At 32.9% G+C, this 72,089-nt stretch overlaps 4 protein-coding genes across 6 annotated transcripts; 1 reads left to right on the forward strand and 3 right to left on the reverse strand.

Moving 5' to 3' along the window:
* The first annotated feature begins 7,157 nt into the window (after positions 1 to 7,157).
* Positions 7,158 to 16,836, forward strand: LOC132293546 (uncharacterized). Of its 3 annotated transcripts, none has more exons than XR_009477858.1 (9): positions 7,158 to 7,638; positions 8,262 to 8,334; positions 11,628 to 11,799; positions 11,925 to 12,081; positions 12,158 to 12,361; positions 12,480 to 12,569; positions 12,682 to 12,786; positions 15,940 to 16,302; positions 16,388 to 16,836. XR_009477858.1 is itself a non-coding variant. In XM_059791079.1 (8 exons), the coding sequence occupies exons 4-8, from the start codon at positions 12,064 to 12,066 to the stop codon at positions 16,078 to 16,080; spliced, it is 558 nt and encodes a 185-aa protein (XP_059647062.1). In that variant the 5' UTR covers positions 7,158 to 7,638; positions 8,262 to 8,334; positions 11,628 to 11,799; positions 11,925 to 12,063; the 3' UTR covers positions 16,081 to 16,836. The 3 variants fall into 3 exon arrangements, 1 of the variants encoding a protein (XP_059647062.1); XR_009477857.1 differs by having other exon boundaries at positions 16,547 to 16,836; XM_059791079.1 differs by having other exon boundaries at positions 15,940 to 16,836.
* Positions 16,837 to 34,055: 17,219 nt separating this feature from the next.
* Positions 34,056 to 34,412, reverse strand: LOC132295627 (uncharacterized). The gene has a single exon (XM_059793938.1). It carries the CDS (start codon positions 34,410 to 34,412, stop codon positions 34,056 to 34,058), a length of 357 nt encoding a protein of 118 aa, XP_059649921.1.
* A 1,178-nt stretch (positions 34,413 to 35,590) lies between these two features.
* LOC132295628 (uncharacterized) lies at positions 35,591 to 35,947 on the reverse strand. Its single transcript, XM_059793939.1, has one exon. The coding sequence runs from the start codon at positions 35,945 to 35,947 to the stop codon at positions 35,591 to 35,593; it is 357 nt and encodes a 118-aa protein (XP_059649922.1).
* A 14,343-nt stretch (positions 35,948 to 50,290) lies between these two features.
* LOC132295629 (protein FAR1-RELATED SEQUENCE 9-like) lies at positions 50,291 to 51,163 on the reverse strand. Its single transcript, XM_059793940.1, has 2 exons — positions 50,649 to 51,163; positions 50,291 to 50,537 (listed from the first exon to the last, which is right to left on the reverse strand). Exons 1-2 carry the CDS (start codon positions 51,161 to 51,163, stop codon positions 50,291 to 50,293), a joined length of 762 nt encoding a protein of 253 aa, XP_059649923.1.
* Positions 51,164 to 72,089: the final 20,926 nt, after the last annotated feature.

Consider the following 72,089-nt stretch of genomic DNA (forward strand, 5'->3'; position numbering starts at 1 on the left):
ACAATACATAATGTTATCAATGCTACTATTCATCATTCACAACTCTACATACGATGTTCCCATTCTCCTCAATTATCAAGACAGAATTTAAATGGCCACGACAAGAACCGATGCTTGTACACGAAATTTAAACAAGATAAAAGCCTCAACCAGGGCTTTAAAACTAAATCATCACTAAGTTTAACACATGCACAATATATTACAATGACGAAACTAGAAGGACAAGAGGCTTACCTGGGGTCCTCTAGACTTATAAATTAGCTAGCTTTCCCTCGGCGAGCTTCGAGTCCCTAGAATCTCACTTACAACACATGGTGGTCAAACTAAAAAAAAATATTCACAATTCATGATATTAACAATCACACTAAAATTAACCCTAAAACTTCGGTTGCTAAACCGTTTGCAGTCCCCGGCAACGGTGCCAAAAATTGATCGGTTGAGAATTCGATCTATAATAAATCAACCTTCGCAATAGCACGAATCATTGTAAAATATGGCTATTGGTCGGGTAAGTCGAACCACTGGGACTGCACTAATCTATGGCAACCTAAGTGTCTAGAGTCTTTTTAGAATGATAGGGGTGTTCATAGAGGATTTGTTGGTTGTCACTTAAACTATGAAATTAAGGTGCATAAATTAAAAGTTTGCAAGAGTTTAAGGGAGATGAAATACAAGTAAAGAGGACTAGGGAAGTGAATCCGCCTCTATCCCTATACACATGCTAGATTAGAGCTAAATTGGGGGAAAACAATATAAATATGGTCATGATACATAGCACACTTGGTTGCTATAATATCCTCAAGAAGTTCATTAAATCTCAAGCAAGCATGATCCATCAAAGGTGAACATGTTTAGACTACCTAACTAAGGTGTAGCTTAACCACATTTACTTGAATGAAAGATTATCAAGCCCTACATCAAAAGATGAAGCACATGAAGATAAGAATCAAGCATAGACCATCAAAGGGGAACCTTAAGCAATGATCTATCAAAGTACTTATCAACATGCCATTGAACCATTTCATAACCTTGTCTCCATTCTCACCATGAAAACTTAAACAATATGATTAATATAAGACATTATCTAAAACAAGATAATCAACTTAAAGAAATCATCCATACAAATATCAACTTCATTACAAGAAATGAAGTGCTCTTGGTTATGAAAAGACCATAAAATATACATTGTAATCCCCAAAATATAGCCTAAATTAGAACATGCTTACAAGGGAGGGACCTCATCACTTCCCTAGATGGAGGTTTAGTTACCCATGGGAGCCTTAGAAGAAGGAAGAAGCTTGGTCTCCATCCCCATTTTCGAGCTCCTTTGTTGTAGCTTCAAGAATTCTATCTTCTCCTCATCTTTCTCTCTCTAGAAATCTTGCTAAGATGAGATATGATATTTGATATGTGGTTCCCCTCACCTCTTGTAGACATTCCCCTACCAAAACCCTCACCAAACAAAGCTCAACTCCCCACCAAAAGACATCTCCAACCAACCCATAAAGATGGAAATCAGAAATGAGGGAATCAAGGTGCAAGTGGGCTGAAGTGATGGATCTCGGAGAGCATTCTGCTCAAAGTTTGAGCGCTCTAAATAAGCACTTTGAGCGCTCAAAGTTTGGGTAGAATGCTCCTTACTCTTGACCTGCTTTGTACTACTTTGGTAAAACAGCCATAACTTTCTGCTCCGAACTCCAAATGACGAACCGTTTGAAGATTTGGAAAGCTAATTCAAAGCTCTAAATACGCCATGTTTTAATATAAGTCCAGTTCTTGAGTTTGATAGGTCAAAAATGGTGAGTAAATTCAGACTCCACTGCTGCCAGAACTTTAGCCTTGAGCACATTGTTATTCAAAGATTGAACAAAACATCATTTTTGCTCCTTTTTGGCCAATAAACCTGAAAATATATAAAAACATGCAAATGAATATAATCTATATAGAATAATCAAATAATAGACTTAACTAATGCAGCTAAAGGCGCTTGAATATGCAATATTCGGCGCTTATCACATACCCGACCCATTCTTAGCAATACGAATCATACCAAGCCTGGATCATTTTTGGTGTCTTCTGTTTATAATAAATTTGAATTTGAAAAATATGCTAAACTATAGGAGTGATAAAAGGCCTAATCAATTCTACACAAATGTTTACCGTGACCCTAAGATCATGGAGGAACTAAGGAATGTGCTGGAATGATTTTTGCTTGATTGGAGGAAGACCCATTATCATCTATACGCCCCCGCAAGATGGTGCTTCCATTAGAAATACCAATCTTGGATCGTAAGAATGAAAATCGTTGCCTTGAAAGAGGCTTTATAAGAGCATCAGCAAGTTGATCAGTTGTGGATACATGAGATACTTGAAGCAATCCTTTTGAGACTTTGTCACGTACAAAATGATAGTCAATAGCAATATGTTTCATGCGTGACCGAAAAACTGGATTAGCACAAAGATATGTTGCACCAACATTATCACAGAAGATAATAGGAGGTTTTGTGAGTGAGACTCCAAGCTCACTAAGAAAAGACTGAACCCAAGATAATTCTGCTGTAGTGGCAGCAACAGCCCGGTATTCAGCTTCAGTAGAGGATCGAGCAACCGATCTTTGCTTCCTTGAACTCCATGAAATTAGATTACCACCAAGGTAAACAATGTAGGCAGTTGTGGAGGTACGGTCATCACGATTTCCAGCCCAGTCGGCATCAAAATAAGCATGCAAAAAAGGAGTAACATGACATTTGAGAAAAAGACCATGATAAATAGTTCCTTTGAGGTAACGAAGAAGCCTTTTAGCAGCAGTCCAATGTATCTGAGAGGGCTTTTGCATGAATTGTGAAAGTTTGTTGACAGCATAGGTAATGTCTGCTCTTGTAATGGATAGATACTGTAGACCACCAATGACACTACAAAATTCAGTTGGATTAGCAGGTGAAGATCCATCCTAAAGTACAAGAGAGCCCGTAGTAGATAAAGGTGTGCTGACCTCTTTTGCACCATACATGTGAGTGCGGTCCAAGAGGTCTCGAATGTATTTGTGTTGGGTGAGAAATAAACCAGTGGAAGTAGGAATGACCTCAACCCCAAGAAAGTAGTGTAAAGCCCCAAATCTTTGACAGAAAATTGGGTAGAAAGAGCATGACTAACCAAGGAAAATGTAATAAGAGCCATAGGCTCCCATTTGGTATGTCCTCCCTCCATAGTCGTGGTCCTCTTGATCTAATTTACACTGATGTTTGGGGCCCTGCTCCAGTAACTTCAATGGAAGGATTCAGATTTTATATCATTTTTGTGGATCATTTTACAAAGTATGTATGGTTTTATCCTCTTCATCACAAGTCTGATGTTTTCAATGTATTTTCCAAGTTCAAAGCGATTGTTGAAATTCTTTTTTCACACTTCCATTGTCTCTGTCTATTCTGATGGCGGGGGTGAGTACCAAAAATTAAAACCATTTTTTGCCTCACATAGCATTACTCATTTAACCACACCACCCCATACACCTCAACATAATGGCTCGGCTGAACATCGACACAAACACATTGTTGAAACTGGCTTGACTCTACTACACCAAGCTTCCTTACCCCTCTCCTTTTGGTCCCATGCTTTCCAAGCCGCCACTTACCTCATCAATCGTCTTCCCACTCCACTTCTTCACCTCAAATCACCATTTGAAGCATTATTTGTTGACTCACCCAATTATCACAAATTACGCATTTTTGGGTGTCTATGTTATCCTTGGTTGCGACCGTACACTAAACACAAACTTGAATCTGGCTCTGATACCATAAAGAGAATAAAGTTGTATTGAGAGAGTAAAAAAGCACACTTGTATTATCACTGCTTTGTGAATATATACATAGTTACAATGAAACTATCTATAGAAATTTTACAATAAATTTGAATTTGAAAAATATGCTAAACTATAGGAGTGATAAAAGGCTTAATCAATTCTACACAAATGTTTCACGTGACCCTAAGATCAGGGAGGAAATAAGGAATGCGCTGGAATGATTTTTGCTTGATTGGAGGAAGACCCATTATCATCTATATCTGTTACCAAGAAATGTGGAGAGTTAGTTCTACAGTCTCTTACATTATTGTTAAAAAGGTGTTTAACAAAGTCCTTCAATTATTACAACTAACGAGCTTGGTACGCTATACGTTCTGATGTGGTAGCTGCATGGCGTTGCAATTTTAGAGTTTTCCATATTTTTGTAAAGAATGTGAAAGGTTAGAGAGTTGAAAGATTCTAAAATATTGAAGATTTTCTAAAATATTTTTTTTAATATATATATATATTTTGTATATATTTGTGGAGTGTAAAGAATATTCTGGAAAATTAAGTATCGAATTTATGAAAAATTATAACTTTTTGAGTGAGTCATTTGTTTTAACAACAAAACTGAAGCAGAAGAATATTCTGGAAGAGTATAGAATTTATGAAAAAAATTTAAGTGATCACGCTTTTGATTGAGTCATTCGTTTTAACAATACCAAAGTAATACCATATTTAGCTCAAACCCTGTAACTCTCCGTCATGTATTTGGAAATTACCAAATTTAGCTCAAACCCTGGAACTCTTTGTCATGTTTTTGGAAATTACCGCATAAACCTTGTGACACATCCAGTTATCGAGTTCTTTTAAAATTCAACCCAACTAACCTAATACAGCCCAGTAACCCACACATAACTCTTTAAACACAATCCAAAATCTTGTCTTGCTAAATAAATATTAAAAAAAAAATTGTGATTAGTAATATTATTATAGGTTAGAAAATTGTCATTAGGTCCAAATTGAAATTAGTTTATTTTTGAGTATATTTATTTATTTCATTTGCGCTTATTTTCATTACCTATGATACTTTTTGCCTATCACCTTACTTATACAGAAGTTTCCTCCTCAGTTTGCACAATGCATATAACTAGATCTTTGACAGTTGCACAAAAAAATATAATCAAACCAATTCACGATTGCTTTTAGTTTTGAATAGATCTTCTATGTTTTTCTTTTTCTTTGTTTCAAAATTTCCAGAAAGGAATAGTTTTTATTTATTTATTTATTTCTTTGGTGTAAGCACAGTTGGTTCTCGCTTCGATCCATTTTGGTAGTGAGTTCCCTCAAGTTTGTTCATGCTGACCTGTCACTAATGCAATACAACAAAATCAAAAGAAATTTGAACAATGCTAGTTTGTTTGATGAGTTAGATTTAAAACACGTTTGAAGTGATAGCTTAAAAAATAAGGATAGATTAAAACCTTTCGACTAATATTTTGCGTCTAACAAATCGACTCAAATGTCATTTTTCAAAAAAAGTTTGGAGAATCAAGACTTTGAATTGTAGTCCCTCCCAAAACAAGGGTACATATCAGGGGTGGCACTACTAAATGAGGATTTCTTAGCTGCTGGCCCATCAATCATTTGCTTATGGACCCTGACCTCTCTCCATGCTCTATCTACTGTGATCAATAAATGTGTACCAAAATTTTAAGGCCACACCCATGCATGAGAATGAATCTCACCGATACAAATTTTTCATCACCAATTCGAATTTATTTGATGGTGGGGACTAAAGATCATTTAAATTGAATAGATTTGTTCCTAACTTGTTATTCTAAAAAACACATTTAACAGAAGGGTTTGAACCATCCATCTACTAGCTGTAGCTTGCAACAATTGTTGCAATACAGTGTGACTGAATCTACTACCATCACACATTGAAAAGTTAATATAGTAATGTTTGGATTTCAATTCTCCATTCATCTAAATGTAACATTATGATAACACTTTCATTTGAATTGATGGTATTAAAGTGAAAAGATTTTATTGTTCTTGCCATTGTAAATTTCAAGTATATCATGTTGTTCTTTATCAATCAATTTATCTACCATGCAAATCTTAATTAAGAGTGCAATTAATTATGTTTTTCTATGGATTTCAACAACGGTTATTTACAAATAGGATTGGACATGATATTGAAAATCTCAATTCAAACAATGAGAATTGAACTTTGGGCTTGTACCGTTTGGGGCACTAAAATGACGGTTTGAATTTGAATTTGAATGAAATTTTACTAAACCTTGAAATAAATTTGTTCGAATTTCTAGACGCCAATTTGGCGCTCCTAAATGTAAGTATTTGGTCTTTCAAAATAGCTCTAAATAAGTGAAACTTGAAAGTAGAATTTCTAAATTTATGAAATTCACAACAAACAAACATAAGGGCCCATGTCCAATCAGTATATCTGCATTGGACCTCGTAAAAATTAAGCTGACCAAGGTCTTGACAAGTGGGATCTAAAGCTTTTCACTGCAAGAATTTGAAATTTTGAATAAAGTACTGAAAAAAATGAGACCTTGGTGGGTAGGAGTTGGTCGTCATATCTCCGTCAAAGGAGGACTGATTTGAAACATTTGATTTGTGACTGTATTATCTTTTCACCGCGTGCCTCATTTATCTTTGGTATTCTACTACTCAATATTTTTTACTTTTCCGGTGGCTAGCTAGCTGGTAGCTGGTTGCTCATTTAATCATAGTTGTAATTTGCCTTTTTAGACATCAAAAATTTGTGATGGCTTATCACTATTCGATTGGTCAAATAGTCAAAATTTTATTAACAAATCAAAGACAACAAATACGGGTTCACCATAAAACGTGGAAAAATCCTGAAGGTCTAGACCTTTAGGACAGTTGCGAAAATTCAAATTTAAATTTTAAATTGTTTCCAAACAAAGAGAGATACATTTCTCCAGATTTGGAGAATTTAACACAATCATGGAGAATTTCCAAATTAGACACCCCATCAATACAACATATTAGGTACTAGCGTTTTTTTCTAGGAGCGCTGGTATAGCTGTAATCGTACCAGCGCTCTCTTTAGGAGCACTGGTATAGGTGTAATCGTACCAGTGCTTTTCTCAAAAGCGCTGGTATAGGTGTCATCGTACCAACATTTTTTTCAAAAGCGCTAGTATAGGTGTAATAGTACCACTTCCCTCCATTTTTTTTTCCCTCCCCTCCATTTTTTCCCTCCATTTATATATAGAATATTTGGGCCCTAAAACTACGTCGTTTTGTGGGGAATTAACATACTATTCTCCACTTTCCCATTTTAATTTGCAATATCCATAATCGCATTTTGCAATATCCCTAATCCATCAGCCGTTCTCTCGCCTTCTCATAACGGTCGCGCCTTCCATCACAGCTCTCTCATCACCGGTCGCGCCTTCCATCACAGCTCTCTCATCACGCCTTCTCATCCCAGCTCTCTCAGCCGTTCTGTCGCCCATCACAGCTCTCTTATCACGGTCTCGCCCTTCCATCACCGGTCGCACCTTCCATCACAGCTCTCTCATCACGCCGTTCTCTCGCCCATCTCAGCCGTTCTCTCGCCTTCCATCACAGTTCTCTCATCACGGTCTAGCCCTTCCATCACCGGTCAACGATTCGAACTTCTTCAAGTGAAAGCTTGAACCATCACTCTCTCTGTCTTCCTATTCCCAACATAACCATTCCTATTCTAGACATCATCTAAGTAGATTTTGAAGCAATTCGGCTTCGAGTGCGTAGGGGAAGAAGTGTCGTCATCAAGCCGGGAATACGGAAACAGCCAAAGCAGTAAACAAGATCAGGTGGGTTTGATTTGAGATTTTTATAATACTGAGTATTATTATACCATGTCAATTTATAGAATGAGAATTCTTATATTTATATCATTGCGTATGAATAAAATTCATAAAAATGTAGAACAAATATTGCTTAAAGGCACTTCTATTTATTTATCAAGTATTATACGAATCATGAAACCATAATTTCGAGTTGATGAGGAATGAAATTTGTTGACAGCTTAGCGACCGGAGAATTTAGGAGCGCAACTATGATCATTGCATAGTGTTCCAGTGTAATAATTTTCTCAATGTCAAAATGATGAAAAAACCAAACTTACCATTATTTAGGTTGGGGTCATTGTCCATAGCAAGGAGATCTCAAAAGAGGTTGTACTCGTAAAATTATAGTTCTATTGATGAAACAAAAGTTGTTTATAAGTGTCGTGTAACTAAATAACTTATATGCACAAATTCAGTTTAATCACAATTGATCGAAAAATCACAGTGTAAACAAGATCAGGTGGGTTTGATTTGGAATTTAGTTCACGCAACAATGCATCCTCCCAATTTCAATGATTTTGTAACCACTATTTGATCTCATTCTGTACCTAAGATTGTTGTTTTCAATTTTTTTTTTCTTTGTACAGGAGGAAATAATCGATCGTAGCTTGGATTGTTGGAACAAGTTTTGTCGTTGATTAGTCTGATTTCGTTTTTTAGGTAATTTAGCCTTGGATCATAAATAAATTTAGCCTTTTTTTTTTTTTTGTTAAATTAATAAATTTAGCCTTTCGTGTTGGTGAAGTTTGTTCAATTTAAGTTGCATACATGTTACCTTTCAAACGCAGCATAGTGTTTCCAAAAAAAAAAAAAAAAAACCGCAGCATGGTGAATGCATCTGAGTCTATATGTGTGTGTGTGGGTGGGTGGGATTGAGGCGGGTGGCAAGTAGCTAGGAAAATGTTATTGGCCATGTTATAATTGACTAGCATAGTAATTTAAATGATATAATTGACTTTGTTGTTATCATTAAGAAGGACATTTAATTGTCTTAAGAGGTTTTGGAAACAAGTAACTCAAAAAATGTCTTACTACAATAATATTAAATGTTACATTCGCTGATTCGGATCTGGAATATGAGCTCAACCTACATTTTTATCCCTATTCTAGCTTGTCAATTTTAAAAATAACAAGCAAATACGAAAATGAAAATAAATAGAACTTTTGTGTTTTTACACCGCCTTTGAAAAACTTCATAAATCTAACTAGCTAGAATTAGATGGTTTTTATGACCAAAGTTAGTGCCAATTATGGTGAAATCAATATATGTTACAGATAGTTTTTCATATGAGCTTTTCCCACTCTTATATATATTGTTTTTGTGAATAACTAATACTAACTTGATACAAATAAATAATAATGATAATTAAATGAAAGGTGGTTGAAAGGTATGGTAATGGCATGGCAAAGTTGGCAGCTTGTGCATTAAATTTCAAAACAAAGTCTGAAAGAAACATATACTCGTTCCCCCCACTAATTAAAGACAAGTATGAAAAAACGTGAATAATACTATTTAGCCTCCACCACATAGCCATTGTGCTCCCAAAACAGGAACTTTCCAGTGAAAGCTTGAAAGCTCCAAATACATTTTACCATAGATACTTATAACCTTCAAATGTATCATCATATTTAATTGCCTAGATGTTTTTGAAAAATATCAGAACTGAAGTGTATATACACACACACACACACACACATATATATGCATGGAATTTTACACCTTCAGTAATATTACAATAGAATTTCATTGCAACAAATAATTCTCTCTTTCTCAACTACACAGTATAAAATAAAAGTAAAAAATAAATAAAATAAACCTACATACTACACAGTATAAAATAATGTTGGTTAGAGTGTTTGGTTGATAGAGTGAAACTCTTTAGATAGCAGATAACACTTGAAGATGGTAGGATATTTTATAAAAGCTGGATAGTATCATTGTTGTTGGAATTTAGGTGGGATGGGTAGAATGTTTGGTGGATTATGGAATTTAGATGGTAGGTAACAATTGAAGATAGTATGATATTTTATAGAAGGTGAATAATTGTATGGAAGAACAAGAACACTTGGTAGAAGAAAGAAAATTTATTTATTGCATGTAGCAGTTGATTATCTAGAATTACAATATGTAGTATTTTCTCCTTTTTAGATATAAATGTACACATATTTTGACATGTCATTTGTCTAGAAAAATGAATCTAGATTTTCTTACTCCATATTTAGACAATATATTTTGTTTTGCATATATGCATATTGAGGGTAAAAATTTAATCGGTACAACATTCAGATTTCAGCTTTTGTATTCTACAATCTTAATGAATTCAACGCTTAAAAAGTTAAAATTAAGACAATATCAAATAGGTTTTCAAAGTAATACATTCAACTCTTAAAATTTAGTGCTTGAAATTTTTAGTTTTACCAAAGGGCACCTTAAAGTTGTTCTAGTAGTGCCATTGTTAATAAATATAGTATGCCATTAAAAGCCTTCTGATTTCTCATGTGGTTTATACATCCTTGAAATTTTTAGTTTTACCAAAGGGCACCTTAAAGTTGTTCTAGTAGTGCCATTGTTAATAAATATAGTATGCCATTAAAAGCCTTCTGATTTCTCATGTGGTTTATACATCCTTGACAACTATTACCCAGTAACATATTATAATATGTAATGTTTATTATGAAATTCAATTGAATTCAGGTAATAGTGATAGTGTTTTGTTTAATGAACGTGTAAGTCTTTGACTTTTGTGTTGTTGGTGTATTATAGATTTATGAAAAATTACCTTATTATATAAGTTATATCTTTATGAATACAGTTGCGAGATAGTGAGGATCCAATTCCTAATGAGCTGAGGTGGGTAGCACAAGGTCCAAACCCTGTCGCGAAACGGTTCAAGAAGTTTGTGATCAATGGTTTGAAGTTTCATGTTAGAGATGTTGAGAGACGGAGAAAGACTCAGAACAGTGGAGTTGTCATAAAGGCAGTGACATCTAGTTATGCAAGAGCCACTGATCAAAATCCCATCATAGGAGATATTCAGTACTATGGTGTGCTGACTGATATCATTGAGTTAAATTACAATGTAAATAGGAAGGTGGTATTGTTTAAGTGTGATTGGTTTGATGTCTTGTCCAAGGGTCGAGGAATAAAGGAGGATGATTTTCGATTTAAGCTTGTTAATTCGTCACGATCGTTGGGAACAGATAAGCCTTTCATTCTAGCATCTCAAGCTGAACAAGTATTCTATGTTGATGATCCCATTGACAATGAGTGGAAAGTGGTTATTGGCGCAAAACCGCGAGACCTTTATGATATGCCAAAGCATGATATTGAATCTTATCAAGTTCAGGAGCCATTTAATGCACAACATGTGGATTACGACTTGGATGTACCTAATGATAACATGTTTTGGACAAGAGCTGATTTGCTTGGAACAACTATAGAAGAAGATGATTTTGATGATGACCTTGGTGAAGATTAGATTTAGGATGATTCCATATCTACTACTCAATGGATGTGAAACGTCTTTTTTGGATTTTAAATTTTTTTTTAGGATATTATAAGCTTTGATTCACTATATAATATATATATATATATATATATATATATATATATATATATATACACACAACTTTGACAATAATATTGCAGTATCATATTTTGTAGCATGCACATGTACGCTTCCCATGAAAACTGATTTAGTTTTTTTGTGTGCTTATATATTTTTAATATGTTTTGATCTATTCTTGGCACATTATTGTATAAGTGCAATCAATGATTTTACCTAAACAGAATGGTTTTATATAATTTCCATTGGACAACCAAAAATACACTAAAGTTTTGAGGTATTTTTTATTTCTTTTTATTGATTTTTCCTGGATTGTGCACTGCCTTTTTTAAACAATTTGATTGCATTCTCTTAAATGAATTCTCACTTTTTTGTTTTCTTTTCCAGGAAGGATAAATAATAAGCTGACAATGAAACGAATGGTTAGAGAAGTGGAAAAAGTGAGTGAACAAAATCCCGAAGCTTCAACTTCAAAATCATCCCAACCACCGCCGAAGAAGAGACGGGGCCCGACATGATGCAAGAATGTCGTAACCGCGACAACCTTATTACCATTAAGGTACATATATATAGAGATCATCTTATATAGTTTACATAATTAGACTATATTCAATATGAAGGAGAAAAAAGGATTTCTATCCTTATTTTTGTACTAAACATCTACAATTGTTAATTTTTGTTTAGGGTTAATAAGTTTGGACAACCGATCGGCCCTGGAAGTGGTACATATACTAATTATTTGGGAACACTTGCCCGGAATGCTAATTTAGCTCCTTTGTGCTAAAAAACTTGGTGGGAGATGCCTAAACGGCTGAAGTAGGATATGTGGAACGTTGTAAAGGTAAAACCGTTCAATGATATTAAAATAATTTTTATGGAAAAAGTGGATTAACATGCAGCAATTATCACATTTTCAGGGAAAGTATGATGTGGGAATCATGTCAAAACATTGGACAATATCCTTCATCGGAAAAAAATGGAGGGAGTACAAGTGTGAATTAAAAAGTGAATATTTCTCAGTTAGGGATACAGATGCAGAAAGATTGGTAAACCCACCACCTAATGTTGAAAAGGAGCATTGGGAATTTTTGGTTAGGCATTGGGGTACGCCTATGGCGAAGGTAATCCTCCATCTACCAATTTTGTTTAAAGTCAATGAGTTGAATTTATAGTTTACCTGCTTTCAGTCATTATTTTAGGTGGAATGTTAGAACGTTTACTTTTTCTCACTTTTTGTAGGAGGTTAGTAAAAAAAACAATGAACGCCATGGGAAGCAAACAATGATGCATACTACAGGGACAAAAAGCTTTGCACGTGTTTCTGCCGAGGTTAGTTGAAGTTTTAGTAATATAAATTATTTCAGTTCTTATGTCGTTGAATGATTATAAATGTTAGTGGTAAATAATAATATATATCACAATGTCTATGTTTCTTTTATAGATTGAGGAAGACGAAGGTATTCAGTTTTCTCATGCAGATTTATTCATTTGCACACATATAAATAAGGATGGCAAAGCTATTGATGCTGCTGCTTCAGAGATGATTGTAAGTTTTTATGCTTCCATTTTGCAAAAAGGGGGTCACGTGCCTTGAAGTGACCAATTTTTAAACTCTTTGTGGTGTATTAGGGGGTCACATGCCTTGAAGTGACCAATTTTTAAATCATCGGCCCATGTGGAGGCATTTTAATTTTATTGTTTATCATCGGCCCGTGTGGAGGCAATTTACTTTCTTGTATTTGTTGAAAAGCATGGGAGTATGGGATCATTGTATGTGGAGGCTTCTTGTTGATTGATTTGTGTTATGGAGGAGAAGTATTTGCTATTTGTTGTTTGTTGTTTGTGTTAATTTCTTACTCATACCAGTGTAGTGGTCTTTTGAATCATGGTAAAAGTATGATATACACATATAAAGTTAAAATAAAACATGCACCATGAAGTTTTTAAGATCCATCATCACCAATCTCACTTGCTGTATATGACTACTAGAAGCAGCCAATAACATCTGCCCTATAAATGCCAAAAATTCAACCGGAATATAGCAAAGAGTAAAATTCTGTAAGAAACATAATTTTGGACTAACATAATTTTAGACAATGGTTAATATGATTTTGATTCTTAATATCAATTCTGAAATGATAAATCATTCAAATCAACTAAATAAAGTAGCTAAAACTAGTTACTACTGTATGACTTCCTAGGTTGGCAACTCTGCTCTAGATAGCGTCGGTTGGGCAGGACTACAGCGAAACTGGGGAAATCTGCAAAAGCCAAAAATTAAGTCAAGAACAAAACATAAGATCGAAAACAATGTAAGTGAAGTTCAGAAGAACAGAAATAAACATTTTGTATGTATGTAGCTCATGAAGGTTCTTTGCACTACTTTTTCAACGGAACATCTATTTAATGAACTAATCCAAATTGAACAGATGATAAGTTAAAAAGGAACTCATTTAGAATTATTATATGATATAGATGGATAAAAAGTTCCAAAACTAGTCCTCCGCTAACTCAAAAAAAAAAAAAAAAATACAGTGTTAATTTAAGAAAATGTGGACACAAACTAGAGAATGGAGGGATTATGATAATTCGTAACACATATTATGCATGGGTATAGTAGTTGTCTTCTTTGTTTTGCAAATTCAAATCTTGTTCAAGAAGATCAACAAGCCCATTAAACTTAAGTTTGACCCTTTAATTTTAATTTTATGTCTTTTTAGTTTCTTATATTGTCATGCCCTAATTTTTTCTACAACATCCTAGGGGAATGTTCGTATGAATGATGTGGATGAAGATGCCATTGGGTAAATAAGACTTTTTATGCGAAAACTTGTAATAGGGCCTAAAAGACATTAAGTAGTCATCTAACAACGAGTTTTAGTGTGCTAGGTCAATTTAAGTGTGTAATGATGAGTTAAATGTGATCGTCCTTTGTAATGACATCCATGTGGTCTCACAAACTAGATTAATGGAATCCTAGATTTAATAATAAATGAAAATGTGATAGGCACCTTACATGTCCATATTTATCCATATTTATGCATGATTGTAATTTTTAGATACTTATACCATGTTAATGACAAAAATCAGTTTATTAATACATGAATGCACACACAAAAATATTTTTGAGGGTAAAGATCCTAGGAGGTTCTAAGAGTACTTGCATAGATATATATGGGTTAAGAAAATGCAATTTAAAAAGAAAAAGAAAAGCAGAACTTTAGAGAGATGCATGCAAAAAAGAGAAAAAGAAAAAATCAAAATAGAAAAACTCTAGTGATGAATATACACAAGGGGGAGTAACAAAGACAGTTAAGAGGCCTAACTTATGAAACAAACAATTTTTAGGAGGTCATTGGAATGTAAAAGTATTTATCACATTTTTTTACTAGACTTCTAGCAACAAACATATTTTTATAGTGTAAAACATTTTGTCACGAGCGTTTAGCAAACAACCAGGCGACAAAATTCTGTCTAGTGAATGAATCCCCCTTTTTTTTCCTTGAAGTACTAATCAGATTATAAAGCATTAAAGTTTTAACCCCGACCCACTATTTGACAATTGCACTATATTTACAGAAAACTGCAACTATGAATCAATAAAGTGTTTTTTATATGAGTCTTTGGATTTCATTGGGACCTCCACAGAAGGTATATCCCATGATTTTTATTTCTGATCATTGGTTTCCCCCAAAGTCATACCAGAAATGAATCAAGACCTGCTCCAACCAGAAACTGGAGAGGAAATCAAGCTTGTTAATCCCGTCTATCTCTTACGTTGCTATCACTTACATTGCTTGCTATCATGATCTGAAATTTTTTCTTATTTCTAATTAAGATACTTTTGACTATTATACCCTACTCTTGTTTGTTATGTTAAGTTGCAATCCTTAAGTTCCGCCTATAAAATTGGCTTCTGACCATTGCTCCGGTAAATCTACAACTAACACAGTTAGATTTAAGTAGTGTAATTTCTTAACTTAAAAGTTTTTCAATTTAGAAGTTTACATTAATATTCATGCCTGATTCTTCACCTTTCATGTCATGATATTTTCTTTTTGGTGGTTTTACACCAGTTGTCTTGTGTCTTGTCTGTGTTTCAATAAAAAGTTAAATTGTTGCCTTAATTAAATGACGACAAACTAATCTGTCATTAACTAATACAGTCTTACTTGGTTTGCCACTAAAAAATAATCATATATAAAACTTATTTTTAACTTGTTTGGAACTGATTTTTTTATTTTTAAGAATTGTTAGAAAAGCAAGTTACATGAATGTAGTAGTAGGTTTGTAGTGAATGGAGCTTTGGAAATCACTTTATGTGCATCATCTTTGCCAAGTACTCGTATTACCAATTAACAAGTATCCTGAATTTGTAAGTAAAATGGTCCTCAGACACACACACACACACAAATAAATAAATGGGCCTCAGACTTCAGGTTGAAGCTAAGTACTATTATTTAAGTTCTGAAATGTCAGTATATTGCGCACAATTTTTAGCATTCCTTTAATTTCTAGCATTTTGTCTGTAAATGAAATGGGTGTGAATATTTTGGCTTTTATCATTACCAATTTGTTATCTAATTACTTTTCTGTTCAGCTGTTTCTGGATTCTTGTTCTATTATTCATTTCATTAGATTTGTCTGGATGTTTCATAGCAGTATGTCATGGTAGTTCAAACTTTTTTTTTTTTGGCAGGAAAACATAAAAGAACTTCAAAAAAGTTACTCTGACTCGCCTATTGGCAGTTCCAATGATTTGTTCTCCATTGTGAGAGGAGAAGAGAGAACTGGTCGTGTGCGGATGCTTGGCTTCGGGCCTACATCAAGCAATGTTTGAGGGCCCTCTCCTAGTAAAGTTGAACTAATTAATAATGCGAAAAAATCTAATGAGGAGGCACATGCTACACGCGTAGAATTGCAGGAGAGCATTCCAAAAATGCAAGCCGAGTATGATAAGAAGTTGGAAAATTTACGAGCCATCTATGATAACAAATTGGAAAATTTACAACAACAGGTGGCTATGTTAATGCAGATGCAACAACAAAATTGTAGTGGACAGGTATATTTATTATTAGTTTTACTCTTTACTAAATATATGTTTACTTATGCCAAGATTTCATGTATTTTGTTTTCTTATTTTGAAGGGTTCTGATTCTTTAAATGCTCCTCTTAGAGTATCCCCAAATTCATTTTATATTCGTGATGCCAATTCAGTTAAAGTTATGAACTTTTAATTTCTCTTATATATATGTTAAATTTTCATTTATTATAATGTATGCGTAATGAATTTATAAAAAATGTAGGGTAATTCAAATCAAATGGGCAACAAGACTTGTTGAAGTTGAAGATGGGGTCGTGGCTGTGCTTTCTGAATTTCCTTCGCCTTGGATGGGTTCTTTTTGGCAGGTTAACTTGTGGTCGTATTAGTATACATTTTTGCTTTTTGGTTGACATTTATCAGCTTAACTTGTGGTTGTATTAGTAGCCAATTTTGATGGTAATTTTCATATTGGCATGGTTAACTTTGTGGTTGTATTATGTAAAAACAATTTGGATGGTATTTTTATATTAACTTGTGTTATATTTGATGACATTTAATAGTTGGTAGTTGCAATAGTTGTACTGATAAAAATATATATATATATATAAATTATTTTCCAAAAACTATTAATATATATATATATATATATATATATATATATATATATAACACCCCTTTACCAGTGCTCTTTTAAGAAGCGCTGGCATAGGGGGGAGGAAAAAAAAATTAAAATTATCCTTTACCAGCGCTTTAGCAAAAAGCGCTAGTAAATACACTCTACCAGCGCTTCTGTAGAAAGCGCTGGTAAAGTTACATAAAGTTACCAGTGCTTTTCCAGAAAGCGCTGGTAAATACTCTATGCCAGCGCTTTCTGGAAAAGCGTTGGTAAAAGGACTTTACCAGCGCTTTCGGAAAAGCGCTGGTAAAGGCCTACCGACATTAGATTTACCAGCGCTTTTGAAAAAGCGCTAGTAAAACGCTAATAATTGAATTACCAGTGCTTTTTTAGACTTTTATCCGCGCTTTTGAGGGCTGGTAAAAGCCAGAACTGTTGTAGAGCATCTTTTGGCCTATAAATACAAGGTCACTCTATACATTCACGGAAAAGAAAATAGACAACGAACAGAAGAAGCTCTAACTCAACAAAAACTCCGAATTTTCTGAAGAAGAAAAAGAACGGCACGTTCGAGATCAAGCCTCGCCGGCTTCTCATTTCGATTTATTTTGGTGGTAAGTTCCCTCAAATTTGTCCATGTTCCAAGACCTTCCACTAATGCAAAATAACAAAATCAAAAGAAATTTGAACACTACTACTCTATTTGATGAGTAAGAATTAAAATACTATCTGAATTGGTTTTATCCAAAATCTATGACATCCATAATTTTGCACAAAAAGATAGAGTTAAAACAATTCATAATTGATTTTATTTTTAATATATTCTCTTTGTTACAAATTTGATGATTTTTTTCTAGCTTCGATCGATTTGGCAAGTTCCCTTAAGTTTGTCCATGCTCTAAGACCTGCAGCTAATACAATACAACAAAACCACAAGAAATTCGAACAACACCACTCTATTTGATGAGTAAGACTTAGAACACTAAATAGAATCACTTTTATCCACTTAGATATGTTTTATGTTTTAAGTGATAACGATTCCAACTAAAATATAAGGATAGATTAAATGCTTTCCATTAATGTTTTATGTCTTACAAAGGGACTCAAATGTTATTTTTCAAGAAATTTTGGAGAATCAAGACTTGTAGTAAACCCGAAACAAGGGTACATATAACCTTGCCTAAAGGGAAATGAGAGACACTAAATGAGGCTTTCTTACCTGCTGGCCCATCAACCATTTTGCTTTTGGACCTTGACTTCTCTCCATGCCCTATCTTCGGTGATCAATAAATATATGTATCATAATTTTAAGGCCATGCCCATGCAAGACATTGCATCACCAATTCCAATTTATTTGATGGTGGGGACTAAATATCATTTAAATTGAATCGATTTATATCCAACTTGCAAAAATACATTTAACAGAAGAGTTTGAACCGCACATCTACGGGCCGTTAACGCATTGAAAAGTAAATGTAATAATGTTTAGATTTCATTTCTCCATTCATCTAAATGTAACATTATGATAACACTGTAAGATTATTTATTTGATTGTGTGGCCCACGTGATTTGGACTTGTGATATATTTCATTAATTAGTGATCAAGTAAATAGATATCGGATTAAACTTATATTATTTGGTCAATTTATAAATTACCTTTATGGTAATTAACTGTTGGAGAAGTGTTTTCCTATTTATTTCTTACTTTGATGGAAAGTGGAATTAAGGATACTAAAAAGGAAAATTGGTCCTCTCTCTGCCTTTATAAAAGTGCATATATCACATCAATTATGTACGCTAATGAAAACAACACGTATAATATTTATGTGTGCAAAAGGCCAAGAGAGAAAAATCGGTTTCCACACGTTAGTTATTGCAGTTTAGCATGTTGTTCATTCCGCAAAAAGGATCTCGACGTTTGCCTTGATCCCTACGAGATTTACAATTACTGATCGATGTATTCATATCTAACTATTTATTTATGCATTATAGATATGTAAAAATCATGACTTTTTAAGATATGGGATTCATGTAAATCATGTGATTAATGTTTGACATGAATAATTATAGTTTACATGTGGTATCAGAGCTTAAGATTTAGGAACTCATGATTTACCTCTAAAGTTGCATAAATAAAAATAAAAATATATAATTGATAATTTATTTTTTTATGAAATCCGCACACACATATATTTAATGATTATATAATCCATTCTAATAAGGCTTGTGGAAATTGTAATACCCCTAATATAACAAGGATAATTATGGAATTTATTTAATTATTTAAATTGTGTTTTATTGATTTAATTGTGAATTATTTAAATGACTTGTTTTTGTTTGATTTTTTTATTTAATTGTTTATTTAATTGGGTTTTAATTATTGGATGTAATTGTCTACTTTAAATAGAATTAATTATTTTTCTTGAAATTGAATTAATTGTCAAATGATTTAATTTAGTATAAATGAATTTTCTATAAATAGAGTTTTATGTTAGTAGGATTAATTAAGGGTTTTGGTTTTAGACGTCACGTATGTAGCCGACATAACTAAGCATTAATTAGGTTTCATATGGGCCGACTAAGGATTTAGTGCAGGGTTTAAATTAAACTAAGGTTTTGTGTAAACTTATAAACCTATAAATATATCTGTATAAGGCTGTCAAGGGTTTAGAACCCTAACCACGTTGTGGAGACAGAAGAAACAGAGAGGAGGAAAACTAAAGGGGCGCCGGGAAAACTTAGAAGAAAGACGTTAAGATTTCTGAACCGAGTCTCGCAGGCAAGTTTTATAACTATCTCTACCTCTTTGACCTGTGTTCTTTGCATCCCTAACACAATCTCAGGATGAAATAAGGATTAAAACAAATCTGGTTCGCATGCTTGCATTGTTTAATAAACATATGTTTATGAACTGTTAAATTGTTTGTTTTGTAGTGTTGTTTGTTTTACTGTTTTGTTTTCCTTAATTCATGATTTTAATGATGTCAATTGATGGATTAAGAATTTTAATAGTTCTAAAACATAGTGGGAAATCTTAAAATTAATCTGGGACGCAGGACTAGATACCTGAAACAGTATGTATTCTTGTATGGATTTTAATCCACTTAGAAGCTGTTTTGTGTAATTCTTGTTCCATATGATTTGGTTAATAAGTTATGAATTTAATTAACTTTGGAACTCCCTAAGACTTAGTTTTAATCAGTAATGAACTTAGTTGGAGGAATACAGATGCCGGACACCGCCGGAACTGGAGAAGAAGACGCATAGGGGAAGGAGGAATAGAGCAGGCTCTATTAAAAGATTGAGCAGGCTCAATCTAAGGATGGAGCCGGCTCTTTAGGAAGTTAGAGGTGGCTCCATCATGACGGAGCCGGCTCTATCATAGAATGGAGGCGGCTCCACTTTGTGTGGAGCCGGTTCCTTCAACAGGTTTCAGTTTTTTCGCCTTTTCAGTGATGGTTTTGGCTACGGGTTTCAGAATTTGGTGTTTTCAGATGCTATTAGGAGCTATGCAGGGATGTTACAGTAGCATCTAAGTCCTATTAGAAATCTTGAGGGTGTGATGATACATAATAAATTACAAAGAAATCGGTAGATTTAAACCGTTATAGTTTCAGGTAAACTTGTGGACTGTTTTTGGAGGCAGAGGATTTTAAGTGCATAACCCTATGAGTTGCAATTTATCTAGGAATGGTAATATTGTTAAATCACGTTCCTGTAATTTAATTTAAGTTTATTAGATTATGGAATGATTATATATATTTATAAGTGTCAGCAAGATACTTTTAAGGAAGTTTACATGGTTGAAATTCTGTAGATGATTCAAGTTGATTAATTTTAAATTAGCAATTGAATTAGGAGTTTGATATGTAAATCATATATCAGTGGTATGGGATTAAGCCTATTAACTAATATAAATTCAGTTAATACTTAATATGAAACTAGTTGATGTTACCAAGAATTTGTTTATGTCAACTTGTGGGATGTTGTGGAGTAATTACAAGTAAGCATGTATATACTATTATTATTATTATTATGCCTATTATGAGTTACAGGATGGTTATATTTCTTCTCTGCATTTAAAAATTTGTCAGAGAATCAGGTACTGGATGTATTGAACAAGCATGCTAATTAAACATTCTTGTTATACTTATGATTGGATATGTTGATATTGATATGTTATGTTATCATATATATATTATCAATACTGGATGGATGGTTTGTATGCACCGGTATAGGACGGTGTCATACTAGGGGGATTAGCTCAAAAATGCTAAGTCCTACCTATTCTGGATTAAGGGACGGATTAACTACAAAGGTTAAGTCTTACCTATATTTTGTATCAGATCAATAAATAATTGAGTGGCACTTTGGTTTGGAATGGAATTTAAATATATTTTTATGATGCCACGATATGAGCCTGAGTCTCAGAGTTGTTGGTTAGGAAGCGTATATGCATTGGGATGCATAGCTAGCTATGATGGTTTGATGTGTACCCTGCTAGGACTAGGTAGTTATGCCCACCTTTGGGTGCGTTTTCGCATGGTGCCTACTAGTCAGGTTAAGACGGGCCTGTAGTCCAGTGAGAGTCCTGTAGTGTGATTATATATATATTTATTTACAGACTATTAGCTATTGTTGGATTGGTTAGGATGTACATGCGTATCGGGTCTCTACTTTGGTAGTAATAGTATAGAACTTGCATGTGGGCCTTACCCACTCATCATTTTTCAGGTATCGAACATTTCCAGTCTAGAGCTTGTTCATGCTGAGCAGAGACGATCTTCCATTCTACCGACGACGTAGGACTTCTTTCCAGATATTAGATTTGGATTTTATCTTTAGTTTTTACTTTCATTCAGTTTGGAATTTTTATTAGGGGTCCACTAGAGATGGATTCCCGAGTTGTGAAACTTACGGAGTTTTGGATTATCAGATTCTAAGTATTTAATTATAAAGGATTTTATTTTTAGTTTCTTCCAGCTTAAACTTTATTTATTAAATTCATTTTGTCATCTGTGTTCGTATTACATATTAATTGTTTGATATCCCTCGGGTTTGGGCCTAGACCTGATCAACCCGTGTTTCGGATCCGAGGGGTATCACAGAAATAATTGTTTAATGTCTAATTAATCTCCTAGTGGTTTGTTTTGATCAGTTTGTATAGCAAGCTATTTATTTACATTTGTTACTTTGATTTTCGAGTGTGATTGGTTGGAAGATAATTGATTCATGTACAAATCTATAGTAAAAGTGATTCATGCACATATGATGAATTTTGCTTATATGATTTTTTTTTTTGTCTTATATGAATATTTTAAATAAAGTAATTAAAAGTATAATTAATGAGATAATTGAATATTAATATTCAATTTATGTATTTTTTTTTCTGTTTATACCATTATACGAATTGTTTGTTATAAACAATAGCTTAATTAATTACACATTGATGTTACCCGAGAGGTCACTGAATCATATAAGTCATGAACAGTATTTTATTAAGTAATTAAATAATTACTTACTTAAGTTATTTATTTATTTGGAATCGAATCTCTAAAATAATATGTGAGTTTAGAAATTTGATTTTATTAGACATGCAAATAAATTATTGTTTAAGTACCCAAACATACATACATGATAGAGAATCAATTTTAAATTGATTTAATGATGATCTTCAAGTTTGAAAATAAAAATAATATATTTTATTATGTATATAAAGTAAAAAAATATTTTTATTGAATTTTTGGACTATTAAATTTCTGAAATTGAACTTACCTAAATTTAGATCGATTAGTATGAGTATGTGTGTACAATACTAAATGGGCAACTTAATGATTAATTAATCACTGTCTAATTTAATATTCATATTATGTGAAGATTGGAAGCTACCAAAGTGGCCTAATCATAATAATTGATGAATATTAATTTTTGTAGGAGATATAATTAATCATAAATTTGTTACTAGCTAATTTAATATTCATATTATGTAAAGGTTGGTAGCTACCAAAGTGGTCCAACCATAATGGTTGATGGATATTAATTTTAGTAATAGACATAATTGTAATATTTCATGAATTATGATGCTTATGATTTTTTGTGATATTCATGAATATTGAGTTTATTTAATTATAATAAATTATTCTTCAAAGGGAATTAATTTTCAAGTGATTAAATGAAAATTAAGGGATTGCATGTGTTTTTTTAATTAAGTAGATATAAGATATCCAAAGGTAACTTATCTATTTAATTAAATAATGTATCACCAATGAAGGTATACATATAAATACAAATAAGTATCATTATTAGTGTCTTATAGTTGCCACCCAAAGGGTACTATAGTTATACATTGTATTTATATTTTAAGTTATATATACGTGTAATGAACTCAAAGCATTATTGTTGTGAGTATTTTATCTTATTATGTTTGTTTTATTATATCCCTTAATTCGCATGCTACATCTGTTCTACTTCTCAATAGGACTAACTTCTCATAATGGAATGAATAAGTTAAGTTCAAAATTTAGGAGAGATCGAACAAATTAAGCATTATGGCTATGCGAATAATTGTTCCCCATAGTGATAGTGCTAAGGAATATTTGACTAAAAGACTATTTTTGTATTGTAAATAAATATCTAAAAACAAAAATTATTAATTGACATCACTACTATGTATTTTTTTTGTTGGTACTCGTACTATGTATGAACATATTTTTGATATGACTAATGTTGCTACAAATTTGAGAACCTTATGGATGATTGTAGATGAGAATTTTCTTATTCAATTTATTCTCAATTTTTTGTCTACTCGGTATGGGTCATTTCGAATTAACATTATTAAGACAAGTGGAAAGTGAAAGAATTAACCATTATGTTAATTTAAGAGGACACAAGGCTTAAGCAGCAGTTAATCATTATGTTCATCTTATGACTCAAGAAGTTAGAAAGAAATTTGGGAATAAGCCTGAAAGGGCATTAAGTGAGCAACCCCCAAAATTAAAAGATTTAGGTCAATCTACTAAAAGAAATGATGTAATAATGTAAAAGTGTCATTTATGTACTGAACACTTTTAGAAAGATTATATGAAACATAAAGAATGATTCGAAATGAAAGATAAGTCTTTTAACTTTTGTATATTTCAAATCACTTATTGATATTCCTTCTAATACATGATAGGTTGACTTAAGTACTAATGTTTATGTTTATAATATATGCAAAGATTTCTTATGGCCTAAACTACAAATTCAAATGAGAATTTCTTATTTATGAGAATTGAGATTTTTTTTTTTTTTTTTTTTTTTTTTTTTTTTTTGTTGAAACCATTTTAAAACCATTGAGACAGTTTGTTTAGTCATAGACAATGGATTTTATTTAAATTATTTTAAACTATTTATATTTCTTCAATTTCTCTCAATTTGATTTTATTTCAAAACTTTATGTCAATGATTTTTCCTTTAAGTTTGATAATGATGCTTATTCAAGAAATTTTAATTTGTGAATTATGGTATTATTGTTGATGATTTCTGTAAATTCAAAATTGATAGTTTATTTATTAAAAACCTTTTGACTTTGAATCATAATGTTATAATTAAGTGTAGCTCAATTAATAAAAATTAATTTATCTTGTGGCATAAAAGACTGGACAATATTTAGTGAAAGGTTAGGAAAATTAGTAAATGATGTGATTCTTCTAAATCTAGACTTTACTGGTTTTGTTGTATGTGTGGATTGTATTAAGGGTAAACAAACCAAACACATAAAGAAATGAGCTGCAAGAAGTATAGGGCTTCTTGAAATTATTAATACAAACATTTGTAGACCTTGTGATGTTCCATCTTTTGGTGGAGAAAAATATTTTATTGCCTTTATAGTTAATTTTTCACGTTATGGTATATTTATTTGTTACATGAAAAATCTCAAGCAGTGGATACTCTTGAAGTATAGATAAATGAGGTTGAAAAACAACTAGATAGAAAAGTGAAAATTAAAAGGTCATATAAAGGTGGTGAATATTATGAAAAGTATAATAAAACGGGTAAATACTCTAACCATTTGTTAAACTCCTTGAAATGTATGACATTTGTGTTCAATACACTTTACTATACATGCCACAGTAGAAGCGTGCAGCTGAAAAGCGTAATCGTACTCTAATGAATATGGTTAGGAGTATGTTAAGTAATTTCTCGTTACCCATAATGTTGTGGATACTAAGTAATCTAAAGGGTACATGTTTTACTATCTCAAATATAGTACGATAATTATTGAAATCGATAATGACAGATTAATTGAGAATGGTGAAATCAGTGGGAGTAATAAAAATAAGAATTTGATCATTCCAGAAGTTAGGGTACAAATCTCTTTATCCATAACTTCTAAGGAAATAATTGTTCCTTCATTTGTTGAACTGTATAACAACGAAGAACAATTGAATGATTAACAACTCTATAATGAGATTGTCACCAATGAATAGATTGTAGAATAATCATAAGGAATAACATTAAGACGATTTCAAAGAGAAAGGAAATCTGCTATTCCGAATGACTATGTGATATATCTGCAAGAATCTGATTTTGATATATAGTGAGATATATACGGATCCGGTTACATATTCACAAGCCATTAACAGTAATGATTTTACTAAATGGATTAGTGTCATGAATGAAGAGATTATAAAGAAACCTTCTCTCTAGTATCTAAGAAGGAATCTTTTAAAATATCATGGCATTAGTAGCTTATTATGATTTAGAGTTACATCAAATGAATGTGAATACAACTTTTATGAATGGGAGTTTATAAGAGGAAGCCCATATGAAACAACCTGAAGGCTTCACATTAGAGGGTAAGGAATTCATGGTATGTAAACTTAATATGCTAATATATGGATTGAAATAAGTTTTCTAACAATGGTATATTAAGTTTAATGATACCATTATTTCTTTTGGATTTAAGGAAAATACTGTTAATCAGTGTATATACTAGAAGGTTAGTGGGAGTAAGTTTATATTTCTGATTCTATATATTGATGATATTTTATTTGCTAGTAATGATCTTAGTTTATTATATGAAACTAGAAGTTATCTCTAAAAACTTTGAAATGAAAGATATGGATGAGGCATCTTACGTGATAGGAATAGAAATATTTCATGATAGATCACATGAATTTTTAGCATTATCTCATAAAACAAATATTGAAAGAGTTCTAGAAAGATTTAGTATGAAATATTATTCAACCAGTATTATTTTATACATAAAAGGGGATAAATTCAACCTAATGCAATCCCAAAGAATGAGTTAGCTAGAAGGTAAAGAAACGAAAAATATTCCTTACGCATATATTGTGAAGTTTGATATATATACAAGTTGGTAGGGGATAAAAGATTACATGCTCATACTTAAGAAGATATTTTTTAATTGATTATTTGTTTCTTTAGGCTGGAAGAATAATATTATGAAAAAGTGTAAAGTAATTTATTATTACTTTGTCTATTACAAATTTTTTAATTTGTAGCATACTTTGAGCTACAATTTATGGTTGCAGAATTTATTTCAGGATATGAAGTCATGGGTACCAATTTTTTCAGATTGCTGAAAATTTATGTTACAATTGTTGATCTTCTTATATTAAAAATGATAAGTATTATAAAGTTGAAATACATTATCATTAAAGAAGATGTTTAGAAATAATGAATGTCTATCGAACATATAAGCATACAACTTATGATTGCAATCCATTAACGAATGGACTACCACCCAAGACATTTATAGAACATGTTGAAAGAATGGGTCTTGAATATAGTCAATGTTAATTATTTTTAATTGTTGGATTATTTAACAGTGCTTATATATATTTGACATTTTGCGTTCATTATATGTGTTTATGATATTTCCAATTAATAAATGTACATGTACGTATTGCTTTAATAAGTGGTAATAGGAATAGTCTTGGAAAAGACATTATTGTTAGATCATTATTGATACTTCTTATTTATAGACTATGTTGAATAGGTTACTAGTGTTGTGGTACATGGAAGGGACTGTGTCATTGAGTGATATACAACCGCCATGACTTTTGTTGTAATTTATTTACCATGGTTTTTATGATGATTAACTTAAGGACTCAATCTGATTTATGGTGCACACTAATGACTATTTTGCTAAACCACTATGGAAGTTATCATATGGGCAAAGTGGGAGAATGTAAGATTATTTATTTAATTGTGTGGCCCACATGATTTGGACTTGTGATATATTTTTTAATTAGTGGTCAAGTAAATAGATATCAGATTAAAATTATATTATTTGGTCAATTTATAAATTACCTTTATAGTAATTAATTATTGGAGAAGTGTTTTCCTATTTATTCTCTACTTTGATAGAAAATAGAGTTAAGGTTACTAAAAAGGAAAACTGGTCCTCTCTCTGCCTTTATAAAAGTGTATATATTCCATCAATTATGTACGCTAATGAAAACAACACGTATAATATTTATGTATGCAAAAGGCCAAGAGAGAGAAATCAGTTTCTATGCGTTGGTTATTACAGTTTAGCATGTTGTTCGTCCCGCAAAAAAGATCTTGACGTTTGCCTTGATCTCTACGAGATTTACAATTATAGATCGAGGTATTTGTATCTAACTATTTATTTATGCATTATAGATATGTGAAAATCATGAAATTTTAAGATATGGGATTCATATAAATCATGTGATTAATGTTTAACATGAATAATTATAGTTTACAAACACTTCCAGTGGAATTGACGGTCTTAATAAAAACAAGAAAGGAACCAACTGCTTGACAATTTGATAACCGAATAAAATATGTATAAAAGGTACTTCCTCACAAATTAACTACTTCAATTTTCTTTTTTCTGTTTCCAGCATGACAATCAACCAACTCAAGAAGAGTTATTTTCTTTTTTTCAACTAGTTGAAGAGTTTATTTATTTTATTTTTTTTCTTAGTTGAAGCTAGAGTTTATGTTTTATACTAAAATATCAATTATGAATCAAATAATGTCCATTACTGCATACTATAAAACATATCGTTTACACGACAGTATTGCTACAAAAATAATAATTTTCTGTTGCATTAAAGATCAAAAAATTTAATCCTTTTTTAACCGAGCCAAAACATTCGCATCGGATGACTCTAGGGGTATAGTACGTGTGGGATGACTATAGACATTTCTTGCCACGCCAAATCAAAAACATCATTTGCATTGAAAACGTTGTCTGTGGACGAGATAGTGTGTTCTTGGTCATTATCCTTATTATTTATGGTTGAGGAGGACAAGCAGCCTCGACCTGATGACGAATTTTGATCTGGTTAACTAATTCTTTATTTCTATCTCTTTTCTTTTTTGTGACATTTTAATTTAGATTAAGCAGGAAATTAGACAAAGTGGGTGTGGAGTGGTGTGTTTCTTGCCAAATGACAGAAATAATAATAATAATAATAAGGTGGTGGTGGTCATGGTGGTGGCTCCTGAGTTTCTTCTATCAGGTGTATCTTAATACTTAATTTTCTATCTCTTTCAATTTTTTTTTTTTTTTTTTGACGCTTGATCGGCTATCGGCATGTCCAAGAGGTGTTGTTGGCCGTGTCTGATCCCAAAAAAAATATAAAATAATGGGGATACGTTTTTCACATGTCTGACGTGTCCAGAGCGACACGTGTCCAACACTAGTACGGTGCTACATATTGATGTGTCGGTGCTTCATAGGTATTCAATAATGGAATTATTATCTTTTGTAACCTAACACTCCCAAACTAAAGATAAGAATGCATCCGATTATCTGACTTTGGGTGTTCCCGTCTTCTGAGTTATATGTCTGTGCTTTGCAAGTCTTAACAATCAAGTTGGTAGAGTTGATGCGCGGGGCTTGGGGCAAAGCGTCCAAGGCGGTTGTCTAGGGCCTGCAATTTGGAAGGATGTCAAATTTAGTACCGTAATGTAATATAACCGTATATGCCTGAAATATCATTACTTTCCATAATTGAATGTAACTAGTCATTTAATCAATTAAAAGACATCTATTATAAGCCATAATTTTCATAATTAAAAAACAATACACAATCATATATCATATAAATTTATGGCAATAAATTACTTTCAAAAAAAAAATTATGACAATAAACATGTACTTATAATAGCAATATATATATGTAATACAATAATTTGTATGGTAAAAATAATTTGTTTCTATCCTTTTTATTCAAAAGAAAAAAGAATTTTTTTAAATTTAAGCAAGAAACTGATTTATTTTATTATTATATTAGTTTTGAGCTAACGTGCCTGCAATATAGTTAAGCCCCCGTTCAAACAATCAAATTTTTAACTCATAGATGCAATCAACGGTCAAATTTTAACTCAACCCAATTCAAACAACAAAATTATGATGGTGATTACTTTAATTTATAATTTTACCTCTCAAAATGTAAGACGGTCACATTTACTTTAATATGAAGTTGAATTTTGATTTTTGTAACTAAGTTGTGTTGAATATTTTTAAATTTTTTAATGTAAATTTGATTGTGCTCTTTATCAAGTACCAAGACTAATTTTTGCTTTGTGTGTCTTCAACCTTAATATATTTTATGTGTTTATCGTCTGATTTTAATGTTAATTTCGTACTCATATAATTTTTTTGCTCGTGTGAAACCTTATGTACAAAGGGCATCACATTTGAAAATTCGCCTAAGATCTCTCAAAAATTTGAAAATCTCGTTGACAGCTGGGTAATCATTCTAATTTATATGTTATAAGAACACATAACAAATGACAAACTAGATGTATCATGTAAGATACAGTGATTAGATAATTCAAATTTCATGGCCACTGTTGGTTTTCTTTTTTTTTTTAACCAAGCCACTGTTGGTTCTCTGAGGTGAATTATATTATGTAAAATCAAGGAACTTTTATTAGCATGTATATTTTAGTTCAACTCACCATTGATTTGTGAATTGACTTATTTGAATCCTAAAATTACCGTTTCAACCTTTATATATTCATAGATAAATATATGTATATACATCCATATACATAGACAGACACATATACCGGCCAACATTGATTAGTATTTAAAATGTGAATCAATCTCCAGAAAAATCGCCAATTGCTGCCAAAAATATATACATACAAAGTCCTTGCAATAAAAGAGTTAAATGGGGGCGTTTATATGCGTGTGTGTATTAGTGTGAATTGACCTATTTGTGTGTGTATTAGGATTTTGTTCTATATATATATACACACACCTTGATGTATTTTGTTCTCCAATGAATATGTTGATATTAAAGCACAACAATCAATTATATATATACTGATTAGGGTTTCTTTAGTGTCTGTTTTAGGGATAATGGGCAAAAAAAACAAGGGTTTACAATTGAAATCATATGCAAAGTGAGAAGAGAGAGAGAGAGAAAATAAATAAATCTCCTCCATGCATGTTCTTCAATTTAAACAAAAATAATAGTTAATTCATTCAAATTCAAGCTATATTATAAATAATAATACACTATAACTCACAAAACAGATCCTTAATTGGGAATTTATGTGATTGTAGCAGCATTGAAGATATTAGGAATTCATTTGAAGATATAAGGCCATTCAATATATCAAATTACCGAATCCTGATATGAGATAAACGATGAGAAGCTTGAATTCTTGACAACCCTAACACATGATTGATAATTAACCCATCACCGCCACTAGACACCGCCTCTTGTGGAGACCACAACAATCCAGATTCTCACTATCCGCCAATCTCTCCTCACACTACCCCTCTGCACCCCACGTACTTCTCACCCTCAGCAGCTTAACTCCCACTGGAAATATAATGCATCACCGGCATGGAAGATAGATAGGGATGTCAATTTTTACCGCCCCGCCGGGGCCCCGCCCCGTTCCGCCCCGTTAATAACGGATATGGGAACACGTATTATACCGTTGGGGTGGACATGGATACAAATTTTGTACCCGTCGAGGGTCACGGGGCGGGTAAGGGTTCAATATACATATCCTAGGGGCCCCGCCCCGCCCCGCCCTGCATATAACTATATTTAATATATATATATATTAATAAGTTATTTTAGCGGCTTACCCAACCCATCTCTTACAATCCTAATTTGGGATGTAAACTTGGTATTAAATTTGCTTTTGTTTTGGTTATGGTGGAAGTTGGAGTTTAGAACTTCTTGTGATTTGGTTGTATTAAACTTTTATTTTTGTTTATTATGTTCTTTGAATTATGTTATGTGCATGTTATTTTTTTTATTTTTGTTAGAATACATAATTTTATTTATGTTGTGTCATTCCTAGGCTTTGCACATTTAAATAGCAGGAGTTTAAGTTCCAAAAAGTGGGAGAAAAAAATTTGTTAGTGGGGCGGGCACGGGGGCACAGTATTTCCTAACGGGGCGGGGTTGGATATCAAAATTCAACCCGTCGCGGGTCTCGGGGCGGGCATGGACTTGACAAAAATTAAAAGGGGCGGGGTGGGATTTAGGGAAACCCGCTCCAAACCCGCCTCGTTGCCATCCCTAAAGATAGAGGATGTTGGAAATAAAGGGAAAAGACGTTACTTTAATGATATGGGCATTTAGGTCATTTAGAAACTCTGATATTTTATATTAAAAATTAATTAAATATCAAGGGGCAATTTAGACATTTAACAATCCCTTTTAAGTCAAAAAGCTGCGAGGGGTGTGAGTGTCCAAAAGTTGACAAAGTTTAATCTACATGTCAATAAGGCAAACCTCAGGAAGTATTACGGTAATTAAACCTAAAATATATTATGGGTATAATAGCCCTTTCCCTTGTTTGTCTAATTGTGTGTATATTTTACAACAAAATAAATATTTCATTTATTATTATAAGTTAGAAAAATTACTATTCAAAATCTTATTTCAATATATTAAATTATTTTTCTTAAATCAAATACTTTTTTCACTCAAGAAATTCAAGAAAATATTGAACCCGGCCACTTTGTAACTATGTTTGGTCTTGTAGAATTAGGTTAACGGTATGTGACCAATCAAAAAATTTCAACTTAATTATAGTTCGTTACACTTTTAAAAATGAATTAATAAAAACAAGAAAGGAACCAACAGCTTGACAATTTGATGACCGAACAAAGCATGCATAAAAGATACTTCCTCACAAATTAACTACTTCAATTTTCCTTTCTCTGTTTCCAGCATGACAATCAACCAATTCTAGAAGAGTTATTTTCTTTTTTTCAACTAGTTGAAGAGTTTATTTATTTTATTTTATTTCCTAGTCGAAGAGTTTATGTTTTATACTAAAATTTGAATTATGAATCAAATAATGTCCATTACTGCATACTATAAAACATATTGTTTACATGACAGTACTTCTACAAAAATAATAATTTTCCATGCATTAAAGATCAAAAAATTTAATCTTTTTTTTTGCCACGCCAAATCATTTGCATCGGATGACTCTAGGGGTATAGTACGTGTAGGATGACTATAGACATTTCTTGCCACACCAAATCAAAAACATCATTTGCATCGAACATTACGAGATAGTGTGTACTTGGTCCTTATCCTTGTTATTTATGGCTGAGGAGGACAAGCAACCTCAACCTGATGACGAATTTTGATCTGGTTAACTAATTCTTTATTTCTATCTTTTTTCTTTTTTGTGACATTTTAATTTAGATTAAGCAGGCAATTAGGCAAAGTGGGTGTGGAGTGGTGTATTTCTTGCCAATGACAGGAAAAATAATAATAATAATAATAAGGTTTTGGTCATGGTGGTGGCTCCTGAGTTTCTTCTAGCAGGTGTATCTTATTTAGCGAGGAGGGAGGCTTGGCTTCCGCCTTAATGCAACAGAGCGAATGTTATAACAAAAGAAGTATCAACTCGCCCCCGGGGGTCTAGCAGTTATGGTAAGGTGTTGGCCTTGGTAACTGATTCACTCGGGTTCGAGCCTTACCCCCTGCTAGTTCTTTGACTCATCCTGGTACTGTGGTATGTGGGGCCGGCTGTAGTATCTCCAGTTTGGTGCCCCAGAAGAGTCTTGTCTTGGGGAGTTCTGGGTTTTAAAAAAAAAAAAAAAAAATGTATCAACTCATTTGTTTCCGGTTTAATTTGATGTTATTTATCAATTATTCTTTGCTATTGTCACATTGAAGCATGCAATTTCACAAAAAAATAAAAATAAAAAATAATAATAATAATAATTAAAAATGAGTACAACAACGAATCAAACAACGGCCTTTGTTGCCCCCAGGGGCTTGGATGAGATGGTAAGGTGTTTGGTTTGGGCACTAATCAGCCCAGGTTCGAGCCTTGCCACCTCCTTTATCACCTTTGACTAATCTGGTGTTGTGGCTGTGGGGTCGGCTGTAGTATAACCAGTTTGGTGCCTTTGGGGTGGGTCCGAATGGCCCTGCCTAGGGGAGTTTCTTGGTCATCAAAAAAAATAAAAATAAAAATAAAAAATAATAATAATGGCCTTTGTTTCTATCTGCTGTCTAACCTGTCTCTCTCTCTACTGCATCAACAATAAGAAGAAACAGCTGTCTCTGCGATGCATATCTGAAGGAATTTTAGTTTGTGGAACATGACCTATTCGGGAAGACGATGAATGAATTAGATATTGGCCGTGCAGTTGTGGGTACCAGACCACCAAATTATACCTAAAATCGTTACATCCACAGAGACATGCATCCACATATAAAATACATTCAACTTCTCAAAACAGTGAACTATGATGCATAACAGTACCATATACCTAAAATCTAAACAAACAAGTCTCCACATATAAAATTTCATTCTGAAATTCAAATTCTCAAAACAGTTTACTATGCACAAAAATAACAAAGTCACTTTTTCAACCACTAAATAGCTCTCACAAGAAGTTCTACCCTACTTTTTTTAATCTCTCCTTAATCCAAGTAACATCATCCTGAAAGGCTTTAAAATCCCTCTCCAGAGCTTTGAATCTGCCCAGTGTAACTGGGGCATCATCCTTCTCATAAGCAGATATCATTGCCACACCGCAGGATATCTCATCCCCTGTTACTTCTTGATGCTCAGTAGCCTTCGCCTTCTCCTTCTCCTGAGCATATCTCATAGCCACACCACAAGCCATAACAAATTCAGGCTTCAACCTCATTTACAGCTCACTCTAAAACTGTGCCTGTACCACTTCTCGAAGTTTGGGAATGTTTGAACATCCCCCAACCAACACAATCTCATGCAGGCGGCTATACTTGTCATTCGCAAACTTCCTCAAATAACACCTTATAATTTTAACCAAAGGCTCGAAAAGATACCCATTGAGCTCCTCAAACTTGGGGCGTGTGAAGGAGGTGCTATAATCAACCGACTCTAACAATTGTTTCACCTCGACCTTGACAATATCATTTGATGACAGTGAAAATTTTGCCTTCTCGCATGGGATGAGTAGTCGATTGATCACAGCCATGTTAGCATAGACACCACTATACCTCTTATTGAACTCATCCAGAATGTGATGCGCCATATTCATGTCCATGCTTTCACCACAAATTTATTTATTTTACCAAGAGCTATATTTTGAAAATTCATTAATTTCTAAGAATTGTTATATGAAAACAAAGTTTTAAAAAAAATTTGAGTTTCAAACAAAAAAAAAAAAAAAGAAGTTCAATACAAACAAACAAAAATTCATTATATTTCCTGCTTTTTATTTTTTTTAAAGTTACTTTTTTTTATAAAAAAAAAAAAAAAAAAAAAAAAAAAAAAAAAAAAAAAAAAACACACAGATTTTGAAAATTGGTCTGCTACGATTTCCCAAAATGTTTTGGACCTTTGATCTATCGGCCCGAAGTAAAAAAAGAAAACAAAAAAAAAAAAAATGGAAACGATCCGTTTTGGGGATCGCTAGGCTCATCATCAGATACCACGTGCAGTACCAAGAGCCCCCTACTGGCCCCACTATCATACTTTGAGGAGGCCAGTGCAGATGCCCTAATAACTTTAATAAGTTCTAAGTCAACTTTCAGTTAGTGATCCTTCAAACCACCAGAAGGTCTAAAGCCCTAAACAAAGTTTGACTTGGAACTAATTTCTTGTTCAGTCCCAGAAAAAGTACTAAGCAATAAAGGCCCATTTGAACATAGGCCTACGTTGATGGGCGCGAATCCCAATGTTGTTCCTTATTCTGCAGTCCCCAGCAATTCAGTGATGAAAGGCCTCGATAAAAGCTAACAAATACAAAAGTTAGCCCTAAACCAAACCAATCAAACAAAACACGAACCCTAAAAAGAAAAGAAAATGAAAAAGAGACGGCCAAAGAACCCTAAATTCTCTGGGTTTCGAACAAAAAAACGAAAGTCAAAATTCAGCGGGTTTGTTTGTCGCGATCTTTATCGGCCTTAGTTTGGTGTGCTGTCAAATTCCTGCTTGATTTTGGGTTTTTCTTTGACCACGGTCTGCTTTGCTTCTGGGTTCTTCTCCCTGAATGGCTTTAAAATCCCTCTCCAGAGCTTCGAATCTGCCTAGTGTAACCGAGGCATCATCCTTCTCATAAGCAGATATCATTGCCACACTGCAGGATATCTCATCCCCTGTTACTTCTTGATGCTCAGTAGCCTTCGCCTTCTCCTTCTCCTGAGCATATCTCATAGCCACACCACAAGCCATAACAAATTCAGGCTTCAACCTCATTTACAGCTCACTCTAAAACTGTGCCTGTACCACTTCTCGAAGTTTGGGAATGTTTGAACATCCCCCAACCAACACAATCTCATGCAGGCGGCTATACTTGTCATTCGCAAACTTCCTCAAATAACACCTTATAATTTTAACCAAAGGCTCGAAAAGATACCCATTGAGCTCCTCAAACTTGGGGCGTGTGAAGGAGGTGCTATAATCAACCGACTCTAACAATTGTTTCACCTCGACCTTGACAATATCATTTGATGACAGTGAAAATTTTGCCTTCTCGCATGGGATGAGTAGTCGATTGATCACAGCCGTGTTAGCATAGACACCACTATACCTCTTATTGAACTCATCCAGAATGTGATGCGCCATATTCATGTCCATGCTTTCACCACAAATTTATTTATTTTACCAAGAGCTATATTTTGAAAATTCATTAATTTCTAAGAATTGTTATATGAAAACAAAGTTTTAAAAAAAATTTGAGTTTCAAACAAAAAAAAAAAAAAAAAAAAAAAAAACCGAAGTTCAATACAAACAAACAAAAATTCATTATTCATTTCCTGCTTTTTATTTTTTTTAAAGTTACTTTTTTTTCTACTGAATTTTTTTTTTTTTAATAAAAGGGCCAAAAATTTAAAAAAAGAAAAAAAAAACACAGATTTTGAAAATTGGTCTACTACGATTGCCCAAAATGTTTTGGACCGTTGATCTATCAGCCCGAAGTAAAAAAAGAAAACAAAAAAAAAAAAAAAAAAAATGGAAACGATCCGTTTTGGGGATCGCTAGGCTCATCATCAGATACCACGTGCAGTACCAAGAGCCCCCTACTGGGCCCCACTATCATACTTTGAGGAGGCCAGTGTAGATGCCCTAATAACTTTAATAAGTTTTAAGTCAACTTTCAGTTAGTGATCCTTCAAACCACTAGAAGGTTTGAAGCCCTAAACAAAGTTTAACTTGGAACTAATTTCTTGTTCAGTCCCAAAAAAAAGTACTAAGCAATAAAGGCCCATTTGAACATGGGCCTACGTTGATGGGCGCGAATCCCCATGTTATTCCTTATCCTGCAGTCCCCAGCAATTCAATGATGAAAGGCCTTGATTTGGCCACGTCTGATCTAGTTTATAATATGTACGTGGGCTCCACTAAAATAATATAAAACACATTATTCCGTTAACATTCGCCTCCGGGAACTTATATTGTAAATTATTACATAAAAAATAAATAAATAAATAAAATAAAATAAACTCTAAAAATAAAGCTAACCAATACAAAAGTTAGCCCTAAACCAAACCAACCAACCAAACAAAACACGAACCCTAAAAAGAAAAGAAAATGAAAAAGAGGTGGCCAAAGAACCCTAAATTCTATGGGTTTCGAACAAAGAAACGAAAATCAAAATTCAGCGGGTTTGTTGGTCGCGATCTTTATCGGCCTTGGTTTGTTGTGCCGTCAAATTCCTGCGCCGTGATTTTGGGTTCTTCTCTGGCCACGGTTTGCTTCGCTTCTGGGTTCTTCTCTGGTATTGCCGAATTTGGTAGGTTGTAGGTTTTTGGATTTGAGTTGATGTTGATTGCATTGGTAAATATTTTGACATGCATCAAAACATCTCTGCTGATACAATTTTAAATAATTTCATTTTATCTGCATAAAAAAGTTTTGAAATTGTTATAAGAGACATGCTTACTTTAAGGTTGTTTCAAGTCCATTCTAATTACTTTACAACTATCGTATTCAATCTGTTTGCCTTTTGGTTGTTAGTTTCTCTTACAATCTGTTTGCCTTTTGGTTGTTAGTCCCTTCTATTTTAGAGATTTCTGTTATTTGTTCTTCTGTTAGTTAAGCTTCAGGCATTTATGCTGAATTTTGAGAATCTATTATATACGGTTTCACTTTCAATCAATAATATATGTATATTTATATATAGTTCTTATGTTATTTCTGTATGCATCATTTCCTGTTTAGAATTGGGACAATTGCACTGACCTCCTCTAAGCATATCAGAGAAAGAGAAGATGCAATGATAAAAAAAAATAAAATAAAATAAAATAAAAGAGTGAAAGAAAAAGAGAACTTTTAATGAGATAGTTCAATCTTGTATTTTGACAAAGGCAATGTTTTTTAGTTTAGTCTGCCGGCTCTGGACCAGAAAGACCTAACGGAGTAATACCTTATTCATAGTTAGTATGGTGATTTTGCAAGCTCTGTTAGCAGAGTTAGGTGGTGTTTGATAAAAGTGCAAGTTAAGTATTGAAAATTCTAATAACTGAATTTTAAGTGTTGGTGCTTTAAGCTGCAATATGAAATTGTTTTTATTTTTAAAGAAAATTATATATTTTATTGGATTTTAAGTGTTCAACATTCACTGGTAACTCATAAGTGAAGTCATTGCCACTTAAAATTTTACACAAATTTAAGCAACACTTATATTAAAAGTGATTCAAAATGCAATATCAACCACACTTGATTCGATGAACACTTAAATCAATTCAGTAGTAAGTGTTGAATTGGGCTATAAAACAAAATCTTAGTCTGAAATCACTGACAAGTGAGGTCAGTGTTATTTTTAAAGAGTGAAGGAAGATCAACGTCAGTGTCTATTCCATTGAAAGTTTGATAGTCCCATTTTTTTTTTTTTTTTTTTTTTTGTCGTTGTTGTTTTTTGTAGAGACCAGCTTGTTATGACGAATTACGGTCCTCTGTTTTAGGGGTTTAGGGTTTTTCTTTCCAAGCTGGGTAGCTAGCTTACTAAGGGTTTAGGATCTCTATCGGAAACAATTGAACAACTTGATTTATTTATTTATCTATTCAGTTGGGATTTCTGTCAAGGTTTGAAGATGAGGGCTTCATCTTTTGGTAATGATCTGTGAAGGAAGGGGGGGGGGGGGGGGGGGGGGGGGGGGGGGTGGGGGGGTTACTTGTTCTTCAACTAATTTAAGATACTGAGTGAAATATGATTTCGGGTCTTGGGGATGCTTTCTACTTCTCAAAAAAATAAGTGTTCCTCATGTTTTTCTGGGGATGGAATTCGAAGCCACGGTAATGTGATTAGAAGCATCAATTGTTGTTTTGATCTCTAAATTGTCAGGATAGACAAACGGAGTTTGATAATATGTTGGTGGATGGTGGATTATTTATATCCACTTCTAGATAACATGCTTGCAATTTGCTCTGTCTAATACACTAACTGAAGGGTAACAGGTTTGTGGAATCTTTGGAGTTGTATTTGGTGAGGGTTGGTATCTTAGTGGATATTGAAATATGTTTAGGATGCATTACGTACTTTGCAAGTTGTGTAGGACTTCACCTTCCGAAAAAAAAAAAAAAAAAAAAAAAAAAAAAAAAAAAAAAAAAAAAATTGGGTAGGACTTCAGGAGTAACTCAAAACTGGGTTTGTACCTTGAGGACTGTTTTGTTGAACTTGCAGTTTGGTCATGATGAGAACATGAAGATTTTGGTGAGGTCATTGGATCACTCTGTTGAGTTGCTCTAAACTAGATTCCGTGATTAAGAGGTTCTCTTTCTGTGATGCCACATGGAAAGTGATAAAATAACTATTTTTGAATCGCATAAGGATTGTAAGTCTGTGGTCTCAAGTAAAGAAACAAGAACTTTAAGATAAATATTGTATATATTTGTAAGGAACCCAGGAATACTTGCTACTATGGCTGCAGTTGCAAAGAACAAACTTGATATTCTTTAAAAATGTAAACAACAATTCTGAATACAAAAAAGTCAGCATTCCAAAGAAATAAAACAAAATCTGAAGAAGAAACTTTGCTTGGCATCTGCCCTATATCATGTAGTTAGTTACTATGGGTTAGGAACAACCCAAAAGGGCGGTGGTTGAATTTTCTGCATATTGCATTGATAGAACGGTTCAACACTTCTATCATCCAAGTTGAATATACCCAAATCGTGGCCCCCGTACAAGTAATGCTCATCCATTCGATCCCAGTAATTGTCGGTGAAGTGAATTGAATTTGCCTTATATTCTAGAAAATCGTGAGCAGAGAGTGACATCGAGTGATTCCCACCCAAAAATAACATGTAATTACTTAAAGATTTTACCTCTACCCACTTCTTTTGACCAAATTCCAACTTATAAACTCTGAACTGCAATGTTTTGTATGGACAAACCATAAGCACTATATAAGATAGTTCCAAAACAATATAGTCATTTTGTTCAGCTGTCTCCATGCCGAATAACTAATGTCACACATATATTTAACTCAACTCAACATAACCCTACATTCACTCTAAAAATTAGGTATTCAAATAGTGCCAACTAACTAATGTCACACATAAATTTAACTCAATTCAACATATTATTTGAAATTAAATTTTGCCATCAACTCATTTTAACTTGACTCCCCATTGCACAACCTCTGCAAGCTTCAAGCATGGTCTTTGTGGAATCTGACATTACTCACTGAACACCAAAAATATCGGCTATCCATCCTTAGCCATAGGATAATGAAAAAGGAGATGGTTCATTGGGGTGCAAATCCTCTACTGTCCCTTTTCTTGCGGTCCCCTGCAGTGCAGTTTATTGTGGGTGTAAATTGGCCACGTCTCATTATTTTTGGAAACATAATGAAAATAGTCATAGCTTATTTTTTTTTAATTCCCATGTATCAAAGAAATAATAAATTTAGTTATTCTCTATAAGTGAATCATGGAATTCTTTTATAGTGTTCAAATTACTTTCATACCAAACAAAATACTTGATGTTTAAAAAAATTACGAAAAGAACCACATCTGTTTTTTTTTTTTTCTTTCTTCAAAATATTAAAAATGCAATTACATAAAAGTGAAAATTGTTGACAACCAAATACCTCACAATCCCTCTCAAAATCCTCTTTAAATTAACATGTGACTGTGTTTTTTTGGATGCTTTTTTGATATGATAAAATTTAACTTTTAACTTCAAATAAAATATAAATAATATGATCTTTTAAGCTTCTAAATTTATTTTAAGTGTTATTATGATCTCTGTTTTTATAAGTGCAACATCTCATTATGAACTCATAAACTAGGAACATCAAATAGGAAGGATTAAGCATGTGGCCAAGCGCGCTGAAAAAAAGGGAAAAAATGCAGTAAAAACCAAAGGAGATGAACAAAAAAAAAAAAAAAGATGTGGCCAAATGCGGTCTAAAAAGGTAGAGTAATGTGTCCAAATGCGATGGAAAAAGAATTGCTTTAGATAGTGAAAGTAATTCTGATGATGCTTTATACTCTCCTTCTGCCAGTTCTCTGTCTCAATCATCAAGCAGTACCGATGAGATTGAAGATGGAGCTCATTTAAAGCATAGAAAGGTTATTTATCGATCGAGACAGAGTGAGAGTTTGAAAAACAATGTAGGAAGTTCAAAACTGAAGCGGAAAGGAGGAACTGCAAGCCATCATGGACCTTGCTTCTTCAAATTTAGGTATATTTTCAAACCTTGAATGACAATGAGATCAAATTATTATAAATTTCATGTATTCTGTTATTATTTTAAAAAATTTCTTTTTGTAATGATAAATTATGTTATTGATATATATTTTTTATTGAAGTTATTGATTTTATTAATACAAAAATTGATTAGAAAGAAATAGAATAAGAAAATATTGAGACTAAAGTACTGAATATATATTGATTAGAAAGAAATATAATAACTAAATATATGTATATATATATATGTATATGTGTATATATATACAAGAATGCTTTGAGACTAAGGTACTGAATATATATTAGTATATAAGTGTATATATAACATCACCATGTTGAATTGAGTTAGATTTATGTGTGACTATTAGTTTTTCAGCACAATGTGAATACCTTATTTTGATAGTGAAGGTGTTGAGTGTGGCAATTAATAATAAACTTTGCCAAATTTTTTATTTTGATAGTGAAGGTGGTGAGTGTGGCAATTAACATTAAACTTTACTCAAAAATTTTCATTTACCTATGTTAAATAATCTATACCTAAGTGTATGTTTTCTTAATATTTTGAAGAAAAAAAAAAAAAGAAAAAAAGATGTGGCTCTTTTCATTATTGCACTTCAGAGGATTCGCGCCTATTTAAAAAAACACTTGCAAAATTGTTTATGCTGGACTTATTTTGTGGAGTGTGATGTTATCAAGTAATGTTATGAAGATCCTTGGTACTGATTTTAACTTCTTCTTTTTTTTAACTAAACTTGATTTAATTACGTTATATTTTTAAATTGATGTATTGCACCAATGTTCTTTTCTTAGTGATATATATGTTGATGTCTGGAAAACAAAGTGGCAATGTAATTAAACAATAAAGTTTACAAAAATTTAAATGTATTAAATTTTGTAATTATTCATTGTGTTTATAATTTCAGGAAATATTATCAAGATAAGTGCAAAGCAGAAAACCCTTCCAAGGATTGGACAAGACTTGATTATGCCTAAATCAGTAAAGATGCCAGAAAAGCTTGGAATAAAATGAGTGAAAGTGAAAAGCAACCTTTCAAGGATGAGTGGGAAAAGGAAGAAGTGGAAATAAAAAAAAAAAAATGCACCAAAACAAGCCCCCAAACAAAAGGTATTATGTCATTTTGCCTTCCCTTCCCTCTTATTATTGTTTAATTATTTAAGGCACGCTCCCTTGTTTATATTATTTTTGTTTTGTAATTTATCATTTAATTGAACTTTTATCCGTAGAAAAATCAGAATCATTGGCATAGATGCTCGATTGATCAATTTGTCAAATGTGTATCCCAACTTGGTGCTGAGAAGATCAAGGCGATTGAGGAAATTGGCTTTGGGCAGCTGCTGAACTTGAAATGCTCGCATCTGGATCGTAACCTCTTTCATTATATATTTAGTAACTTCGCCTACCACACAGGTCTTCTTAGAGTCGGCCACAATGAATCTCCATTTCGGCACATGATGTCAATTTAATCTTTGGCTTGCCTTGTGGGGAGACGAACGTGCTGGAAGGTTCTGATGTTGAAGCAGAATATATAAATAACTGTGGATTTTGTAATCCGGGAGGGATGCACATAAATGCTTTGCAAAACAAGGTTACACAACTTGATGTTGGTGACGATTTTAAGCGAGCATTTGTTCTATTTGCATGTGCAATAGTCCTTAGGCCAAATGGTAGGAATAATGCCCACCTAAGGGGGTTTGAATCTATGAACAAAGTCGATTCAATTAAGACTTACAACTGGTGTGGTTATATTTATATACATTTGGTTGAACCCTTGAAAAAGCCAGGAAAAGAAAGACAGACTTGGGCAGGCTGTTTAATTTTTCTGCAAGTATAATCTTTTTTTACTGAATGTTGCTTTTTAAAATACATAGTATATTGGATAAAGAAAAGCCTTTCCTCAAACCTCTATATCTCAAGCCAAGTGTATATATGTTAATTATTTGATGTCATTGAATTCAGTTACTATATCGCATCCGAGTTGATGTGAAATGACCCGGCAAAGGGGATGTCCAATCTATGAGTTTTTGGACAGATGAGAATGTAAAGAAATGCCTTCAATAGGAGGAAAAAATGGGAGGCTTTGGACATGGTCAAGTAATTTAAATTTTTTTTGTACTTGTAGTTTTTACTATATCTCATTCGAGTTTTTAATTTTTTATTAATTAAAGCATACACCCCCATAGTTGTATTCATTTATATAACCGAGTGTAAAACACTTGTGATAGGCTCGTCCCACAACCAATTGTATAAGTGGTCATGAAGTCCGTATCATTGATTATTATTCGTCACCCTCACATTCTACATCTCGTATGACCAATCCAACTGCCGATACAAGTTCGGACTCAAAATACAAGGTAAATATACATTCCATTAATAAATGGATTATTTTTATCAAGTTTACATTACATTATGTTATTTTGTATATTTGTTTTTATTGTCATAAGATTGCAACTTCTTAACTTATTATCTGATGTCTGCAGTGCTGCTTTCAAGAATTGAAGATGCAACTTCAAATTACTAACCAAATTTTCAGGAGACTTAAACCTATTAGGGAAAGGCGACGGGAGAAACGAAGGAAAGGTAGTGTGGAAGGTAACACCAGTTCAGGTCACACAAGTATTGGAGAAGAAAGTGGTGAGCATTTGAATATGCATCCGCAAAGCAACTCGTCCGATCCCCATACGGTGGTTCATGGAATAAGCGGTGAAGGAGTAAACATTAATGAAAATGACATTGTTGAATCTGATGATGAATGTGGAGTTGATGATAGTTTAAACAATTCTGACTAAGTTCAAAGGTCCTTTAATAATGTAGAAGAATCAAACGTTGAAGCTAGTATCTCAAATACTGACCAAGGCTCATGCTGGGACGGGTAACAATGCAACAGGGGAGGGTGTTGAAGATGGCTTAAATGTTGTGTAAGAGGCACAAAAGGATATCAATTTCTCAAACATCCCTACAGGTATAATTCTTTAAATGCTCAACCATTTATACTATTATGATTACCTTAAATTAATAATTGATATTGATTATACATGACAGAAGTTGATGATTATGTCCCCAAAGAAACTATTAGTGGTCGTCGACAAGGTAGGTCACAATATGCACGCTCTCCCTGGGAACAAACAGAGTTTAAGAAAAAAATTAGACTCAGTACTGATGACAAAATGTTGTTGAAATATGCCAGAGCCCTTGATCGTGACAAAAAGTAAGTAATGGATAAAATGGGCTTATGACAGCTTTTAAGCATGCCCTTTTTTACGCTTAATCTTCTGTTCAATGTATCATAAATACTTATTTTTTTATTTTATGTTAGTGAAACTTTGGTAAGTATTGATGTTGCAAAGCTAAATCGGGCTGATGTTCTTATGATGTTCGGTGATAAATGGGTGACAAATGTTGTGAGTGGATTACATGAATATTAACCCTCATTCATATTTTTAATCCATGTTCAATTTGGTTTTTTTTTTTCTCCTCAACATATGATTTTCCTTTCTTATAGGTAATTGATTGTTTTTTGACGCTTCTAAACAAAAAACAAGATGAGAAGAAAATGAAGTACTATTTTTCCACCTTTGCGGTAAGTTGCATTAAAGATGAGAATGTGGAGTTTGTAAGTAATAAGGAGGAGCGCAAGAAACGCTTGGTGAGTGCTTAGGACAAATACTGTAGAAAATTAAAAACAAAGACCAGCGATTTTCATAAATCTGAGTTGGTATGTTATTTTCTTTAACAATCCTTGACTTTTGCCTATGGTTTCCTGTTGTGATAATCTTTCACTACTAATATGTTATTAATGTTTAATAGTTTTATTTCCATGCATACGTCAGTAATCATTGGTTCTTGTTTGTCATTCACCATCCGGGTAAGCTTATTCATTACATATGTAGTAGCGGAGTTGGTTTTAGGCACACAAACTATGGTTTATTGGTGGTATATAACTCTTCTATTCTAATTCATTTCATTTTTGTTACTTTGATATGATCATATTGTTAGTAATTTGTTTTCGTATTACAGAAAGATTTTCTTGACATTGCACTAGGAGAGAAATTGGATCGTTATGATATCATAAAGCATCAAGATTTACCCGTACAGCCTGACCCGTATGTTTAACTTTATACTTTTGAATTTTTTTTGTTATTTACCTTATTACCTATATGTTTTGTCACGAACTTCCTCAGTAGCTATCTTATACAATTTTTAATTATTGTTCAGACATTCATGTGGACTTTTTCTTATGAGGTTCATGGAGTTATGGGAAAGTAGAAGATTGTTGGGAAGCTTCAATGTTAGTATAGTGTCATTGTGAAATATTTTTCTATTTTACAGTTATTTAAACATAATATATACTTTTTCCTAACAGTATTTTACTTCTATGTAACGGTACAGACGGACTCTACTATGATCCGTATAGAAATGGCACTGCAACTTTTGACCAATCCTTTAAACGAATGTAGGCAAGAGATTTTGAACAACAGCGCCAAACATGGGAGAAAAGTTAAATTTACACCAGGTTGCAAGCTTTAATTTTAGGTGGTGATGAAGCTGGTGGTATGTTAAGGTTTAATGAGCTGTTGTTGGAATGCCTTTTATCATGAAAGTTACTCCGTGTTATTTTTGTCCTACCTTGTAATGATGCTGACTTGTATGGGGCTGTTATGTTAATGTTTTGTATAGGTTAGTTTTGTATAAATTTGGGCTTTGTTTGGATTGTAGAGGTTAGTTTTGTAGAAATTTGGGCGCTGTATTCATATGGTGAATATTTTAAACTAGTTTTCCTATCTCAATAAGTTTATTTGATTGATTCTTTTACGAAATCTAAGCTTATGAGAGCCTATATTTTGTTGCTCCAATATGGTTTGGGCACTGTATTCATATGGTGAATCTGTATTCATATGCTTTGCAATTAAAATTTGTGAAGAAACATAATGAAACTTGTGCAAAAATGTTAAAATTTGGGTGAAATTCTGGAAAAGCATTTGCTATTGTTTATTTAGAATTGCCGAGATCAATGACTCATCTCTTTGATACATATATACATAGATATTATTTTTCTCTATTTTCACTTCAAATAAGAACATAACAGTATGGTGAATTCATATAGTTTTATATATGCTATTACTTAAATAGCAGGATGTGAATACTTAATTGAGAGGGTGAATGTACTTAGTTTAAGTTTGAAAAGGGTGAATGTACTTAGTTTAAGTGTGAAGGTTATGATTGAAGAAATTAAAACAGGAAGATAATGAAGAAATTAAGAATAATTAGCAGGATGATGAATGATATATAACAGGAAGATCTTATACTCATTCATTAACTAAAAACCCAAATTACACATATTCACATCACTATTTTAAAAATTACAATATAGATTAAGAACCCGAAGAGAAAAAAGGCAATGGAACATATCATTCTGACACAAGGATGAACTTCAACACTTTTTTTCCAGTTCTCTTCCCAAGTCCACTACCATATTCTCTATCTCTAGTGACCTTTGACCATTAACATTTGTGGGTGCTTCTGAAATTGTTGTTGATGCTTTAGCTCATCGTAACTCTCTTACCTCTGTCATAAAATCCCAAATTAATTTGCGGTAGTACTCAGGCAACTCTTCATCTTCCCAACTTAAAAAACCACATGAAGCAGTTCTATAGTTTACACAACCATAAAACCTTATACTTCGATTTTTAGCTGTATTTGAAATTTTCAAAAGACTTTTAACTCCACAATGGCAGTAATATTCTTTCAAACCAACTCCATAGGGGTAAGAATGATTTCTTGAGGTTGAGGATGATCCCATGTGAGATTATTGTACACCTCTTGCCTAAACAGAGAAAGAGAGATGCACTATTAGAGGTATTGAGAGAGAAGGTTAGAGAGGTCAAAGAAATATATAAAGAAAGAAAAAATATAGAAAAATTTAAATATACTGTGGCCCGGGGTGATTGATTTGTACTCCTTACATAATCCAGATTTGTAGTGATTAGAAAATTCTTCGTAAATAGTGTGGCCATTATATTTAGGCAATTACACAACTTTTCCTAACTAGTTTTGCCATTTCATCCAAGTACTACATATATGATATTTTGGATACGAAGAGAGTCATATATATATATATATATATATATATATATATATATATATACACATGATTGATTTGTACTACTTACAGAATCCAGATTTATATTGATTAGAAAATCCTTCGTAAATAGTGTGGCCATTATTTTTAGGCAATTACACAACTTTTCCTAGCTAGTTTCGCCATTTCATCCAAGTACTACATATATGATATTTTGGATACGAAGACAGTCATATATATACATGATTGATTTGTACTCCTTACGGAATCCAGATTTATAATCATTAGAAAATCCAAGTGGCGTCGTGTGACCATTATTTTTAGGCAAATACACAACTTTTCATAAATAGTTTAATTATACATTTACAGCCAAACAAGCAGACAAGCAGTGCATATCATATCAAACAAGTAGTGCGTTTAATTATACATTTACAGCCAATACCTGTAACTTATTACAAGAAATTGTGTTCAACTAATCCTAACCTACCACATTAATTGGCTATGCATATTGACTACATATCTAACATAAGTTCTTCCCTTTCGGGATATACTGGTTAACCTTCTCCCAAAAGGTAACCAGCATAAACAAAGCAAGTAGTCTAAAAATGAAAGTAGAAGAACTCCCACCACCGTTGCTCACTGAGGTGGTTAGTAGAGTGGCGGCAAATAATTTTCAAGACCTACTACAACTTCAACAACGGTAACGATTTACTTGTGATAAGTGGTAGTTTATATATTTTTTTTTATTTTTTTATTTTTTTCATATAACAGGTTATATGATAAATGATAGGAATGTTAGAAGTCATAATGATGTAACTAGATCTCTTTCCATTCTTTTGAAATGCATTGTTTGGGATGTTTTACATATAGCTGCGATTTCTCTTCAGGATGTTTTATGTTCTTAGGAGCTTAGTGTAGCTGCAGGATTGTCTACAATTCCTTTGCTGCCTTGGGTGGTTTCAGTGAGGGGTGTTACCTCACTATCATTCTTTGTACATTATTGTTTTATGTTTATAATATTTTCTTCATTGAGGAAAAAAAGTTAAAAGTGTTTCAATATGTGCAGTTCTCGTAAGTTAGTTATGGTGTGTTTGGAGCCACATATGTTACAATATCTCATTTTTAAATCCTTGTTCGAAATATAGATGGGGGGTACCAGTGATACTTACTATTTACAATGCGTGTTCATGTAAAAGTGTGTTGATGATGGCAATCTAGAGGCTATGTTTGTCTTTGGAGTGGTACGTTGCTTATACTCACTTTACTGAATTGTGAAAGTAATTTAGTTGGTTTTTTTTTTTTTTTTAATAACTTTATGTTAGATGTAGAGCTATTTTTCTTGTATCAAAATCGGGTAAATGGGGTAAGTATTCTAACCAAAGGTGCATATCTTCAGCATACTGGTTGTAAGTTTGCTTTGGCTATTGCATTAATATATGACAATGATGCTGATAAAGTAAATGGTATTCAACAACTTTTGAGCATGAACACAAACATAACAAATAAAATGATCATAAAACATAATGATTTCAATAGTGAAGAGAGGGTGATCAAATAGGTTATTTCTTAATATTCCCGCTTGTTGTGAGGAAGATTATGGACCACCGAACTATGAAGGTGACATAGTTCATGTCAAATGGTGGATGGTCGAGCGAATAAATGAGGAGAAAATAAAATGTAATCTTTGTCATTGCGATCTCCACATATTGATGGTGTCTGGCATCATTGGAGAAAAAGTTATAGTCAACTAATGGTAACCGTTGACGTCGTTTTCTGTATGTAATGTGATATACGTAATACAATGTCTGTAATGTGATATATGTAGTGTGATGTTGTATTTAACTTTTGAAGTAACATAATGGAACTTTTGGGATGGACAGTTTAATTAGCACTATCTAACAAAAAATCGCCATATGCAAAAGGCAACTAAATATCGCCATCATTAGAGAAAATAGCCAGATGCCATTCACAAAACAATGTCACCTTGAAATTGATGGTTTCAATCTATCCCAAATCAAAAACAAAATGGACTAAACAACATATATACACATACATATTTCAATTGACATAAATGACCTTAATTAAAATCATACAGCCAATATAATGCTTTCATTCGTACCTATACACCATCACAAATAAAGTGAACAGGTTATCCATACATTTACACAAAAGGGGATATATTTTTTATACCAATATCTTTTCATTCATCCATCCACCATAGCATACCTATACACCATCACAAATAAAGTCGAGCCATCAATTTCTCATCAGCATACAACTAACAATAGTGTGATCAACTTCGACATATATGACAAACAAAATAAATACAAAATTAATTATTGTCAAGAATTTTTTAACTCAGAACAACTTTTGTCGAGCTCGAGGATTGATCACAGATGTTGTCTCCTCGGACATTGGCATCGAATTACTATGACCACTAGTGTGATCAACATCCTTAGAATGGATTATACAAAAATAATGTTTGTACATTCGTTAATTAATGCAAAGTTAAAACACACATGTTTAGAATATATCGCGCAAACATAAATTTTATAAGAGATAAACTTACAAGATAATCTGAGAATTGGCATTCATGATACGAAACCAATGGAGTCCCCTGCCAATATATTGTCAATGTTCATTAGCCGGTGGATTTCAAAAGTATGAAATAATGTTGAACTTAATTTTTATATACCTAGTTCAGAATAAAAGTTTTTTTATATGTGTTCAGTTGATGGAGTCCTAGGATGACTGAAGTTAGTGGTAGGACAGTATGCCGTTTGGTCGATATTTGTTTCCAAATATAAACGTGCACATGGGTGACGATCTTCGTAAATCCAAGTGGCGTCGCTAGGAATGTCACAACCCTTATTTCAATATAAACATTCTTAGTTAATAGATTATCGTCCTTAAAAATTATAATAATATATAAAAAAATAAAAAAACCAATGTTTTGATTTAGCAAAAGGAGAAAACTCACATTCACGCACATATATAATAGGTGGCACAGTACCACTGCCACCTACCCCTGCACCAACACTATTGTTGCCATTTGATTTCTACAAAATAATAGACTTATTCATTGTAAAAACAAAATTAGGACGTTGCTAATATCAAAATATTAATGACATATACTGGAAAATTAAATTATCAAATAAGAATAAACAAATTAAATTAACCTTTCATTTCGCATAGTTTTTTTTTTCTCTGCATGAACTGTTCAAACTTATTCTTCTTCCTGCGCCTTGGTCCCTTACCATCTGTTTCTTTATTCTTTATACCCTTGGCATTACTTCCGGTCGCGGCTTGCCCAATGATACTTTCATTATGTTCATGATTATTACTTCTTTCAGTTGAAAAAGCTGAATTGGTTGCCTCTTGTTCAACATCGGAACATTGTCCTTCAACATTAATGTGTTTTCTTTTCCATTTCATCCCCTTTAGCATCAAATTATTGAATACCTCTTCTTTCTTGGATGCAAATGAGCTTATTTCTGTAAAAAAAAAAAAAAAATGGCATAACATCCTATACCTTCTGCGTACTTTAAGTTTAGGATCAGCAATGACTTCACATCCATGGATGTCTTGTACGCTGTTATCCCCAACTTTTCTCGTCCACCTTTTAAGTATATACATAGAAGGTAATTCTTTGAAATAATGAGTGTCGTCTTTCAGTACTTTAAGTACATGGTTGCACAAAATACCCTCCATTGCATATTTCCCGCACGAACAACTTAGAAAGCCATCATCCCACCTTATCACAGTCCGATCCATACTGCCATCATGAATAGATACTCTAGAAACATGTAAGCCATTTTCATCTAAAGTTATTCCTTCCACGGTAGCAACCACACAAGCTTCTATGAATTGGTCTTGGAAAAGTTCAAAAATCTTCAACGTGTACATATTGCCTACTTGCTTTAGAATTGGACAATTTTGTTTAAGTCTAGGTAGCTTACTGAGTAAACCATACTCAGCTTGATATTCCTTGTAGTGTTTATTCGACAATAGCCTGTCAAGGTGCATGAAGAAATCCGGAATACTCATTTTCCTAGTTAAGTACTCTTCAAGCAGCTATTTAGACTTTCATTCAGCTGCATTGTTCGCATTCTAGCAGTAAACCAATGTTTAACAAATGGATAGCCCCATTTTTCTCTCAAACCAAACAAATTGTTCAACCATGTGTTACCAACAACATTGTACTCCCTTAACATTACATCCCATTGTATACAAAAATCATCCTCATCATCATAACAGTACATGAATTAACTCAACACATTTTTTATCCCTTCATCTTTCCTAAAAATGGTGCTAACATGCTTCTGTGCATTTGCTATAATGTGCCACGTGCAAAGTAGATGTCTTATCCTCGGCATAACTTGTGTCAACGCCTTTGCCATTGCACCATCTTGGTCAGTAAGAATTGTTTGTGGAGCTTTACCTAACATCACATTCAAAAATATATCAAAAAGGCATGTAAATGAATAGGCAATCTTATCATACATCATTACTAAAAATTTTAACAGTATTGAAAATTTAAAGGCAAAAACAAAATAATATAATACATATATTATATAAAACTTTCATTAAAAATTATGCCCCAATAAAATATCTTCATTTCAAAAAGTAATTCACATAAAAAAGGGAAAAAAAATGGCCATGTTCAATTATTAATGGCTTAAAACATATGTATATATAGGATGACCAAAATGATTGCAAGAAGAAAAAAAAAAAAAAACCCTGTATAGCATTTACATGACATTGCATTTAAGAATGAATCAAACTGCCACGCAAATGAATTGGCAACCTCGTCATACATCTATAACAGCCGTCTTTCGATGATGATTCAAACTAAGAAAAGCCGCAAAAGGACGGTTGCTTTGGACGAGCTTGTATGTCGTGTCGAATGTGATGACGTCTCCAAAATGCCCATAGTCAATTATCATTCTCGAATCTGCCCAGAAGATACTAGTTATCATTTCATCGCTATCCAACTGCACGGTATGGAAAAATGAAGGATTCTCACAAGATTAAATTTTGAAATAATTCATTAGCCATGTTTTCTCCCTGTATTCTAACTCACTTGTCTTCTGGTCCTTAGAAAATTTTGTTGATCAACTTTGGTGTAGCCAATTGATTGCCTCCCACCAGCCTACCAGCTCATTAACTCAAACACATTACCAAGTGGAACTCCAAATTGGTAGGCTAATTCCACATCAATTGCTTGGGCAACACTTATTCTTTATTGTGATGGCATCACATGTGTGCATTCTTCAATTATCATAGGATGATTGTGAGATTTGACAAAATTATATACAACATACTTTCCTTTCTTGCGATCATATCTAATTTGCATCAGTGCACCACAACCGGTTCAAGTTTCAGCCCTAAGCTTTCTTGTATGGATATCCCTCTTGTCCATCACCCTAAAACCTTGTTTGGAACATATAAACTTGTTTGTTGTAATATTTCCTGTCTTACGGCGTTTATTTGTATAATTCTTACCAAATACTGAATCTAACTTTATCCCCATAAGCATTGTAAAAGTCATATGCTTCATCCTCAGTGTCAAACTGCATGTTCAATTTTGGTGTGAATTTTATCTCAATGGGATTGATAACTTTTGCTGCTAAGCTTTCAGAAATAATGATTTCGGCAACGATTAGAACGCTTGTTATCACATCATTAGTACTTAAGTTGTCGTCCATTGGGATAACTTCAGTATGAATGCTACAAGCACGACAACAAATTTGGGCTCTTGCCATGAAATTTTTCGCCACGCGTAAAATTTTGTGGCAAAAAGTATCTTTTGGCCACAAAATTAACTTCTTGTGGCTAATATATGAGTGTTTGCAACGAAGTAAATTTTTCATGGCAAATACTAGTTCTTGCCACGAATATTAGGGATGACCTAAAAATTTGTGGTAAAATGTCAATTTTGCCACAACGAATTAGAGACAACATACAAAGTTGTGGCAAAAATGCTATTTGTGTCACGAATTTTTGTTCGTGGCAATTGTATGTTTCTTTTGCCACATATATATTTTTGTGGTAAATCACTTTACAATTTGCCATGATTTTATTCTCGTGGCAAATATACTTTTTTGGCACGAAGTTTTTTTCTCGTGGCTAAAAGATGGATTCTGTCACGAATTATTAGTTGTGGTTATGATATACTCTATTGCCACGTAACTATTTTCGTGCCAAATCTATTAGGAATTCGCAACGATGCTTTATTCGTGGCAAATAGTATCTTTTGCCACGAATTTTCAATTCTTGTGGCAAAATGTCATTTTTACAACGAATTTGTTTTCGTGGCAATTAAGAACTATTTTGCCATGAATTTTCAATCCTTGTGGCGAAATGCCATTTTTGCAACAAATTTGTTTTCGTGACATTTAAGATATCTTTGTTGACTATTATTTATTTATTTATTTAGTTTTTGTAATTCCTTAAATAAGAGGCCTAGAACACCGAATCCCTAAGCAAATTAATTAATTGTTAATAAAAATTCAAAATGGCATTTCCTTTAAATTTGCTTTTTAAATACCACTACTGTACTTGTCATATAGAAAAGATTAAAAAAAAAAAAAAAAAAAACGTACCAAACATTCTTATATTGAATTTAAATTAATCATATATATATATATATATATATATATATATATATATATATATATATATAATGCAATATTTATAAGTAATTAAAAATTAAAGATATAATAAAAATATAGATCATATATCAAATCTTGAATAAATTTACAACTACAAAATAAGGGTATAAATAAAAGATTTAGTGATTTGGGAATTAAATGGAATAAAAGATCTTAAAAGTACGTAGGTTTTTGTTGGCACAAAGCCTTTAACCAAGGACAATCTAGTGATTTTGGTGATTACAAACTATTAATGGTGTTTGTGGACTAATGTTTAATTATATACATTGAGTGTTATTGATGATTCGTCTTCAAAAAATGACCTCAATGAAGCGATCACATCAATGAAAAAGAATGGATACAAAGAGACATGAATTAAATTGCAAGGAAACCAAATGCAAGTCCATCCAAAGATAGCTTGGACTACAATTAATGAGAAAACAAACAACTCAAAGAAATTGGAAGAAAGCAAGAATAACTCAAAGCCTAAACAATCATATATGAACAAAGCTTAAAGAAATGGGTAAATAGTATGGTGGGTGTTTATGATTCAATTCAAAGTATTTATGAATCTATTTAAAACTCATTTCTATAGGTCATGCATATAATATCATCATTCACATACATGTTCTTATATCCACTAGCAATAGACATATGAAGTCATTGCTAAACGAATAAGTTAGTTCAAGTTTACATAAGCTTTGAATTAAGGAAGTCAATGCTTGAGTTAGAAATGCTAAGACCATGCACACCAATTGATCATACGTTTTATTTTGGTCTCTAGAAAGTAGAGTCTAAGAAATTTGAACTTACTTTTTCATCCACAAAGCCTTTGTTACCATGACTTGGTAAATGACTTTACGATCCGGACATTTCTCATCAAAAACTGTTTCTTGCACTACAACAAATTTGGTCTTTGGCGACAAAAACTATAGCGACAAGATGAATTTGTCGCAATAAAATGACCTTTTATGACAAAAAGTAACTTTGTCGCCTTAAGCTAAATTTACTCGACAAAAACCAAATTTGTCACAAAAAGTTATCGCAATATCTACCCCGGGAGTTTCCTTACGTCTGGACATATGGCGGGAAAGGGTATGGCGACGAAATTGGTTTTAGTGACAAATATAGCTTTGTTACAATTGATGGCATTTTAACGACAAAAATTGTTGTCGCTACAAACAACCTTCTAGTGACAAATGATACATTGTCGCAAAAGATTGAGTTATTGTGACAAATATAACTTTGTCACAATTAATGGCATTTTAACGACAAAATTTGTTGTCGCTACAAACAACCTTCTAGTGACAAATGATGCATTGTCACAAAAGATAGAGTTATTGTGACAAAACTCACTTTGTCACAATTAATAGACTTTTAGTGACAACATATTGTCACTAATTATTATCATTTAGTGACGATGAATTTTTGTCCCAAAAAACTACACTCTAATGAAAAAAATGGTCTTTGTCGCCATTGATAGATTTTTAGTGACAAATTATTTTTCGCCAATTTCTATCTTTTAGTGACAAAGGATATTTCGTCACAAAAGAGTAAATTCTTGTCACAAATTGGCCTTCTGTCACCATATACTTGTTTGGGAAATAATAAGAAAAATTAGAACTTATCATAAGGTATCTTTTTAATATATAAAAGTGTGTGTATATATATAAATATATGGTAAAGTGCAAAAAACTTCCTGAACTATGTTTGAATTTGTAAATAACCCCCTTGAATTATATTTTGTGCCTAATACCATCTGTTGCAAAAATGCCCCAATATTCTAATAATAAGTTAATCATTTTATAAAATGGTAGTTATAAATATATATTTTTTATTTTTATGATAAATTAATTCTACTAATAAAGTTAATGGGTAAATTATAGCTTTCTCCTCTCTCTTTCTCATTCCATTAACTAATCAACCCTATAGGTTTGTAAAAATTATGTGGGCTCTAGGCATGATACTGGTTGGTTATCATTGGGGGATAAATTTGTATATAAAAGGTATAAAATAATTGTTGGAGCTAAAAATAAATAATCCAAATTTTTTGTTTAAATTTATTATGACACATTAGATTTACACAAAAATAATATATAAAACAGTTAGAGATGCTCTAACATTCAGGCCATAATTTTTATAATTAAACGACAATACATGCTTATATAATATGTAAATTTATGGCAATAAATATTTTAAAATAATAATAATAATAATAATAATAATAATAATAATAATAATAATAACAATAAACACAGTTACACACGTACTTGTAATATCAATTTATAAGTGTTATTCAATAATTGGTATGGCAACAATAATTTGTTTTATCCCCTCTCTTTAATTAAAACTCAGAAACTAATTTATTTTATTATTATATTATTTTTGGGCTCATGTACATGCATAGTAGGCTCCGTTAAACCCAGTACAAACAATTAAATTTTTAACTTATTGGTGTAATCAACGGTCACATTTTCCAAAATAATAGGCCAGGGATCTAGAGTATCCTCCTTACATGGTTGATATCATCGCTTAGGTAGAAGTGTTTCATATGACCCCGTTTTTAGTATAAGTGATCCCAAACATGTTTATAAGTATTGGGAACAACTACATAGGTCTAAAATATATAAATTGCATAGACTATTATACAAAATCGTAGATGTTGCCAATGTAACCTATAGAAAAAGAATTAATAATAATAATAATCTTTGACATGATGAGAAGGATAACAAAATACACACACCTCGAGTGGTATAGAAGAGTGAGTAGAAGGTCCGCGCTCCCTCTAGGTCAAGTTAGCACCAGACTCGCAAAATTCGGTTCTTTTTTATAAAAATGGGATCCGATGTGAGACAAATGTAATACCCCGATATTTTAAAGGATTTATTAATTGGGATTAATTACTTTTATTTTATTTTTAAATGTTTTGTTTGCGATTAATTGCTTTTATTTTATTTTTAAATGATTTTTTTTATTTAATTAAGTGTGTAGATTAATTGTCTTGTTTTAATTAAATTATATTTCGTAATTATATTTGTTGAATTGATATGGTGTTTGATTTGTGGAGTGCTATGAATGGAAGACACAGACAAGTTATTCTATATTTCTCCTCTTATAACTCATAAACTTATCACCTTGATTATCGAAATTATAGTTTTATTTTATTTTATTTTATTTTATTAAAATTAATTTATTAATCAAATTATATGAGCATTTTTATTCTTTACAAAATTATAGAGTTAAACATGGGAATATATGTATGTATTGTTTTGATAATTTAAATCTTGTATGCGAGGTTAGGTTAATTAAACTTTAATTTTTGAAATTTTTATAGTTTACTTTAACTTTGTGTAACATGATTAATTAAATTAAATAGATCTTAATAAAATTATACATGTTCATATATGCCCAAAAATAATAAATTAAGCTTTTTTGGATTTTTCTGGATTAGATTATTTTTAGAATTTGTTTTGTATTTTTAGGAATATTTTGGAATTTTAAATTAAATATATGCCAATGTTACACAGAGGCACAACAAATAGGAGGCTGTGATTCAGTGAGTCGCGGAGCGCAGCACTTCGGTGCGCCTCAAATCAGGACCTTAGGTTGATCCTGATGATATTGGGATATTCCCGTGTACATAGGTAGAAACTGCACACGCTAATCTAGGCCATTGGATTGTATATATAGTCTGGTATATATGTACTTTAACCGGCCTTCCCTAAAAAAAGGCGGGTGCGAAATTTATTGAAATTATTTTATGCGGGGAAATCTGGCGCTTGAATATTTCATCCATTTATTTCTCTAACTTTACCAATCTTATTCGACATTACAAACCCTAGGTTTCTCTTCAGCCTCCCCAATCGCCTCCATCTCTATTCTCGTTCTCAACTTTGAAGTTGCCCTCTCTCTGTCCCTGTAACTGCAAACTACAAAATCTACAAGAATCTGTCTGCACAATGATTTCTGCCTCCCCAATCGCCTCCATCTCTATTCTCGTTCTCAACTCTGAACTTGTCCTCTCTCTCTCTCTCCAACTGCAAGCCACAAAATCTACAAGAATCAGAAGTTCAAAACCCATATATTTCAGTTTATCTATCTGTGTGCAAGAATCAAAAGTTCAAAACCCATATCGGCATATCATTTCAAGATTGTTCAAAAAATCAAAACCCATATCTTTCGTTTTTCATCGGCCGCTGTTCCAGATCGGGTTCGCCGTTTGCAAGCTTCAGCCGCTGGCCCGCTGTCTCTCAACTCTCAAGCCCCCCCTGCTAACTTGTATGTATGGGTTTTGTTTTAATTTTATTTTATTTTTCTAAATCAACTAATCAAGCTCTGTAATTCTAGTTTTGCAAACTAAATCCTATTTGGTGAAAATTTTTATGATCTTTTTTTATATAATTATTTTTTATTTTTTACAATATAAAGTAACAAAATTTGCATTGCATTGCATTTTGAGGTAATCACCGTAATCTACATTTTATTTCAGCAAAACAAATATTTTTTTTTCGTTCTATAATATAATATTTCTGTTTTTTTTTTGGTCCTTGAGCTCTTTTTAATTGTAAAGAGAAAATGTGTTTATAGTTTGCATTTATTTAAGGTTTCTACTTGTTTAATGTGCTTACTTTGTGTTTTCTTTAATTACTTTGTGGGGGTGAGGGCTGCAGTTTTAATTTAGTATCATTGATGTTCGTCAATATATTCTAGAGGGAAACTCATCGGACTTTCCTGTATTTTAAATTTGATCGAGTGTGTAGCCGAAAGTATCATGTAATCCCTCCGTGCTTGGTGAAAGCATCTTGAAGCTAAATTACATCTTATTTTGCTTAAGATTTTTAAAATTTAGTGTTCGGTTTGGTTAACATCTCGATGCTAGTGTTAACTGCAAAATATGTGAGATGTTGGATTTTACACTGACCTGATCTCACATTATATGATGAATTAACATATAGAACAACGGAATTAGATGCAAACAATATTAATTTTTTTTTTTTTTTTTTTTTTTTTTTTTTTTTTTTTTCTCGCCCAAGGAGCTTCAAGCCCAATTCACCAGTGCCCTGTCTTTCTTTCTTTGACTCATTCTTAAATAGTTATTTGGTATAAATGCATCTTTTTTCTTTCTTTCTTTCTTTTTGTTTTCTTCAGTTTTGTTCTCTTTTTCTGTTGTTGTTTGGGTATGTTAAAATTAATGGGAACTTTTGATTTTATTAACTGTCAATTGACTTTTGAATTTTTTTATGTAAAATGAGATGTATTGATCTCACAATCTTTACTTCAGTTGGCCAAAAAAACTTTTCTTGTGCATGTACCCTTCTAATTATTGATATTAGGAGCATCCAAAAAGCTAAGCACTGATTTTTCTGATTTTCCATTTCCATGTTAATTATTGTAATAATTGCTAGTGTGTTTTATGTTGGTCATTGGTTGCTGATCTTTTGCAGGATATTCCGGGATGTTCCTAGCGATATTACAATAGAGGTGAATGGTGGATCATTTACATTGCATAAGATAATTTAACCATTCGGTATAATGAATTTGTTATTTTCTAACAGAAAAAACTTATTTTTTGATATGACATTTTACTGTCCTATGAAAATTGAGTGGTTGCTCACGTGTTCTATGATATATATGAGATGAATATCAGAATGTGTGCGCCTTCAATTGCATTTCTAGAGTTCAGTTGTCCTTAAATATTTATTTTTTGTCATATAAATTAGTGATTTTTTAAAATATCAAACAGATGGCTATATGAACTGTCTTCAACAGTTTCCTTAAAAAAGTTATTTTATTTCATTTTATTTATTTTTAGAATCAGCTTTCTCTTTTATAATTTATTTATTTATTTTTTATATAATAAAGAACTTAGTCTTTCATTTCTTATTTTATTTCTCAATATTAATTCCATTGTATTAGTTCAAGATAACACATCTAGAAAAGCATATGATCCTGCATAGTCATGTGGAATGTAATTGTAAAGTGTAGGTTTTTGTGCTAGATCTACAGTGCAGTGTTGGGATCCATTGCACTTAATATAGTAAAATATTTCCTTTCGTCAAATGATAGCAAACCATACAAACCAATCAGAGGGGTTGCTGAAACATTCATTTAATGGCACATGCCGAGTAAAAGTATTTTTGTTGCGTTCAGAGAGAATTAAATTTAAATTTTTAACTTTTTAATTTTTTTTTCAATTCCAAATCTAAGTTGTCTATTTCACGCTTTCAAACATAGCACAAGTAAATTTAAATTTTTTTAGTCTTAAGCATTGACAAACGGTAAGTCACATAAAGTTAGAGCTGAAGCGAGAGCGTCAAATCTTAATTTTTATTAGTCTTAAGCATTGACAAATGACATAACATAAAGTTAGAATTGGAGCGAGAGCGTAAATTCTAAAAATTAATTTTGAGAGCAAGAAATGCTTGTTTTATACAGGTCATATATTTAGAACCTGGTCAGAGTTCTGCAATTGAAGCAAACAATGGTTTTCCTTTATCAAATACGTGCTCCAGGTATCTTCTTGTTTCTCCTCAAGGCCAGTTGACACTTTATTATGAACCACATTGTCTATAACAAGAACTTTCTGGAGAAGGAACGATGAAGAATTAGATGACACTTGGAACAAATAAGCATTACTGGAACAACATTAACATAGTTCTACCACATTGAATCAAATTTTGCAGCGTATAACATTGGCTAAACATGACACTTCTATTGAATAAAGCAATTTTAATTATATTTACTATGTTTATTATTTTGTTCAACGATGTAATGTGCAACTTAAGCCTTGGATTATACCATTTAGTTTTGTGATCCTCAAATAAATAGTTATTGTTAAAATCTTTCAATTTTACCAAAATAGTTTTAAAATATAATGTGTATGAAATGTTGGTAGATTAATTGCTTGCGGTGATTTAATTATCTGTTATCTATTTTGATCACTTAGTGGATATACAGGTTAACCAAAAGCAATTTTATGTTTAATTTTCTATGCTTAATGTTGCATGGAGACAATATATATTAATATTCCGCACACAATATATTAGTGTTGTAATAGGATCACACATATATGCTTAAGTGGAAGATTCAATTTTTATTGCTTCTTAATGGAACTTTTTTCTTTATGATGAATTGTTTTTAGAGTTCATCTTTGGATTCATTTTTCTAATTGACATATATACTAATTGTACATCATTGGTTTCTAGATTCTCGATTGATCCATGTTACAAGAATTCATTTTTGCATAAGATATGGGAGAGTGCATGTAGTAAAGGTTATTATTTCTGTTATAGAATACTGAAAAGTGAGTTTGAGCGCTAAAATTTAATAAAACATTAACAAGGGTCTAAAAGTGTTGTAGACTAAAATAATGAGCATCTTACAAAAGGTAACTAATTAACAATACTTGGACATTGTATCTTGTAAATGTCACGTTGTTAATAATCATTTTTGTTGTAGTGTAGCGAGGAATAACATAAAAAGTAATATGATTAGTTTAGTTTCACAAAGTAAATATTCTTACATATTGAATTTTCAAAGCGTAACTTGTCAATGATAAATCTTAATAATATTATGTTTTTATTTTTTATTTTTTATTTATACTTTTCCTTATCTTTAATGAGTTGATAAATCTTTTTTATTGGTGTTTTTATTTTCTATTTATATTTTTTCTTTCATGTAATATATTTTGAAAACTTACCTTTGGGTTCATTTTTTTTATTTATTTTACATATAGGCACTAATTGTATTTATTCAATGTTGGTTTTGCAGATTGTTGGACGAGCTTATGCTATAAGAATTCAAGCTCTTTTTGTTTATATTCGGATCTTTGAATTCTTTGTTTAGGATTCTATACCACATTTTTGTCTAAGATCTCGGATAAGAATGCTAGTTTTTTTTTTTTTGCGCGATGGGCTTTATTGTATATGTTGTAAACAATACTTTTTGGTTGGTGTGGTATATAATATCAAGTATTTCTTTATTTGCATAATCATTTTGATGTGTGATTAAATTTTATTTTTGATATTGTTTATAAAGTTAATAATTTATAGGTTATAAAATTATAATTGGTGCCATATTAATATGTTATTAATATATATATATATAAATTCAAAAAAAAATTAATATATTGAAAAAATGGGTAATGCCACGGCATATATTAATTAGAATTATAGCCACGAATGAATTCCGTGGCCTATTTTAGGTTATTGCCACGACATATATTCGTGGGCAATTAGAATTATAGTCACGAATGAATTCCGTGGCCTATTTTGGATATTTGCCACGACATATATTCGTGGACAATTAGACTTATAACCACGACATATATTCGTGGGCAATTAGAATTATAGCCACGAATGAACTCCGTGGCCTATTTTGGATATTTGCCACGACACATATTCGTGGGCAATTAGAATTATAGCCACGACATATATTCGTGGGCAATTAAAATTATAACCACGAATGAACTCCGTGGCCTATTTTCGATATTTGCCACAACATATATTCGTGGACAATTAGAATTATAGTCACGAATAAATTCCGCGAGAAAAAGGGTTAAATTAGCCACAATATATATTTTCGTTGCAAAAGTATTGAATTAGCGACGATTAATTCCTATATCGAGATTGCTAATTGCCACGAAAGTATTGTTATTTAGCTACGAAATAGCTTGTGGCGATAAGAGGTATTTTACAACGAATTCAAATTTTGTGGCAAAAGTTCCATATTTTGCCACGAAAAATTTTAGTCATGGTTATTTACAATCTGTGACGGGGCTACGCCCACGACTGAGCCATGAGCTATTTCTTGTGGCTAAAAGGTTTTCGCCATGAAATTTGAAGGTTTTTGCCATGAAGTGGCTTGTGGCAAGAACCCTAATTTGTTGTAGTGAAGAAGCAAAAGGTCCATCAGAAGGTTAAAGTCAAATTCTATAACTTCTAACAATAAAAAAAATACTAAATATTTACCGAACTAATGAAAAGGGCCAAAAAACCCTACAATTATCCAAGATTTCAGATACACTAGAATACTTTACCAATATCAATTTTAACTAAAAAATATCATAATTTACACTAACAGATGACAAATGAAAGAATTAAAAATTCTTAAATTTATGTGTGACATTAGTTATTTAGCACTATGTGAATACCTTATTTGGATGGTGAAAGTGATCAGTGTGCCTATTTATTAAACTTCAGAATATTTTTTTTTTCTCTCATAAATATCAAAGAATAACCTGTGAAATGTGTAATTGGTGTATAGATTTAAAACCTAAAATTTTGGATAACACATTGGTACCTAATGAAGCCAACTTAGTTCAAAAAATCAATTATAGAAGATTTTACATTCACTAAAATGCTTATTGAAGATTATAAAAGAAAACCCTACAATTATCCAAGATTTAAAATACTCTAGAATGCTTAACCAATGTCAATTTCAACTAAAAAGTATCATAATTTACACTAACTGATGACAAATGGAATAATTAAAATTTTTTAAATTTATGTGTGACATTAGTTAATTAGTACTGTGTTAATACCTTATTTGGATGGTGAAGGTGTTCAGTGTGCTTTTTTATTATCAAATAATAACATGTGAAATGTGTAATTGCGTATACATTTAAAACCTAAAATTTTGGATAACACATTGGTACCTAATGAAGCCAACTCAGTTTAAAAAATCAATTATGAAAGATTTTACATTCACTAGAATGCTTATTAAAGATTATAGAATTAAACCCTACAATTATCTAAGATTTCAGATATATTAGAATGCTTAACCAATGTCAATTTCAACTAAAAAAATCATAATTTACACTAACTGATGACAAATGAAAGAATTAAAAATTCTTAAATTTATGTATGGCATTAGTTAATCAGCACTGTGTGAATACCTTATTTAGATGGTGAGGTGATCAATGTGCCTATTTATTAAATTTCACAATTTTTTTATTTTTATTTTTTCTCATAAATATTAAATAATAACCTGTGAAATGTGTAATTGGCACATACATTTAAAACCTAAAATTTTGGATAACACATTGGTACCTAATGAAGCCAACTCAGTTCAAAAAATCAATTATGAAAGATTTTACATTTACTAGAATGCTTATTGAAGATTATAGAAGAAAACTCTACAATTATCCAAGATTTTAGATACACTAGAATGCGTAACCAATGTCAATTTCAACTAAAAAATATCATAATTTACACTAACAGATGACAAATGAAAGAATTAAAAATTCTTAAATTTATGTGTGACATAAGTTAATCAGCATTGTGTGAATACTTTATTTGGATGATGAAGGTGATCAATGTGCCTATTTATTAAACTTCAGAACGTTTTTTTTTTTTTTTTTTCATAAATATCAAATAATAACCTATGAAATTTGTAATTGGCTCATACATTTAAAACCTAAAATTTTGAATAACACATTGGTACCTAATGAAGCCAACTAAGTTCAAAAAATCAATTATGGAAGATTTTATATTCACTAGAATACTTATTGAAAATTATCAAAAGAAAACCGTATAATTATCCAAGATTTCAGATATACTAGAATGCTTAACTAATATCAATTTCAACTAGAAAATATCATAATTTACACTAACAAATGACAAATGAAAGAATTAAAAATTCTTAAATTTATGTGTGAAATTAGTTAATCAGCACTGCGTGACTACCTTATTTAGATGGTGAAGGTGATCAGTGTGCCTATTTATTAAACTTCAGAATGTTTTTTTTTTTTCCTCATAAATATCAAATAATAACCTATGAAATGTGTAATTGGTGCATACATTTAAAACCTAAAATTTTGGATAACACATTGGTACCTAATGAAGCCAATTTAGTTCAAAAAATCAATTATGGAAGATTTTACATTCACTTGAACGCTTATTGAAGATTATAAAAGAAAACTCTACAATTATCCAAGATTTCATATACACTAGAATGCTTAACCAATGTCAATTTCAACTAAAAAATATCATAATTTACACTAACAGAGGACAAATGAAAGAATTAAAAATTCTTAAATTTATTTGTGACATTAGTTAATCAGCATTGTGTGAATACCTTATTTGGATGGTGAAGGTGATCAGTGTGCCTATTTATTAAACTTTAAAATGTTTTTTTTCCTCATATATATCAAATAATAACCTATGAAATGTGCAATTGGCACATACATTTAAAACCTAAAATTTTGGATAACACATTGGCACATAATGAAGCCAACTCAGTTCAAAAAATCAATTAAGCAAGATTTTACATTCACTAGAATGGTTATTGAAGATTATAGAAGAAAATCCTACAATTATCCAAGATTTAAGATTCATTAGAATGTTTAACCAATGTCAATTTCAGCTAAAAAAATATCATAATTTACACTAACAGATGACAAATGAAAGAATCATAAATTCTTACATTTATGTGTGACATAAGTTAGTTAGCACTGTGCCAATACCTTGTTTTAATGGTGAAGGTCATCAGTGTTCTAATTTATGAAACTTCGCAATGTTTATTTTCTCATAAATATCAAATAATAACCTGTGAAATGTGTAATTGCCGCATACATTTAATACCAAATTTTTGGATAACACATTGGTACCTAATGAAGCCAACTCAGTTCAAAAAATTAATTATGGAAGATTTTACATTCACTACAATGACATATGACAAATGAAAGAATCATAAATTAAGTTCTAAATCTACAATGTTCAGTTCAAAACAAAACTTTCACTGTATTTTGAACAAATAATGAACAATAGTATTAAATGCACAATATTAATAACATATATTAAGACTTACCAACCATCAAGCATTAATTAGGTTATTGTAGATACCAGATCAGGTTCATTGTAGATTCTTTCCTATAGATGAAGAGGAGAATCTTATTGAAGAAATCACCAATTTCTCGAAGGAAATCACTGCAATCTGGGTTTTGATTCAAAAAAGTAAATAAAAAAGTAAAAATAGAGGAGGGAGGAATTAGGGTTTTAAATAAAAAAGGAATTCAAAAGCAATATGTTTTTTATGGAACAAGGAGGGAGGAATTAGGGTTTGGATTAAAGAAATTAAAAAGAAATAATGAACAAAACGAAAAGGGAAGGAGGGAAATAACAAAACCAAAAGGAAAGAAAGAAAAGGAAAGTGACAGTGCAGAAGTGAGGGGCGGGTGCGCCAAATTTTTCAACTTATTTCAACTTTCCTTTTTGGTATTTTTTTTTTTTTTTTTTTTTTGGTTTACAGTTGGCACGTTAAGTTTACAGTGCCGTTTGTTGACCTTTTTTTCTTGTGCCAAGCCAAACACGGCATTAGGCACTAAACTGCTGGGGACTGTAGGGTAAGGAACAACAGGGGATTCGCGCCCCTACGTTGATAGCCACTAGTGGATCTGACTGGTAATTACTAGGAAATACTTATTTTGGAGTCATTTCCAAGACTTGTGGTCTGAACCAATCTGTCACCATTGCTCTATTTTTTTATTTTTTTTTCCTAGGCATTGGCAATGACATGTTTTGAATATTTTTAAGGACATCACGAGCTAGTTTTGTAATATTTTTATCTTTAGAAAAATAGAATTCAGTGTAATTAAAATATATTATGGGCACAACTGTGAAATAAGAGTTACACAGAGTGCGGAAACAGTCAGTTGATTTTAATTGTGATTAACTCTTTTAATGACCTAGATCTGATTATTAGGTCAGCTTACTCAATTTATGGTTAATTAAATTATATGATCGATTTAAACATCCACAATCACAAATATATGTAAAGTAAAGCAAGTAAAAGTTTAGAGAGATTGTACCAGGATTTTTAGCGAGGAAACTCCAGTTGATAAAGTACATCAACTGTTTACATGGGAAAAACCTCGTGGACTATTCAGTCTAAAGTAAACCGATCCATTATATTTGAAATAAAGTACACTGAATTTTGACTCTGGCTCACACCCTATTGTTCTACCAAACACCAATTGCTGATAATCATCTGGCTTTGCGACTCCTCATCCAATAGCAACTTGACATCAGGTTTATGCTTGATATTTATAAAAGAGTAACAGGTAGATTAGACAACACTTATCGAATGCTCCAACCCTTTCAAAGTGTGATCGTTTTTACTTCGGTTCTTCAAGATCTGAACTCGATTGTAGAAGAATTAAATCCTACTATTCATACAGAATATCTGAATCTTCAATATAGCTCCAATTCCGATGAGATAGAGAACAACACTAATAAATCACTCACGAATAAATGTGTGTGCTCTCAAAAATAAATTCAAAATATTCAGATTTGATTTTCTGAATTTTCTCTCTCTAAAAGGCTTTCTCTAAATATAGAATTGATTTTCCCTAAAGCCATGAATAAACCTGGATGACTACCAAGGTTTATATAGAGTTTAGAATATCCTAGTCCCTCTGAAAATATGAAAAATTTCTTGTATAGGACTTGGAAAGAAGTTGGGATCAAAAAGTAAACAATTAGAACAGGAAACTGAAAGTTCTAATGATGTCAGGACTCTTGCTACCAATTCCCAAATTTAGTACCTGAGGAAATGAAAGGTGACCTGGGCCGAATATGAATCATTCTGACGAGAGTGGGTCGGGTGAGGGGAACTGCCCCGAACTGAATGTCCACCAACCAAGCCCTAGGAAATTAAGCTTAGAGCCCAGCCCCGGAAAGAAGAGACTAAGCCCATAAACAAGAAGGGCCCAAACAATTAGCCCAGTGCAATAAGTTAGTTAGGAAATTTTGAGAAGGTCTATAACAGTCTATAAATAGACGAAAAATAGAGGGAAAAGAGGTTAGAATTTTTTTTTGAAGTGTAAGATCATTCTGAGAAAATTGGGGGAAATTTCTTGCATCTTCAATAGCGCCGTCAGTGGGAACGATGAAGATTAATCTGTGTTAGATAAAGACAGATTAGATGAAGGCTAGTTGGTAGAGGAAGAGCTGATTCCAATTAATTACAAGAAGCTGGTGTTCGATCTACGCAGTGTAGATCTATACTTGTTTAGTTAATTTATGCAGTTGAGATTTGTTCTAATTGCTGAATCAGATAAGCTCGCCATAGAAGCGATTCAAATCCGGTCACTTGAGGTTAGAATTTAGCTAGTTTGATTCTAAATCTAGTGTATTCGCACTAGCGAAGTTCAGATTTGATTAGAAATCTGCTGTTAATGACTTTGCTCTGATCTGGAATAATGATCGGAGGAGAGAGCTCAAATTCGTTAGAGAATGGCCAGCAGTTGAAGCTCGATTAATTGATAAGTGTGATAGAGGCCCTGCAAAGAGAGAATGCAGAATTGTGAGCTAGAATGGAGCATCGAGAGGCTTTGACCGTTCCACAACCACCTCCAGTAGGTGAGGGAGTTTTGCAGTTCAATGTTACTCATCAAGGTGATCTGGAAGGAAACAATCGCATGGATCTTCATCGCGAAGAGATCACGCAAGGCGATTTACCTCCAAATGTACGTTAGATGGAAGATCGCATCGCGAGTGAATCATGCGAGAAGAAGCAGCAGCATTTGATCCGAGTCAGGGAAGATTGAGGCATGATGAAGCTGTCAAGTTTTGTCACCATGGAGCAACGCCACCGTGGCATAGATAATTCATGGAGGAAAGATCGTTTAATCCACCTTACCGGCCTCAATGGCAACATATGACTACAGGAGTTCAGAGAGGAGACATGCAGATTAGAGAATTCCACCACGGGTCTCAAAAGAGAATGAAACATTCCGTTCATCAGCAAGAACAGTTGCATCTCCATTCACTGACGAAATCCTGAATGCACCGAATTTGAGGAAGTTTTCCATGCCGATTTTTATTTTGTTTGATGGAAGGACTGACCCTATCGATCACATTTATCACATTCAATTGAAAATGGCTCTGAACACAAATAACGATCCTTTGATGTGCAAATGCTTCCCTATAAGTTTGGCTGGGCTAGCACTCAATTGGTTCAAGAATTTGATTCAAGGTTCAATCGCTAGCTTCCAGGACTTATGTGACAAGTTTATAAGCCAGTATTATAGAAATAAGCGTTCGACCAAAGATGTTTCAAGCCTCTTTACAATGAAGCAACACGAAGATGAACGACTCTAAGCTTTCCTCACTCGGTTCAATCTCGTTAAGAGCATGGTAATGGAGTGTCATCCATCCACGGCGGTTCAAGCGTTAAAACTTGCAATGAATCGAGGGACACTGTTCCACACAAGCCTGGTGGTGGATACGCCGAAGACCGTGGATGAGCTGAACGAGAGAGCTGACAGTTTTGTTCATTTGGAGGAAGTAGAAGCAGCTACTGCAAGGAAGACATCACTTATTTCAACAAAAGAGAAGTCCAAAGCCAAGATTTGGCAAAAGCAAGCTCCACCACAGCGTCAGACCTCCTGGAAGGCAGAGAGAAGAGGCCCAGAGAGGAGGAATTGATTACTCCACTCAAAGTCACTCTGGCAAGGCTGTATCAAAAGAACAAAGATAAGTTTTACCCTCCATTACCAATCCGACAACCTCTCGAGTAGAGAGACCAGTCTAAACATTGTGTTTTCCATAGTGACTTTGGTCATTAGACTAATGAATGCAGGAACTTAAGAAGGCAAGTGGAGATGCTGATCGTAAGGGGAGAATTTACAGGATATGTGTAAGGCCCAGCGCAGAAGCAGAGCCGACCGGTTGAACAAGTTAAGAAAAATCAGAAGCCAAACTACCATAGTGCTCAGCCCGTTCGGATTATTAATGCAATTCATGGACGACCTGAATAAACGGCAAAGTCTGAAGAGCTACTCAGAACGCGTCTCCGCCAAGCTCAAATGAAGAGGAGGATAGGCAGTGTGCGTGCTCTGTACCAGCAGAGTACATCAGCGCAGATAAAGTTTGACAGAATAGACCTATTGTGCATTCAGACCCCTCATGAAGATCCACTGGTCGTCAGTTTAACGGTTGTAGAATGCCTTGTAAGAAGAGTTCTAATTGATCTGGAGAGCAGTGCGAACGTCATGCCTAGAGTAACGTTCGACCGGCTTGAGATCAAGTTAGAAAGGTTGAAACCGACCGAGAATCCGTTGTTGGGGTTCGATGGGAAACGGGTGGAGCCCATTGGTATGGTGGAATTGACAGTGTAGGCTGTTGAAAGGGTTCTAACAGAGAGATTTGTGGTCGTTGAGATCCATCCTTCTTACAACCTTTTGATGGGAAGGGAGTGGATCCACAGGGTCCAGGGTGTTTTATCAACCTTGCATGAAGTGATGAGATGCTTGGGCCTAGATGGGAACAAAGTGATTGACATTCATGGAGATCAGGTCGTAGTTAAGGAGTGCTATTCTATAACTTTGAAGTCTGCTAGAAATGGGAAAGCTCCAATCCATTCTACTAGCCTGAGATAGCAATTACAGAAGCCTCCACCCAACCAGAATAAGGGGGAGGAGCCTTCGGTTCTAACTGAAGAACTTCTCATTGACGTGCAGATTGATCAGGAATAGCCAGACCGAACCACACGAGTGGGATCAGGACTTGAAGAGGGTGAGAAATAAAGGTTGATTGATTTCCTGTCCCAGAACGCAGATGTGTTCGCCTGGAGTCATTCGGACATGCCGGGAATCAGCCCTTCCGTATCTTGTCATTCCCTCAATGTAGATCCGAACGCAAAACCTGTGAGGTAGAAACAGAGAAGGTTTGCCCCAGAATGCAACCAAATTATAGCCAAAGAGGTTGATCGATTGCTGGATGCAGGGTTCATCAGAGAAGTCCACTTCCCACTTTGGCTCTCAAATGTCGTTGTGGTACAGAAGAAGAATGGGAAATGGAGAGTGTGTATTGACTTCACTAATCTGAACAAAGCGTGCCCGAAGGATAGTTTTCCTTTACCTAAGATTGACTAAATAGTGGACGCCACTACTGGATACGAACGGTTAACATTTCTGGATGCTTACTCAGGCTACAATCAAATCCCAATGAACCCAATTGATGAATAAAAAACTTCTTTTATCACTGAACGATGAACCTACTGTTATAAAGTCATGCTATTTGGATTGAAGAATGCTAGAGCTACTTATCAGAGACTGATCAGCAAGATTTTTAAAATCAAATAGGGAAGACTATAGAGGCATACATTGATGACATGGTGGTAAATACTAAGAAGAAGGAAGATCACCTAGAACACCTGCAAGACATGTTCAGCATATTGAGGAGGTATGGAATGAAGCTTAATCCAACCAAATACTCATTCGGCGTGAGCTCTGGCCAATTCTTGAGACACGTGGTCAATCACAGAGGAATTGAAGCCAGCCTAGCCCAAGCAGAAGCTTTGATCAAGAATACAGAGCCAAAAACGGTCAAAGAGGTGTAAGCACTCATGAGCCGAATAGCCGCACTGAGTCGGTTCATTTCTAAATTATCAGATCGCTGCAAGCCATTTTTCAATACAATACGAGGTTATGGAAGGCAGACCTGGGGGGATGAGCAAAGTTGTGCTCTGACCACCTTAAAAGAGTATATGCGGAACCTTCCAGTCTTATCCGTTCCTGAGCCAGGTGAATGGCTTTTTGTATATCTTAGAGTGTCTAGCATTACAATAAGTGCTGTTCTGATCCGTTACAAAGAAGGAAAGCAATTCCCAGTGTTCTATGTTAGCAAAACAATGGCCGAGCCGGAGAAAAGGTATTCAAAGGCTGAATGGATGATCCTGTCATTGGTCAATACAAAAAGAAAACTTAGGCACTACTTTGAATCCCATCATATCGTCGTTCTAACCACATTTCCTATAAGAATGATCTTGCATAAGCTAGATTTGTCGAGAAGAATGACGAAATGGGCTATAGAGTTAAGCTCATTTGACATAACATACGAACCCAGAACAGCCATCAAAGGTCAAGTAGTAGCTGATTTCCTGCTATAATGTGATGCAGAAGACTTGAAAGAAGACCATGAAGGCACTTCGTGGAAACTCTTTGTTGATGGCTTTTCGAATCAAATAGGAGTAGGGATTGGGATCAAACTTCAAACACCAGAAGGCACAACGTTGAGCCAAGCGGTCGGCCTTGAGTTCAGTGCCCCCAATAATGAGGCTGAGTATGAAGCATTGCTGGCAGGACTGAAACTGGCTAAGGAGTTGAATATCAAAAGTCTAGTTGCTTTTAGTGATTTATAGTTAGTTATTTGGCAGGTGACCGGGGAGTATGGAACCAAGGATGAGATAGTGGAGGCCTATCGATCTTTTGTTCTGCATGATGCAAAGGATTTCGATCAGATTAAATTCATCCAGCTGCCAAGGGAATATAATCAGGATACCGATCAGTTGGCCTGCAGTGCATCCAGTTCTGGAGT

Source organism: Cornus florida, unplaced genomic scaffold (assembly GCF_030987335.1).
Source record: "Cornus florida cultivar Cherokee Brave unplaced genomic scaffold, ASM3098733v1 CherokeeBrave_3.0.0_Hap2_Chr02, whole genome shotgun sequence".
Lineage (NCBI taxonomy): Eukaryota > Viridiplantae > Streptophyta > Magnoliopsida > Cornales > Cornaceae > Cornus > Cornus florida.

What these genes read in the sequence shown, in the direction of transcription:
- LOC132293546 (XM_059791079.1), top strand. An exon ending in TTGCACGTGTTTCTGCCGAG is followed by an intron (nt 12,570 to 12,681) that starts GTTAGTTGAAGT and finishes TTTCTTTTATAG; the next exon opens with ATTGAGGAAGACGAAGGTAT. An exon ending in CTGCTGCTTCAGAGATGATT is followed by an intron (nt 12,787 to 15,939) that starts GTAAGTTTTTAT and finishes TTTTTTTGGCAG; the next exon opens with GAAAACATAAAAGAACTTCA.
- LOC132295627 (XM_059793938.1), bottom strand. Translation starts at nt 34,412, where the DNA reads ATGGCGCATCACATTCTGGATGAGTTCAATAAGAGGTATAGTGGTGTC.
- LOC132295628 (XM_059793939.1), bottom strand. Translation starts at nt 35,947, where the DNA reads ATGGCGCATCACATTCTGGATGAGTTCAATAAGAGGTATAGTGGTGTC.
- LOC132295629 (XM_059793940.1), bottom strand. Translation starts at nt 51,163, where the DNA reads ATGAGTATTCCGGATTTCTTCATGCACCTTGACAGGCTATTGTCGAAT. An exon ending in AAACTTAAAGTACGCAGAAG is followed by an intron (nt 50,538 to 50,648) that starts GTATAGGATGTT and finishes GAAATGGAAAAG; the next exon opens with AAAACACATTAATGTTGAAG.